Genomic DNA, 72,089 nt, shown 5'->3' on the forward strand with positions numbered 1-72,089 from the left:
TTACTGGTGATCCCAAACTCTGCAGGGGGTTCTCAAATCAGTGTAGCCTCCATTTTGAATGGTTGCCTCAGCAATATCCCTCTGACCGGGCCAAAGTGGCCTTTATTATGTCCCATCTGGAGGGAGAGGCCCTGTCTTGGCTGAATCCTCTCTGGGAACGTGACGATCCCGTTGTCTCGAGTCTTCCGGTCTTCTTGGATACTTTTCGCAGGGTTTTCGATGAGCCGGGTCGGTTAGCCTCTCTCACCGAGTCTCTTTTTAACCTACATCAGGGTTCTCTCACTGTCTGGCATTACGCGATCCGCTTTCGCGCTCTCGCCTCTAAGCTCGGCTGGAACAACGCGGCTTTGGTAGGGGCATTCTGGCGTGGCCTTTCGAGCAGAATAATGGATGAACTCGCAGGTCGGGATACCCCGACCACCTTGGAGGACCTTATCTCGCTGGCCACCCGCATTGACCTACGCTTCCAGGAGCGTACCTGGGAGTCGGCGAGAGACAGGAGGTCCACCAGGCCAGCGTCCTATTCCACCCGGTCTGTCAGTCCTCGTCCTGCCGGGTCCTCGTCTCCTTCCTCGGTTGAATCCATGCAGGTAGATCGCCTCAAGTTGGCCGAGTTGCATCGGAGAGAGAGGTGGGCACAAGGTCTATGCCTCTATTGTGGAGGCTCGTCACACTTTGTCCGTACCTGTCCTAAGAAACAGGGAAACTCCTCCACCTAGGTCAGGTAAGAGAGGCCTCCCTATGTGCTAATGATTCCTCTCAACCTCTTACTATATCTGTTATTTTGGTTTCAGGGGAGAGACGTGGGTCCGAGGTGGCCTATGTGGTTCGGGCTTGGCAGGTAACTTCATCCGGCGTGAAGAGGTGGACAAATATCAGATTCCCGTGGTTATCCTATGTAATCCTCACCTGATTGCCACAGTGGATGGCAAACCGCTACAGGAGACCGTCATCTTGGTCACTGAGGAAGTGGAGTTGCAAGTTGGAGCCTTACATCGATAGAAGATAGCCTTTTACGTTCTGCCCAAGCTCTCCCATGTGATTCCGCTCGGTCTTCCATGGTTAAGGACTCATCAGCCTGTCCTCGACTGGTCTTCAGCGGAGATACTCCGCTGGGGGCACCCGTGCCAAGCTCGCTGTCTGACTCCTGTCCGTCTAGCGGATGCTCCTCGGCCACCTCGAGACCTTCCGGGCCTTCCTTCAACCTACAGTTCCTATGCTGATGTCTTTGATAAGAAGGAAGCAGAGGTTCTTCCTCCACACCGGCCTTTTGACTGCCCAATTGAACTAGTCCCCGGTTCCACCCCCCCAAGGGGCAGAATCTACCCCCTGTCTCCCGCAGAGACCATAGCCATGTCCAAGTACGTCCGGGAGAACCTCGCCAAAGGCTTTATACAGAAATCGTCCTTGCCCGCGGGAACCGGGTTTTTCTTCATCAAAAAAAAGGACGGATCTCTACGGCCGTGCATTGACTATAGGGGCTTGAACGAGATTACCATCAAAAACAGGTACCCCCTTCCACTCATTCCGGAGCTGTTTGACCACCTCAGAGGGGCTCGGGTCTTCTCCAAGCTAGACCTCAGGGGAGCCTATAATCTGGTCCGTATCCATGCAGGTGACGAGTGGAAGACGGCATTCAATACTCGAGACGGCCATTACGAGTACCTGGTCATGCCCTTTGGTCTCTGCAATGCTCCTGCGGTGTTTCAAGAGTTCGTCAACGAGATCTTCCGGGACCTCTTGTACTCCTGTGTGGTTGTGTACTTGGACGACATCCTCGTCTTCTCCCCGGATCTCTCGTCCCACAGAAAGAGTGTCCGTCTGGTGTTACAGCGTCTTCGGGAGAATCGCCTGTATGCTAAGATAGAGAAATGTCTCTTTGAACAGACCCCTCTGCCGTTTCTGGGATACATTATCTCCGACACTGGATTAAGGGTGGATCCCGAGAAGTTGACTGCCATTCTCAAATGGCCTCGCCCCGTCGGAGTAAGGGCGATACAACGGTTTCTCGGATTCGCCAATTATTACCGGCAATTCATCTCTCACTTTTCCGCAATAACCAGACCTATTTCTGCTCTCACCCATTAAGGGACTACTCCCAATGATTGTACTCCTGAGGCAGAGGAGGCCTTTCAGACCCTAAAACGGGCTTTCTCCACTGCCCCGGTGCTGCATCATCCCGAGAGCAACCGACCCTTTGTACTCGAGGTGGACGCTTCCTCGACAGGTGCTGGGGCAGTATTGTCCCAGAGATCCACCTCCTGTCGTCTACACCCCTGTAGCTTCTTCTCTAAGGCCTTTTCTCCATCTGAGTGTAACTACTCGATCGGCGACCGGGAACTCCTGGCCATAAAGTTGGCCTTAGAAGAATGGCGTCATCTCCTGGAGGGGGCTGTCCATCCCATTGTAATCTTCTCGGATCACAAGAATCTGGCCTATCTCCAGTCTGCCCAGAGACTCAACCCTCGTTAGGCCAGATGGTCATTATTTTTTGCCCGATTTGACTTCGAGCTCCGTTTTCGCCCCAGCAACAAGAATACCAAAGCTGACGCTCTGAACAGGGTCTTCCAGCCACACGAAACAGTGGAGGAACCTTCGCATATCATTGACCCCACTAGAATCATCACAGTGGCTCCAGTGAACTGGCTTCCTCCACCTCCTTGCAAGACTCTTCTGCGTGAGAACCTCAAGCTAAAGGTCCTTCTATGGGGGCACTCCTCCAGACTGGCCGGCCATGCCGGAACTAAGAAGACCCTTGCCCTTATCACGCGTCACTACTGGTGGCCCACGCTTCGCCAAGATGTGCTCGATTTCATGGCCTCTTGCCCCTCCTGTGCAAAAAACAAAGTGCCACGATGACCTCCGTCTGGCTTGTTGCTTCCGTTGCCCGTCCCTGCGGTTCCTTGGGAAAACATTGCCATGGATTTCATCATCGACCTACCCCGTTCTTCTGGCTGTACAGTCATCTTGGTGGTGGTGGATCGTTTCTCCAAGATGGCCCACTTCGTCCCTCTGCCCTGTCTCCCCTCGGCTCCTGAGTTGGCCAAAGTTTTCATCCATCAGATCTTCAGGCTCCATGGACTACCTCTACGCATTGTGTTTGACCGAGGGGTTCAATTCACCTCCAAGTTCTGGTGGGCACTTTGTAAGTTCCTGAATGGTTCCCTCGACTTCTCCTCTACCTACCATCCACAGTCCAAAGGGCAGGTGGAGCGTACCAACCAGACGTTGACTGGGTACCTACGTCATTTCTCCAACGCCCACCAGAACGACTGGGTTGACTTACTCCCCTGGGCAGAGTTCGCCTATAACAACCATGCTGGCAAGTCCTCGGCCAAGCCTCCGTTTTCCATTGTGTTTGGCAGACATCCTGGTGTTCCCCTTCCGATAACCCCTGCCTCCGAGGTACCCGCGACCAATGCCTTGCCCTCTGAATTTTCCAAGATCTGGGCTGAGACCAACACGTCACTCAAGGGGGACCACTGATCGGATGAAGAATTATGCCGACAAGAAGGTTAGAGGTAGGACTCTTTTTCTTATTGATTGGAAGGGCTTTGGTCCTGAGGAGAGATCCTCGGAACCTCGGGAGAATATGAATGCTCCCCGTATCCTCAAGAGATTTTTTGCTAATCTCAGGGGAGGGCGGCTTACGGGAGGGGGTACTGTGACGCTGCCTCTGCATACGCCGCCTCCGCATACTCAACCGGCCTCCGCTCCCACACCGCAGCCCCCCGCCACCCGACAGCCACGGCGGTCCCTTCTGACAGGCTCGTGGTCGACGGGGTCTCTGCATGCAATGCGCATGCGCCATAGGCTGCTGCCGCGCCTCCCTCCTGTTACTTGTGCTCCGGCAATGCCCTGACCCGAAAGCACCTATGGACCAATGGCAGACCTGACAGGGCCATATCAGGATGTTCCTCCCTGAGAGAGGCGCCTGATCGTTGTGCTTGCTAGCACACTGGGCCCTGCTTCCTCGTGTGCTCTCTGCAGTCTCGCAGTCCTGTCTTCAGTGATTCCTGCAGTAGCCTCGCAGTCCTGCTTTCCGTGGTCCCTGCAGTAGCTCCGCAGTCCGGTGCTCCGTGGATCCAGCTATCTATACTCCAGTCCTGCCTCCTGTGTTCCTGCTCTGTCCTGCTATCCACGCTCCAGTCCTTCAGTCCTACTCCAGTCCTCCCTCCGGTGTTCCTGCTCCATCCTGCTATTCACACTTCAGTCCTTCAGTCCTACTCCAGCCCTGCCTCCGGGGTTCCTGCTCCATCCTGCTATCCACACTCCAGTCCTTCAGTCCTAGTCCAGTCCTGCCTCTGGTGTTCCTGCTCCATCCTGCTATCCACACTCCAGTCCTTCAGTCCTACTCCAGTCCTGCCTCCGGTGTTCATGCTCCATCCTGCTATCCACACTCCAGTCCTACAGTCCTACTCCACTCCTGCCTCCCGTGTTCCTGCTCCGTCCTGTTGTCTATGCTCCAGTCCTGCAGTCCTACTCCAGTCCAGTCTCCAGTGATCCCGCTCTGTTGTCTATGCTTCAGTCCCGCACTCCTACTCCACTCCATCCTGAGCCGCCCCTATCGTGGTACCCGAACCCCTGGGTCTGCTCCTAATGATCCCTGTATAGGGGTCGGCTCCACCTGGCAGCTCGCCCGGGGCCCCTCGGTGCCACGGTCCAGAGGGTCCACTCCTGGAGATTTGTCTCCTGACCAGCCATGGTAACATACACTTATTTGTGAAAATATCCAAATTTTGGTGACATTTTGAAAAATTCTCAATTTTCAAACTGTCAATTTTTATATCCTTAAACAGACTTGACTGGAAGTAGGATGGGACGATTTGTGCACTGCAGACGGAGATTGGCAATGACAGAAAGGTAACAGCAGGGAAAGACAGAAAAGGGAGTGCAGTACCGAGATTTGACCACAAGATGGCAGAGGGGAGTAGAGTTGAGCGACTTTTGTTTTTTTAGGGTCGCGTTTCGTTTCGTGAAACCCGACTTTTCCAAAAGTCGGGTCGAGCAAGATCGTCCGATTATAGGGAAAAGTCGGGGTCGTCCCGAAACACGAAACCCAATGTAAGTCAATGGGGAATAAAAGTCGGCAGTGAGAGGAGGACAGGAAACACACCTACAGTGCCCATTTGAATGCGAAAAGCATCAATTCTTCTTTCTTAAGCTTGTCAACCTTAATTAACTTCATAATACAAGTTACGCACTGAAAAATGGGGGTTATTTGGCTAAAGTTGTGGGGGGGAGGGCTGGCTGCAGGTTTTCATGTGCCCTGGGCGAAAGAGCGCCCCTTTAACACATACCACAACTCATCATGCTCCGATACGGCAGAGAAATAGCGGTATAGTACAATGAAAAATACCTCACTTTTTACATCTCATGACGAGGCCCATCTATTTCTCCATACAGAATCATTGGTCCCATATAATGTTTGAAACAGTATATGATGAGCTCCACATAATGCTACAGTATATGTTGGTCCCCATGGATGAAGCTCCACTGTCTTATGGGCCCAAATAATGCTCCAAACATAATGGGCCCCATTTCTAATGCTCTAGTGTATAATGGGCCCTGTAAATGCTGCTCCAGTGTCTGATGTCCACCTTTGGAATGTTCCAGTGTATGGTGGGCCCCATCTATCATTCTCCAGAGTATAGTGCTCCCCAAAAATTGCTGTCCCAACATTGTATACAATCAAATAAGTCTCCTCGCTAGGGAATCCCTGTACTTGTCTGGACAGGTGCTGTAGCTTGCTTAACAGCTCGCCAGCCATTCTCACGCCCAGTATGGATTACACGTGATTGCACAAAGGTGAGAAAGGGTACCGTATCCCGAGATAACATGTATGGATAGCGTACACATTCAAAATATATGTCTCAGGAGGCAGGCTCAGACGGTGTTAGGCCCAGTATGGATTGCACGTGATTGCACAAAGGTTAGAAAGGGTACCGTATCCCTGGATAACATGTATGGATAGCGTACACATTCAAAATATATGTCTATATAGCATGAGGCAGGCTCAGACGGTGTTAGGCCCAGTATGGATTGCACGTGATTGCACAAAGGTTAGAATGGGTACCGTATCCCTGGATAACATGTATGGATAGCGTACACATTCAAAATATATGTCTATATAGCATGAGGCAGGCTCAGACGGTGTAAGGCCCAGTATGGATTGCACGTGATTGCACAAAGGTTAGAAAGGGTACCGTATCCCTGGATAACATGTATGGATAGCGTACACATTCAAAATATATGTCTCAGGAGGCAGGCTCAGACGGTGTTAGGCCCAGTATGGATTGCACGTGATTGCACAAAGGTTAGAAAGGGTACCGTATCCCTGGATAACATGTATGGATAGCGTACACATTCAAAATATATGTCTATACAGCATGAGGCAGGCTCAGACGGTGTTAGGCCCAGTATGGATTGCACGTGATTGCACAAAGGTTAGAAAGGGTACCGTATCCCTGGATAACATGTATGGATAGCGTACACATTCAAAATATATGTCTCAGGAGGCAGGCTCAGACGGTGTTAGGCCCAGTATGGATTGCACGTGATTGCACAAAGGTTAGCAAGGGTACCGTATCCCTGGATAACATGTATGGATAGCGTACACATTCAAAATATATGTCTCAGGAGGCAGGCTCAGACGGTGTTAGGCCCAGTATGGATTGCACGTGATTGCACAAAGGTTAGAAAGGGTACAGTATCCCTGGATGACATGTATGGATAGCGTACACATTCAAAATATATGTCTATATAGCATGAGGCAGGCTCAGACGGTGTTAGGCCCAGTATGGATTGCACGTGATTGCACAAAGGTTAGAAAGGGTACCGTATCCCTGGATAACATGTATGGATAGCGTACACATTCAAAATATATGTCTATACAGCATGAGGAAGGCTCAGACGGTGTTAGGCCCAGTATGGATTGCACGTGATTGCACAAAGGTTAGAAAGGGTACCGTATCCCTGGATAACATGTATGGATAGCGTACACATTCAAAATATATGTCTCAGGAGGCAGGCTCAGACGGTGTTAGGCCCAGTATGGATTGCACGTGATTGCACAAAGGTTAGCAAGGGTACCGTATCCCTGGATAACATGTATGGATAGCGTACACATTCAAAATATATGTCTCAGGAGGCAGGCTCAGACGGTGTTAGGCCCAGTATGGATTGCACGTGATTGCACAAAGGTTAGAAAGGGTACAGTATCCCTGGATGACATGTATGGATAGCGTACACATTCAAAATATATGTCTATATAGCATGAGGCAGGCTCAGACGGTGTTAGGCCCAGTATGGATTGCACGTGATTGCACAAAGGTTAGAAAGGGTACCGTATCCCTGGATAACATGTATGGATAGCGTACACATTCAAAATATATGTCTCAGGAGGCAGGCTCAGACGGTGTTAGGCCCAGTATGGATTGCACGTGATTGCACAAAGGTTAGAAAGGGTACCGTATCCCTGGATAACATGTATGGATAGCGTACACATTCAAAATATATGTCTATACAGCATGAGGCAGGCTCAGACGGTGTTAGGCCCAGTATGGATTGCACGTGATTGCACAAAGGTTAGAAAGGGTACCGTATCCCTGGATAACATGTATGGATAGCGTACACATTCAAAATATATGTCTCAGGAGGCAGGCTCAGACGGTGTTAGGCCCAGTATGGATTGCACGTGATTGCACAAAGGTTAGAAAGGGTACCGTATCCCTGGATAACATGTATGGATAGCGTACACATTCAAAATATATGTCTCAGGAGGCAGGCTCAGATGGTGTCAGGCACAGTATGGATTTGACGGCCCAGATTACACAGCGGAGGAGCAGGGAGAGGTAAAGATTGCAAATGCTGGGGCCCTGCCCAAGCAAGGGGGGCCCATTCGTGGGCGTCGGTACTGGCACTGGGCCCCTCATAGTACAGCGGTGTGTCTGACGGCGGGTGTGCACCACCACCGTCAGAGACACTTGATTGCACTATGAGGGACCCTGTGCCAGTGCCCGCGCCCAAGAGTCGGCCTACCCACCTGTCCAGGGCAACGGCACTCGCACGGTGTCGTGCGGTAGGTGGTGACCCCGGCCATGGGGGGGAGGCAGCACAGTTAGGGAGTTTTAGAAAGTGGCATATGTTGATGTTGGACATTCAGCTGATGCAAAAGGCGAAATAGGTGAAGTACCAGGAAGAGGTGGACCAAAGCAAGCCATTTTTCTGTCACCCTATGTGTCATCAGGGGAAGGTGGGACAAAATCCTTGGAAACCCATGCGTGGTTCATTTTAATGAAGGTTAGATCATCCACATTTTGGGTTGACAGACGGGTCCTTTTTTCTGTCAGGATTGATCCAGCTGCACTGAAGACTCTTTCCGATAGCACACTTGCAGCTGGGCAAGCGAGCTCCTGTAAGGCATATTGGGCCAATTCAGGCCAGGTGTCCAGTTTAGCAGCCCAATAGTCAAAGGGGAATGACCTGTGTGGGAGAACATCGATATGGGAGGAAAAGTAGTTTGTAACCATAGTTGACAACTGCTGTCTCCTGTCATTTTCCATCGATGCAGTATTACCAGTTGTGTGAGCGGTATTTGAAAAATCAGTCCACAACATTGTCATGAAACCCCTGTCTCCAACGCCACTTCTGCTGTGTGCACCACGAACACCTCTGCCAAGCTGCCCCCGGCCCGTACGGCTCGTGTGAGAACCATCACCGCTGCTGTGTGCTGGGAATGCCTCAAGCAACCGATTTACCAGAGTTGCTTGTTTATTAGCCAATATTAGGTCAAGGTTCTCCTGTGGCATGATGTTTTGTAATTTGCCTTTATAGCGTGGATCCAGGATGCTGGCCAACCAGTAGTCGTCATCATTCATCATTTTGGCAATGCAGGGGTCCCTTTTTAGGATCCGCAAGGCATAATCTGACATGTGGGCCAATGTTCCCGGTGTCAATGATGCACTGCGAGTGCTGGTTGGAGGAGCACTTTCTGGCAAATCCACATCCCTCCAGTCACGCACAAACCCTGTACCAGACCTTGCCACGCCAACATTTTCACTTGCCCCACGAGATGCATCCTCCTCCCCTAAGTAATCATCCCCATCATCCTCCTCCTCCTCCTCTTCTTCCTCCACCTCGTCCAGGAGAGGTCCCTGAGCAGACAATGGCTGAATGTCATCAAGGATTCCCTCCTCCTCATCAACATTGGCTGCAGACGCCTGCTCCTTAAGGTGCGTCAAAGTTTGCATGAGCAGACGCATAAGTGGGATGCTCATGCTTAGGATGGCGTCGTCTGCGCTTACCAGCCGTGTGCATTCCTCAAAACACTGAAGGACTTTACAAAGGTCTTTCAGCTTCGACCACTGCACACCTGTCAACTCCATGTCTGCTCTCAAAGTGCCTGGCCGTGTATCCTCCCACAAATGCATTATGGCCTGCCTCTGCTCGCACAGCCGCTCCACCATGTGCAGGGTGGAGTTCCACCTTGTTGCAATGTCGATAATGAGGCGGTGGTTGGGAAGGTGGAGCAATCGCTGCAGCTTCTGCATACGAACGGAGTGTACAGGCGACCGGCGGATGTGCACGCACAGTCTTCGCACCTTCTGGAGCAGGGCTGTTAACTCCGGATAATTTTTGAGGAAGCACTGCACCACCAGGTTCAAGGTGTGAGCCAAGCAAGGTATGTGGCTGAGTTTTGAAAGGGCTATGGCTGCCACAAAATTACGGCCGTTATCACTAACTACCTTGCCTTCCTCAAGATGTACACTGCCCAGCCATGACTCAGTTTGTCGCTTCAAGTACTCGGCCAGCACCTCGGCGGTGTGTCTGTCGCCCAAACACATCATCTGCAACACAGCCTGCTGACGCTTTCCACTAGCTGCTCGATAGGGGGACACATCGTGTGCAACAGTGGCAGCTGCAGATGGAGTGCTCGTACGACTGCGCTCTGTGGACGAGCTTTCGCTTCTGGAGGAGGAGGAGGAGGAGGAGGAGGGTCGAACACCTACAGCCAACTGTTTCCTATACCGTGGGCTAGGCAGCACTGTCCCACCACCGCTGTCCCCTGTGGACCCTGCATCCACCACATTAACCCAGTGCGCAGTGATGGACACGTAACGGCCCTGGCCATGCCGACTGGACCATGCATCAGTTGTGAGGTGCACCTTTCCGCTCACTGACTGCTTGAGTGCATGGACAATGCGGTCTTTCACATGATGGTGGAGGGCTGGGATGGCTTTGCGAGAGAAGAAGTGGCGACTGGGTAGGTCATAGCGTGGTACTGCATAGGCCATGAGTTCGCGGAAAGCTGTGCTTTCCACCAACCGAAAGGGCATCATCTCAAACGAGATTAATTTGGCAATGTGGGCGTTCAAACCCAGTGTACGCGGATGAGAGACTGAGTATTTTCTTGACCTACTCATAGTGTCTGGGAGGGTGAGCTGGACTTGAGAGCTGCATATGGTGGAAGTAGCGGTGGACAGGGCGGACTGAGAGAGGGTTGATGATGGTGATGGAGTTGGTGTTCTTTCTGATGGCCTAGAATCAGTCTTTCATTGATATAACAGTGGGATTCCCTGACTGCTGTGGTCTTGCAACGACACCTCAACATTTGCTGCTGTGCTAACCGGTGGGCTTACAGTGGGGGAAACAATGTAGCGTTGCTGACTACCTTCGTTGTGATCAGTTGCACATGTGGCACTTGAGGTTTGGTGTTGTGTCCACGCTTGCAAGTGCATGCTGGTTAAATGTCTAAGCATGCAACTGGTATTCAAATTTTTCAGATTTTTCCCTCGGCTAAAGGTATTTGCGCACTTCTTACAGATAACCTTGGCCTGATCATGAGGATTTTGTTCAAAAAAGTGTCACACTGCACTCTTCCTACTTTGGCAGACATTTTGCGGCCTAGCACGCTGTGATCTTTTGACCCTCTGGACAAGCTGTCCAGCAACTCTTTTAATGTTTGGAACCTGTCTTTGGAGTGCTCCGGGCCTGCCAGATAACAGCTGTTGCGATGTCGATGTCTGCTGTGGATGCTCCTCATCTGAGCTATTGGAAGCAGCACCCTCTTCCCCCAATGGATGCCAATCTGGGTCAACAACTGGGTCATCCATCACCTCCTCTTCTATGTCATGTGCACCTTCCTCTGTGTCACCGTGTATGGTGGTATAGTGTGCGGGAAGGGGCACCTGAGTCTCATCAGGGTCAGAATCTGGCTCTGTTCACTGCGAGGACAATGTAGTGCTCTGAGTGAATGTACCAGCAGAATCATCCATCAGCGGCTGTGTATCAGTGCACTCCATGTCAGATTCATCTTGGCCTGGGTAATTCACCATTTCACTTGATAATCCAGACATGGTATGTGAAAACAGCTCCATGGAGTAATCAGTAGTATGGCCTGCGTCATCCTTCAATCTTGGTTGGGGTGAAGGACACAAGGAAAGGTGTGGTTCATGAACATGAGCCTCCAATGACGACTCAGTGCTTTTACTTTTTACAACTGAAGAAAAGGAGGCGATAGAGCTGGAGGCTGAGTCAGCAATGTAAGACAAAACTTTTTCCTGATGCTCTGGCTTTAAAAGCGGTTTGCCAACTCCTAGAAAACTAAGCGTTCGAGGCCTTATGTAGCCAGACGATGACGCAGGGTCAGCACCTCCTGCATTCGGTCCTATTTTGCTCTTGCCACTACCATCAGATCCACCACCAACACCATCATTACCAGCTGCCAACCCCCGCCCAATTCCACGGCCTCTTCCACCAGCCTTCCTCATTTTTGGTAGAAATGTAGACAAAATCCAACAAACTATATAGTAATGTAAAACAAGGTACAAGGTGTCTATAGGACAGGGGAGATTTTGAATTTCTGCACACACTTTTGGACACTGGACACTTTTGGATTGTGTGAGGCCCACTGATATCTGAGCGCTATGTGACAGGCTCGATGGCACAGCTGTGACAAAAGTGACTAGAGGATAAGGGAGATTTTGAATCTCTGCACACACTTTTGGACACTGGACACTTTTGGATTGTGTGAGGCCCACTGATATCTGAGCGCTATGTGACAGGCTCGATGGCACAGCTGTGACAAAAGTGACTAGAGGATAAGGGAGATTTTGAATTTCTGCACACACTTTTGGACACTGGACACTTTTGGATTGTGTGAGGCCCACTGATATCTGAGCGCTATGTGACAGGCTCGATGGCACAGCTGTGACAAAAGTGACTAGAGGATAAGGGAGATTTTGAATCTCTGCACACACTTTTGGACACTGGACACTTTTGGATTGTGTGAGGCCCAATGAATATCTGAGTGCTATGTGACAGGCTCGATGGCACAGCTGTGACAAAAGTGACTAGAGGATAAGGGAGATTTTGAATTTCTGCACACACTTGTGGACAGTGGACACTTTTGGATTGTGTGAGGCCCACTGATATCTGAGCGCTATGTGACAGGCTCGATGGCACAGCTGTGACAAAAGTGACTAGAGGATAAGGGAGATTTTGAATCTCTGCACACACTTTTGGACACTGGACACTTTTGGATTGTGTGAGGCCCAATGAATATCTGAGCGCTATGTGACAGGCTTGATGGCACAGCTGTGACAAAAGTGACTAGAGGATAAGGGAGATTTTGAATTTCTGCACACTTTTGGACACTGGACACTTTTGGATTGTGTGAGGCCCACTGATATCTGAGCGCTATGTCACAGGCTCGATGGCACAGCTGTGACAAAAGTGACTAGAGGATAAGGTAGATTTTGAATCTCTGCACACACTTTTGGACACTGGACACTTTTGGATTGTGTGAGGCCCAATGAATATCTGAGCGCTATGTGACAGGCTCGATGGCACAGCTGTGACAAAAGTGACTAGAGGATAAGGGAGATTTTGAATTTCTGCACACACTTGAGGACAGTGGACACTTTTGGATTGTGTGAGGCCCACTGATATCTGAGCGCTATGTGACAGGCTCGATGGCACAGCTGTGACAAAAGTGACTAGAGGATAAGGGAGATTTTGAATCTCTGCACATACTTTTGGACACTGGACACTTTTGGATTGTGTGAGGCCCAATGAATATCTGAGCGCTATGTGACAGGCTCGATGGCACAGCTGTGACAAAAGTGACTAGAGGATAAGGGAGATTTTGAATCTCTGCACACACTTGAGGACACTGGACACTTTTGGATTGTGTGAGGCCCACTGATATCTGAGCGCTATGTGACAGGCTCGATGGCACATCTGTGACAAAAGTGACTAGAGGATAAGGGAGATTTTGAATTTCTGCACACACTTGTGGACAGTGGACACTTTTGGATTGTGTGAGGCCCACTGATATCTGAGCGCTATGTGACAGGCTCGATGGCACAGCTGTGACAAAAGTGACTAGAGGATAAGGGAGATTTTGAATCTCTGCACACACTTTTGGACACTGGACACTTTTGGATTGTGTGAGGCCCAATGAATATCTGAGCGCTATGTGACAGCCAGGCTCGATGGCACAGCTGTGACAAAAGTGACTAGAGGATAAGGGAGATTGGATTGCTTTTAAAAAAGCAGTTTGCGGAGCAGTGGGTAAACAGCAATGCAGGAATGTCAGGAAGCCTTAGAAGGCAGCCCAACAACCAACACCACTGATACACCACTATATAGCCTCCCCTTGCACTGCACACACAGTGACTGGTGTGTTGTGCAGGCCAAATTGCTAGCAGCAGAAGCAGTTTTTTTTTCTTCTCAGCAGGACAAAAAAAAAATTGGGATTGCTTTTAAAAAAGCAGTTTGCGGAGCAGTGGGTAAACAGCAATGCAGGAATGTCAGGAAGTCTTAGAAGGCAGCCCAACAACCAACACCACTGATACACCACTATATAGCCTCCCCTTGCACTGCACACACAGTGACTGGTGTGTTGTGCAGGCCAAATCGCTAGCAGCAGAAGCAGTTTTTTTGTCTTCTTCCCTGCCTAACGCTCTCCCTACAGAATCAGCAGCAATCTCTCCCTATACTAAGATCAGCAGAAGTAAGATGGCGGTCGGCGTGCACGCCCTTTTATACCCCCTGTGACGCCCACCAAAGCAAGCCAATCACTTGCATGCCCTTCTGAAAGATGGTGGTGACCCGTGCCTATGTCATCACGTTGCCCACAGTGTCCGTGGATCCTGATTGGCTGAAAAAGAGCGCAAAACAAACTTTTGAAACGCGACTTTGGCGCGTAAGTCGCCGACCTCGTGGCCGACCTCATCCTAGGGTCGGGTTTCGTTTCATGAAACCCGACTTTGCCAAAAGTCGGCGACTTTTGAATTTTTTCGACCCGTTTCGCTCAACTCTAGAGGGGAGTGTAGTTCAGGACTTGACATCAGCTTACGGCTATAGAAACTGCTTAGTCATGGGGGGCGGGGAGATAGGAACACAGAAGGGAAATTCCCAGTGAGAGAGGGGATAAATAGGACAGGTTGGGGTTCCAGGCTAGGCTAGTCCTGGGAGGAGCTCAGGAGGAGAAGACTCAGTACGGAGGACTGACAACGGTGGAAGAGCTCGACCAGGGGATTGATAGGAAGAGACAGTCAGGGGGGGTGGTCCTGACACAAAGAACCGCAGGACAGACGAAGCCCCAGTGGTACCGATTGGACGACGACCTCTGACTGGTGAAGCACTGGTGGTAGATAGGCCTAGGGCAGCCCCAGCGAAAGATCCGCAAGGAACGTCACTACGACTGAAGGAAGGTGAAGGTACCCGGGCCTGAATACGGAGAGATGTAAAGGAGCTGTGGTGTATGGCTACGGTCGTCAGGAGGACAGCCAATAAACTCGGACCAGTTGTACACAAAAATCTGCCTCCGTCTCGTCTGTGTCATCTGTGCGCGGTAAGCAGTGGACCACCCCCCAATCTGGTCCCCTACTACATTGTCAGCACGGATTTGGATTTCTGGATTACGGAGTGAATTACCTATACGATGGACTGTTTGCTAGAGATGGGATGCACCTTACAAAGACTGGAAAACATGTATTTGGAAGTCGCCTTGCTACCCTCATCAGGAGAGCTCTAACCTGGAACAATGTGGGAAGTGAAGCAAAAGGCCAGAAAAAGCCATACACCTGACAAATACTATTGAGAACTCTGCTATTAGAAGTGGAAAGAAAGAGCAAAGACAAAAAAATCTAACTAATATAAATATTGGAGGAAGAGAAACCAAACATAAACTAAAATGTTTCTATACAAATGCACAAACCATGGGCAACAAACAAGGAGAACTGGAACTACTAACGCAGGAAAATAAATATGATGCCATTGGAATCACTGAAACTTGGTGGGACGATACACATGATTGGATACAAGGCTAGAAGAATACAACCTATTTGCAAGAAATAGACTTTATAAACGAGGAGGAGGAGTCGCATTGTATGTTAGAAAAGCGTATATCTGCACAGAGATTGAAGCTTCAGAGACTGGGAGTTCTGTGGAAACTGTTTGGATAAGAATACAAGGAGAGAACAGAAAGGACACCATTGTAGGCATTTACTACAGGCCACCTGGGCAATCTGAAGATATTGATGAACTATTTATGCATCAAATGGCCAAGTTCTCCAAATAATATGACATAGTGGTGGTCATGGGAGATTTCAAGTATCCAGACATTAGTTGGGAATCTCTCTCTAACAGATCAAGCAAATTCTTATCCTCTCTTGCTGACAACTTTTATCTTCCAAAACGTAGGGGAGAAAATGAGGGGATCTGCTACCTTGGATCTAATCCATATAAACAGGGAGGAAATGGTTGACGAGGTAAGAGTGGCTGGGACCCTAGGAGGTAGCGACCATGCTATTTTAGAATTTTGGATAACTAAAGGAGGAAGACCTGTGAAGGCTCAGACTTCAAGGTTAGATTTCAGAAAGGCTGATTTTAAAGGACTCCGAAAGAGAATCGGAGGGATCCAATGACTGGATATCCTTAAGGACAAAAATGTCCAGGAAGGATGGGGAATCTTGAAAAATGTTTATTAAATGGAAAGAGGGAGACATATCTAAAGAAGAATATAATGCTGTCTGCAAAACCTGCAGGGCACGAATCAGATTATCTAAAGGTGAAAATGAATTAAGGCTTGCAAGAGATGTCAAACACAATAAAAAAGGATTTGGGGGATATGTCAAAAGTAAAATAAAAGTAAAAGATGCTATAGGATTTTTACAGGATGAAAATTCTGAAATGGTAAGAAAGGATGTTGAGAAGACCGAACTTTTAAATTCCTATTTTGCATCTGTTTTCTCTCAGAAAGGAAATGTAACATCAACTGATCTTCGCTGTCCTGTTAAAGGAATAGAGGAATACAGGATATCTATAAACAGAAAGATAGTGAGTAAACACTTAGCTAACATAAATGAATTCAATTCTCCAGGTCCAGATGAATTACATCCTAGAGTACTGAAGGAGATAGCAGAAGAAATGTTTGAACCACTCTCCATAATCTTTGAAAATTCTTGGAGAACAGGAGAAGTCCCAGAAGACTGGAGAAGAGCAAATGTTGTTCCTATCTTCAAAAAGGGGAAGAAGGTCGACCCAGGGAACTATAGGCCGGTGAGTCTGACTTCTATACCAGGAAAGATATTTGAGCAAATTATTAAACAACACATATGTAAGTACCTGGATAAGAATGAAGTGATTAATCAGAGTCAGCATGGGTTTATAACTAATAAGTCATGTCAGACTAACTTAATTTCCTTCTATGACAGAATCCCTGACTGGGTGGATCAGCGTAATGCTGTAAATATATTATATCTTGACTTCAGCAAAGCATTTGACAAAGTATCTCACACCATCTTTATTGAAAAAATGATTAAGTATGGAATGGACAAGGCAACTGTTAGGTGGATTCATAACTGGCTTAGTGATCGGACCCAAAGAGTGGTCATAAATTGCTGCACATCCAGTACAACTGGGGTACCACAGGGTACTGTCCTGGGCCCTGTATTGTTCAACATCTTTATCAATGATTTAGATGAAGGAATTGAGGGTGCACTGATTAAATTTTCTGATGACACAAAGCTAGGAGGGATAGCTAATACTAGAGAATAGAGAGAGGATTCAAAAAGATATAAATAAATTGGAGCAGTGGGCAGCAACTAACAGAATGGTTTTTAATAGGGAAAAATGCAAAGTACTACATTTGGGCAATAAAAATGAAAAAGCATATACAGAATGGGAGGAATAGGGCTAAGCAATAGCACATGTGAAAAAGACTTGGGTATACTAATAGATCACAGACTGAATATGAGTCAACAGTGTGATGCAGCAGCAAAAAAGGCAAATGCAATTCTAGGATGTATTAACAGAAGCATACAGTCTAGATCACGTGAAGTCATTATTGCCCTCTACTCCTCTTTGGTCAGACCTCATCTGGAATACTGTGTCCAGTGTTGGGCACCACATTTTAAAAAATACATCAACAAACTGGAGTAAGTTCAGAGAAGAGCGACAAGAATGGTGACTGGTCTGCAAACCATGTCCTATGATGAACAGTTACAGGATTTGGGAATGTTTAGCTTGCAGAAGAGAAGACTGAGAGGAGACTTAATAGCTGTCTACAAATATCTCAAGGGCTGTCACATTGTAGAAGGATCATCTTTATTCTCATTTGCACAAGGAAAGACTAAAAGCAATGGGATGAAACTGAATGGGAGGAGACACAGATTAGATATTAGATAAAACTTTTTGACAGCTAGGAGTAATCAATGAGTGGAAAAGGCTGCCACGAGAGGTGGTGAGTTCTCCTTCAATGGAAGTCTTCAAACAGAGGCTGGACAGACATCTGTCTGGGATGATTTAGTGAATCCTGCTTGGACCAGATGACCCAGGAAGTCCCTTCCAACTCTACCATTCTATGATTCTATGATCTCCCGTACCAATTCTTTGCAGCTGTTTGACAAGCATTTAAACCACAATGATTTAAATCTACATTTTACAGTGGCAAAACATATAAATTGCGCTCCGTTTTTAGATATTATTTTACAGAGTAAGTCATCTGATTGGCACAGATGTAAGAGAAGAATTTTTGTCCATACTACATCAAGATGGAACCATTTTTAAAATTCATTATAGGGGTATTAAGTGGGTAGCCAGAAAAGCCACTAATATAGGCAATTTTGTTTCCCCCAGTTTTTACAACAGCATTAGTGGACACATTAATACCTGGTCAAACATTAAGAGCTCATGTAGATGTGGGGCAACAAATGTAATCTTTTCATATTCATGTTAAAAATGGACACTTTTTCTAATAATACTAACACAGCTTATAGTATAAATTTGTACATTATTTGTAACACCACACACTTGGTGTATTTGGATATCTGCACTAAATGTCAAAAGTATTATGTGGGATGTACAACACAAATGCTTAAGAGAAGAATAGCAGAACATGTAGCGGCGTCCTTATCTGATTCCACCCATTTTAACCATTTTTCATTATGTTTAATTACGGTATTTGTTAAACCCCGGAAGTATTTTGCTGTGTTCCGGGGCTTAGTTAACCGGCGCATGCGCAGTCCAGCTTTGCCCGCAGTTGGGCAAAGCATACTGCGCGTGCGCTATGAATGCTTAGCTCACGCGCAAAAAATGGTGTACACCTACTCCAATTCAGCAATAACCTGCGGACGGCGGGCAAGGATGGGGAGGCAGCACACATCGGGAACAACGCCCATCGGACCGACCTCGTTTTCATCGCCCGCCAAAGGGTAGGTGACAGATTCCCTTTAATGCAGTGTGACCCCAGCTTAAGTGATAAGACAACTTTATTCTTCTGGTCAGTGTGATACCAGATTTATATTGGATATTGGGATATTTATGATTTGCTGCGATCACACAGTAAAAATGTAAAAAATTGATTTTTTTTTTTGCCATATTCTGAGAGTTGCGACTTTTTTATTTTTTTGGTGAACAGTGCTGTATGATAGTTTATTTTTTGACAGGTTGTAGATTTTCGGGCACATAACATTTTTTGATTACTTTTTATTCAGATTTTTCAGACACAGAATGAACAATAGCCAGCAAATCAGTTATTGTTTTTATATTATTTTGTGCCGTTCATAGTGCAGTAAAAGTGATAAGACCAGCAATAACAGATAGATAACTTTTTTTGTGCTTTTACAGACTACAAACAATATTCTACAAAAATTAATTTGTTTTTGCCTTGTCATATTCTGAAAGCTTATTTGGTTTATGGTTTATTTTTTGCCAAATAAACCATATTAGGCTTTATTTTTTTGTGTGATGGATTGGCGTTTTAACACACTGACCTTGAGAAAGACACATCTTTGTGTCGATACGCATGGTTCCTAGGTTCCACAAAACCCGGCTGTGTGTTTCCACTTGGGGTCCGCCTGGTATCATGGTTGGAGGCAGGGGAGATTTTTTGTCTATGCCTCCAGGGCTCCTGTGTTGGTAATATGCTCTGACTATCTGCTGTGAGGTAATATTGGTTGCAGCAATTTGAATGTCCCAGGGTGAATGTTAATAGAGCTTGGAGTACCATTAATAATATTTGCTGATGGTTCCCTGTGTAAGCATGCGTCTAGCACATTTTGTATGTCTATGACAGTATTTATTTGTAAACAGCATGCATACAGGTATCAGTACTTGAAATATAGTAATATATATCTCTATGTAGTGGGACTTCATTAACTAATGAGCATTTGCACTTTTGTATTTTCTCTGGGGTTTTGGAACCTTAAATATCGAATTGTATGTGATTATGACCCAATTTTCTTTGTTCATTTGCTAATGTCTGCTTTTGTACAAACTTTTTTTAATTTTTTTTAAACATGTGTTTGTATGTAGTGTTTGCTGAAATTAAATAAAATATATTTTTGTATTATAAATATTGGTGGTGATCCCTATAGTTGTTGCATATACCTTTTCTTGGTCTGTTTCTATATAGTCTTATATGCATTGGGAGATCCCACATACGATATTATTTGAGATGGTGCCCGTTTACCCCATTGTGTTCTGGATTGGCGTTTTAATTTATACCATTTTTTTTACATTTGACTTTTTGATCGCATTTGATGCAATTTTTTCGTGCGTCAATATGATAAAAAGGTGACATTTTTGGAGTTTTTTTTTACTATTTTCTTCACGGTGTTTGAAATATGGAATAAATAACCAGACAATTTTATAGATTGGGTCGATCCAGATGCGGTGATACCAATTATGTGTACTTTTTTGTGTTTATTTTTGTTTTATCACAAAGACTGCGTTTTTAATGTTGAATCGGCTTTTTGTGATTTTTGTGTGTTTTTTTGTGTTATTGTTACTTTTTTACTTTTTTTTTTTTTTTTTTACTTTTTCACTTATTACCACTGTGGGACATGTGTATTTTTTACTCTGATCTCTGGTGCATGTGACCAGTCAGTGACTCACTGACAGAGCCTATTAGACCCTGCTTATAGCATGATCTTACTGGCCATCTTACCCTAGGGTCATCAGATGGCCTCAGGCAGGGGCTGGCTGGCAAATTTTGGCATGGGAGGAAATCTCGCAGCAGTGGTTAAACCAAATTGTGAGGACCATAGATGGTTTTGGAAGGATATATACAATATTCCCAAATTGGTGAGAATCCCAAACAAACCCCAAATAAATCCCTCTCTATTAAACCATAAAATTTAACTTTTATTCTAAATACAATTAAAATATTGAAGGTGCAAAGGAACATTAAAAGATTGTCCCTAATCTGCCTATAAATTATGTTAATCCTTTAGATAGGTTTGGAGTTCTATTCCCTAATGATGCCGCACACGCGATGAAACATGTTGGGGGGACAAGCGCTTTAATCTTGTGTGTCTTATTCAGCCAATAAGTGCTGACATCCCGGGGTGTCATTGTATCTATACTTCCAAACATATATAAAGGACTCGCAGCAGTGGCTCACAAGTTGTGGTGGCCCATTTTAACATCCTGCATAAAATCAGCAGAGGTAACAAGGTTTCTAAAAATGGTTATTGGGATCGAGCAAACATGTGCTATCCTATATACATTATTGATCTGTTAGTGACATCATAATAATTTTCTATTAATTGTAGGTTGTGCAGAACAAATCCATCCGAAACATAATTTACATACAGTACATACACTACCGTTCAAAAGTTTGGTGTCACCCAGACAATTAAGTGTTTTCCATGAAAACTCATACTTTTATTAATCAAATGAGTTGCCAAATGAATTTGAAATCTAGTCCTGACACTGACAAGGTTCAAAAAATGATTTTTATTTGAAATAATAATTTTCTCCTTCAAACTTTGCTTTCGTCAAAGAATGCTCCCTTTGCAGCAGTTACAGCATGCAGACCTTTTGCATTCTAGCAGTTAATTTGCTGAGGTAATCTGGAGAACTTTCACCCCATGCTTCCAGAAGCCCCTCCCACAAGTTGGTTTGGCTTGATGGGCACTTTTTGCATATCATACGGTCAAGCTGCTCCCACAACAGCTCAATGGGGTTGAGATGTGGTGACTGCGCTGGCCACTCCATTACAGATAGAATACCAACTGCCTGCTTCTTCCCTAAATAGTTCTTCAATAATTTGGAGGTGTGCTTTGGGTCATTGTCCTGTTGTAGGATGAAATTGGCTCCAATCAAGCGCTGTCCACAGGGTATGGCATGGCGCTGCAAAATGGAGTGATAGCCTTCCTTACTCAAAATCTCTTTTACCTTGTACAAATCTCCCACTTTATCTGCACCAAAGCAACCCCAGACCATCACATTACCTCCACCATGCCTGACAGATGGCGTCAGGCACTCTTCCAGCATCATTTCAGTTGTTCTGTGTTTCACAAATGTTCTTCTGTGTGATGAAAACACCTCAAATTTGGATTCGTTTGTCCATAACACTTTTTTCCAATCTTCCTCTGTCTAATGTCTGTGTTCTTTTGCTCATATTAATCTTTTCCTTTTATTAGCCAGTCTCAGATATGGCTTTTTCTTTGCCACTCTGCCCTGAAGGCCAGCTTCCCAGAGTCGCCTCTTCACTGTAGACGTTGACACTGGCGTTTTGCGTGTACTATTTAATGAAGCTGCCAGTTGAGGACCTTTGAGGCGTCGATTTCTCAAACAACAGACTCTAATGTACTTGTCTTGTTGCTCAGTTGTGCAGCGGGGCCTCCCACTTCTCTTTCTACTCTGGTTAGAGCCTGTTTGTGCTCTCCTCTGAAGGGAGTAGTACACACCGTTGTAGGAAACCTTCAGTTTCTTGGCAATTTCTCACATGGTATAGGCTTCATTTTTAAGAACAAGAATAGACTGTCGAGTTTCACATGAAAGTTCTTTTTTATGACCATTTTGAGAGTTTAATGGAAGCAACAAATGTAATGCTCCAGATTCTCAACTAGCTCAAAGGAACGTCAGGTTTATAGTTTCTCTAATCAGTCAAATTGTTTTCAACTATGCTAACATACTTGCACAAGGGTTTTCAAGGTTATTCTAACCATCCATTAGCCTTCTTACACAGTTAGCAAACACAAAATACCATAAGAACACTTGAGTGATGGTTGTTGGAAATTGGCCTCTATACACCAATGAAGATATTGCATTACAAACCAGACATTTGCAGCTAGAATAGTCATTTACCACATTAGCAATGTATAGAGTGTATTTCTGAATCATTTAATGTTAGCTTCATTAGAAAAAATTGTGCCTTTCTTTCAAAAATAAGGAAATTTCTAAGTGTATCTTTATTTGTAAACAACTTGGCTACATTAACATACGTGATACAAATCTAGGATTAGGTGCTCTCTATATTACAATTACAGCATCAGTCAACTAAATACATTTGAAAAATACTTAATTAAAAATTCAGAGGTAGTGCTCTAGAGACGGAATCAATCACATCAATCACATTGGAGATGGCTGCTCCTAGTATGCACCTATTCACACTAGCTTGGAAGTGACATCAATAATTCTTATGTTCAACTGTATTTATACCAGGTATGTGGTTTTTAGCAGTATAATATTTGTTGTGCTTTAGTATACAGAGAGTAAGACATAAGCATGGGTGTACTATGACTGATGTCAAAAGTGTCAGACATAAAAAGGGAGTAAAAAGCAGGTGAACATTAATTCCCTTAAAAATTCTCTTTTTATTAGTCTGATTAAAATACATCGAAACTGATACTCCTTGTGTACAAGGATGTAAATGATATTTGTGTTGTCTCAAAAACAAAAGAGACTAATCACAGCAAAGAAAAAAAAACTATATTGCCCTAATCTAAACGTAGTGCTGTACTTTCTACCAGGGGAGGTTGGCACCCTAAGATGCGAGATTAACGCCCCTGCTGCTCTCCCTTATTTCCCTGGTAAAAGTCTAACTCTAGGATATCACTAGAAATGTGAAGAAGACAGATAAGGTATATTGTTAATTGTGGCAACTTCATTCAGTTTGTATTCACACTATGCCAGTACTTAGCTCTGTCGTACCACCTTAAGCCTATGATAGAGCAGAAACAAGAGGGTGCAAAAGCTTAAAGTTGGTCATGCATTTTCCACTTCATAAGGCTATTCGTGGCTGTGGGTTTGCGGTATGTGTATTTTCCCAAACTATCATCTCTTTTTCTCTTTATTGTTGGATCGAGGAACATGAAGCTGTGTACAAGACTTTCATAGGTAAATCTCAGATCTATTTGGTTATTATTCAGTGTTTCCACAAACTGCCAAAAAAGTCAGACTCTTGGAAAGACCAAAAAACGAAGATATCATCGATGTATCTAGCCCAGAGACCGATTCACAAGTTCCACCAAGCATCTTCCTCTCCGAAGACCATCATTTCCTCATTTGAGCCCAGGAATGGATTAGCCTATGTGGGAGCACATGTACTCCACACCGCTGCACCCCTGAGCTGGTGAAAGTACTTTGCATCAAATATAAGATAATTGTGGGTCAGGATGTAAAGGAGCAATTCACTCATGAATGTGTTTTGTTTGACACCGTCAACTGCCCTTGTCTTCAGGAACTGTTTGGCTGGCGAAATTCCTGGTTTATGTGGAATGCTGCTATAGAGAACATCCACATCCGTGGAGGCCATGATGGTGTTTTCTTCTATAGCAACTCCTAGCAATGTAAGCAGATGTGACGTGTCACAAATGTAAGATGGAAGTGTGATTACAAAAGGTCACAATACTCTGTCCATGTATATATCAACATTTTGGGATACAGAGTCGATGTCTGAGACTATTGGGCTCCCCCTGAGAGGGGTCATCACTTTGTGGATTTTTGGCATGGCATAAAAAGATGATATCATTGGAAACTCTGGCACGAAATTTATACTCATTGTTGGAAATAAGGTGTCTCTCTCTGGCCCTATCCAAAAGATCTACAAGCATTTTGATATATTCTATTGTGGGGTCCTTTGGTTGGGCCTCATAAGTTTCAGGGTCTTCTAGTATGGAATGACATATCAAGTGAAATTTTGAAAGGTCTAATAGCACCAGGTTACCCCCATGTCTGAAGGCTTTATGATAATGTCCTTATTTTTTTCAAATTTCATAAGATCCGCAGGCAACTCCCCAGAGAGGTTAAGTATGCATTGAGTATTGTAATTGGGGATCTTGGTTAGTTCATCTTCCACTAGTTTGATGAAAATATCTATGCTTGTAACCTCATTATTTGGGGGGATCTTTGTGCTCTTCCTTTTAAGGTCCGTAAACGGCCTATGTCTCCTTTCTTTTTCATTCTCCTGGAGGAGGCCAAGAAGTGTCTGATAACTCTCAATGTCCTCATCTCCTAATTGGTGACATTGTTCCCCATTATGTTGTTGGAGAAATAGCCTCCACATTGCGACAAAAAAATGTGTAGGTTGAGTAGGATGTGCCAGTCAGTTTTTTGTTAGTACTCTATAAAGTACCTAGAAGTGGCAAGAGGGCAATGTAACAGAAATGCTATTATGCGGAGACTACTGTGAAGTGTCACATATGTTTCTGGTCCACGCTGTACATATAAACCTAGTAATGAATAATAAAAGGTTAGTTACCCATTTAGTGAGGGATCCTGCCAAGACTGTGGCCACGTACTCCGACGCGCTTCTCGTGTGGATGTCGCTTCTTCAGAGGGTGTCCCCTGAAGAACTCTTTTTTGATTAAATTAACTGGTAATTCGAATTATAATTGTGTAATCCGGACAATAGCCTCCGGCCACTGCTTTTCCTTCACCTTTGGATTAAAACCTTTTGTACTCATATAAAATTTTATACTGACAATGTATTTTTTGTATTAATAAAATCTTTAAATTGTTATACAATGACTCAGGTCCTCCTTCTTAACTCAATTTAGCACAAGAGTCAACAATTTGATGGGTACATTGTTAACTTTGGAACTGGCACTTCTTATCATATCCCAGCATCTGATTGGACGGCAGCGGTATCCATCACCATACTGAAAGCTCAACAAGCCCCTCTTCTAGATTGGACAGCAGAATTGTCATTCACTGTGTCCAAACACACTGACAGGAGGAATTATGTCAGCTACATCATCCTGCTGTGATTGAGATGAGTGATGGGACATATAATCCATAACACCGACTGCTTCCTTAATACTAATATGCTTTTTAGAGGCAAAGGAGGCCAAATGTTACCTGCATTTGATATTACTACTGCTGGGATATATGCTACCAGCAGTTTGAGACTACTTGGAGAAAATTAATATTATTCCTTCTGGGAGCCGCCAGCTTTCAATCATAGAGTTGTGCCAGCGCGGCCTCAGTCACCAGTCAGCACATAGTGAATGGCACCTGTAAGGATGCTCTGGCACATTAACTAGAATATTCATCAAATTGAAGTACACTCACTGGTGGAAATATGCGAGGTGTCAGTGGACGGGACGAGTACCCCAGGTAACTTGTGAAGAATTTTCACTGCACACTCAGAAGTGTTGCAGAAAAGTGAAACTTATGAGAGCAATTAGTACAAGTGATGGCATTACATTAATGAATGTTGAATGTGATTACAGATACGATTATAGTGTTTCGACTCAACCCAAGTCTTTTTCAAACATTGCAGAATTGTTAATTTACCGTATATACTCATGTATAAGTGAAAAGGGGAGGAACAAATTCAAAAAGGACAACCATTGGTCTATAACATAAAATTGCTATATTTGTGGACAGGCAAGGAACAGTAAAACATGTAAAATGCCAAATATCCACCACGATGTATACAGGGGCACAGTGGACCATGAATGCCTAATATATAAGATTTAAATATATATGACATAGGTAGTTGTACATAATGGACAGCCCATTAAATAGTTAATCAAGGACAATAGGGATATGTGATGGCCAGACTAACACATCAGACATGAAACAAGACAAGCAATAGATAATAAATGGCACAAACATATCACCTGGTAAGAGCAAGTGCAGGCACACAGAGGGTCCACATGGACCGGTCTTAGTATAGTCCTTGGTATTTACTTTTGTGGGATGTTAGCTGCAACTTGGCATAAGTATGGTGTATATTTCTTCATCCCATATAACCTATATATCTTTGTTCACCACTATCCTCTCTTGTTAATATTCATGTATAAGCCGACCCGAGTATAAGCCAAGGCACCTAATTTGCCACGAAAAACTGGGAAAACGTATTGACTCGAGTATAAGCTGAGTATGCATTGTCCCCTCATCCCTATCCTTGCATGCATGGTTCCTCATCCCTATCCTTGTATGCATGGTTCCTCATCCCTACCCTTGTACGCATGGCTCCGCATCCCTGTCCTGGTATGCATAGTTCCTCATCCCTATCCTTTTATGTGTGGCTTCCATGAGAAAAGCATAAAAAAAATCCTACTTACTTTCCCTGCGCGCCCTCGCAGCATCTTGATCCAGTGGCAGAAGCTCCTGCGGCCAGGCAATCACGTGTAGACGCTCATTTTTTTTACAAATCTTTATTTAAAAGTTCCAAATTTTCCAAGAACCAACAAGACAATTACATAGTGTGTGAAACAAGAGACCAAAAAAGGGCAAACAAATAACAAGAAAAGGAGCAACATTTTTTTTAAATTTATATCACCATCACAACAGTACATACTGACGGAGGTGCATCCTCAGGATAATGTCCCGACAATCATTAGAAACCCTTTGAATAACTTCCGTATCCACTGCACACGTGAAGTGAGGGTAACAGTAGTGCCGCCCATCCCTGCTTGCTGTACTGAGTCTAAGAAACGCCTCTCTAATAAAATACTTGGCACTTGTGACTCTCGGGTCCTCCATGGGTTCTGGAATTGCATCATCTGGTGTGGCGTAATGACTAAAATCTGGAAAGTAGTCCTCAATTTCTGATTTTCCAGCCAAAACTTGGTCTGCAAGTAGATCTTGTTTATTCAAGAAGATAATGACTGAAATGGTCCGTGCTCTTGAAGAGGTTTAGTGCTTCCTGGAGCCTGTTGGTCTAATTGTAGTCCCAGATCACCATATTATAGCTGCTGCTGGCAACCACAAATATAATCGCAGTCACATCATTAAAGCACTAGATCCATTTTCTGCGTTCATCACGATGTCCTCCTACATCAAACATGTGAAAGTTCACTTTGTCAACCTGAAATTTGGTTTCAAATATTCCCGATGTCAGGACTCGGAAACATAGTAAATCCGGATCAGATAGATCATAGCCAGCAGAGAAAGGAGTGGCAAAACTAGAGAAGGCTCACATTTTTCATGATTTACTGACTCTTGATCTCAAGAAGCAGTCTGAAGCAAGAAAATATTCATGGTGGAAATAGGGTATTAATTTTGTAGCATAATTGACTAAAGGATGGAGACGGCGACTTCCACACAGCAGCAATATACTGCCTAGCAGCAATGAGAATGTGAACCACTACTCCTCTTCTCTCCAAGGGGATGGACTCAACACCAATATATAGGATGGCTAAAGCAGGGGTAGGCCAAATTTTAACCTTAATGACGTCAGATACCAGCTCAAATACACAATCCCAACAGCATCGATCTAGAGAACAAAACCACCAATTATGAGCTATTGAACCTACCGAACCACATCTCTTCCAGCATAAGGGAGACATATTTTGAACGCCATGTGCAAATCTATCAGGTGTCAAGTACTATCTCATATGGATCTTTTTCAATTGCTCTAAGTGGTTTATGCATCGCATCGATTTACGTAACCAGTTTGAAGCCTCCTGCCATTGTAATGCCGAGAAAGAGAGGCCAAAATCCCATTCCCATCTCCCCATATGCGGCCACTGCTCTGCATTACTGGGGATAGCAATAATTTTGTAAATTATGGTGAGTCCTTTAGGACCTGTCAGTTCCATCAAGGTATTTCCCGAAGAGGGACGAGTTAGGCCCCTTAGCAAATAAAAGAGAGGACCTAGGAAATGCCTGATCTGAAGGTATTGATAAAAAAAATTCCATTTTAGATTATGTAAATTGACTAAGGCCTCAAAGGACTTAAGGTTTTTGTTCTGGAATAAATCTGCTAGGGAGGTGACCCCTAGATCCACCCAACTGCGAAGATTGAGAAAAGCAATATGGGCCTTCAATGCTCTAATAGAGATTCCCGAGAAGGAGGGAACATCTCCTGTCTTCACCCAATTCCTCCAAAGAGCTAAGGACGACATCATTATTGGGAGAACTGGGGCGAACTGAGTAGTGGAGTGTTACTCAGCTTCTAAGGGACTCTGTTATGATTGGGTCACCGAGGAGGAGAGCAAGCCCAAGCTAAGCCACAGAAAACCAGAGAGGTTGGTAACTAAGTGGATTGCAGACCCCTGATCCTATCCACACAACAAGCAGTAGCCGTGGAGCGTGCCTACGATGATCCTAGACGCCTCGGCACAGCCGGAGAGCTAACTAAGCCTAAAGCAAGAAAGGGGAAATCTAAACTGCCCCAGAGCAGACCCCAAAGGAATAGATAGCCCCCAAACATATATTGTCGGTGAGACAAGATGAAAACACAAACGCAGGTAGGAAAATAGACTGAGCAAATGATGGGGCCCACACTGACTAGACAGGACAGGAAAGGAAAGACACTGTCTGCAATCACGCAAAAAACCCTGCAAAAAAGTCCAACACGTCTGATGCAAAAAATACTGAAGTTGCACGACTTTGCCCACTATATCAGCACTCTGGTATATTCTGAAAGCAGAGCAAAAAGATGCCAATCTAATAAGGGACAAAAACAAACTGGCACAAGCAATAACATATGGATGGTGATTCAGCACAGCGCCAGCCGGAGCTGGCTGACCCACACAAAACTGAAATAGACAAAACCAGATCAAATGTAAACAGAATAGCTAATGAACACTTAGTTGAACATGCAGGGACTGAGCTGGAAACTAAGACCTCAGGAGGCAGGAAGAAAATCACCAGCAGGGATAGAGGGAGTCGGCTGTCTTAAATCCCAGTCTGAAACCCCAGATCTCCAATTGTTGTCCTCATTATCAGGTGGCAAGCCTCTGTCAATCAGGTCAGCTCCATTACCTCCAGTAACCACCAGAGGGAGCCCAGGAAGAGAACTCGCAACCCCTTTGTCAATTTGACCAGCTCCACTACCTTTAGTAGTAACCAGAGGTAGGCCAGAAAGCAAATTCACAACAGGACTCCTAGTTTATCCCCTCCAGCAGTTTTCAATTTGAAGCCATCTATGGGAGATTTTTCAGACCACCAGTCCTTAGTACCCTCCAAAATTGCTGCCTTATGATAGGCTAGAACGTTAGGAGTTCCCAGCCCCCCGCTTTTAACTATGAAACATAGAGTTGTATGCAACTCTAGCTTTCCTTTTTGCCCATATGAATTTCCCTATGAGACTGGAGCTTTAGAATCAATGACCTAGACAATCTTAAAGGAACACAACCTAAAGAAATATTAAATTTTTGGTAGAAAGATCATCTTGAAGGATTGTACTCTGGCCATTCAGGACATATGAAGCCCCTCATACCTATCAAATTCAATGCTTAAAGAAGTATATAACTTGTCAAAATTTTTCTTTAGAATGAGATCAGAAGAAGTTAACAGAATTCCCAGATAGTGTATGCCCTCTTCCTGACATTTAAAGGGAAATAGTTTTTCTAAAACATTTTTTAATGATAAGGGAACTAAAAAGGGAAGAATCACTTGGAGGCATTCAATTTATAATAGAAAATTTTAGCAAAATCTTCAAGTTCACTCATAACTGTGCTAAGGGATCTATCAATATTTGTACACATTATAATTACATCAGCAGCATATAGTCCTATCACATGATTGATCTCTCAAATTTGAAAACGCGAAATGTTACTATTTATAAGAATGGACTCCGCCATGGGCTCCACAACTAAAGCGAAAATAATCGGGGAGAGTAGGCAGCCCTGACAGGTGCCATTTGTAATAGAGGAATTTCGCAATCTAAAGCCCAAAGCCACCACTGATGCATTACGGTTAGAGTATAAAGACAGGCTAGCAGACTTAGGTCCCCATCACACATAGCGACTCACCAGCGATCCCGACAACGATATGATCTTGTCAGGATCGCTGGTGTGTCGCTACATGATCACTGGTGAGCGTCGCTGTGTACCTTAGTTACCAGCGCGCTGATACAGGGAACTGGGAACCAAGGTACACATCGGGCTTCTAAGCGCCCCGTGGCACTTAGGAACGCGCTGTTTACCTTGGTTACCAGCTCCCTGCATCAGCGCACTGGTATCTAAGGTACACAGAGGGTTTCTAAGCGCCGCACGGTGCTTAGAAACCCTCTGTTTATCTTGTATACCAGGGTCCAGCTCGCTGATTTCCCGCCTGCCACACGCAGCGATGTGTGCTGGCCAGCGGGAGACCAGCGATCAAAAAAATGTCCTGGCAATTCCAGGACAATCAGTGATACCCGGCAGGGGGGCCGGTCGCTGATAGGTGTCACACACAGCGATCTCGCTGGTGAGATCGCTGTTGCGTCACAAAACTTGTGACTCAGCAGCAATCTCGCTAGCGAAATCGCTGTGTGTGATGGGGGCTTTAATTGGGCCAATAAACCCGAATCTAGATAAAATTTCACCTAAATAATCCAAGTGCACCCGGTCGAAGGCCCTTTCAGCATCCAATGACAAGAGAGCACTAGGGTTTCCAGACAGCTGAGCAATTCTTATCAAATCTATTAATTTCCCTGTTCCATCTTTAGATTGGTGCCCCGCCATGAAGCCCACCTGATCAGGGGCAATCCTAGAAGGCAGGATTTTATGTATTCTGGAAGCAAGGAGTTTAGAAAATATCTTAACATCACAATTAAGTAAAACGAAAAAAGTGGTTTGGTACCGTGTTAGCCAGTAGAAGAAAATATATAAAGTGCTCTCAGTGAGAGAAACAAAATAGGAATCTTGTGGGTATGATACCTTTTAATGGCTAACAAATAATAGTGAATGTTGTTACAAAGCAAGCTTTCGGGACTGCTTAAGTCTCTTCATCAGGCTGATATGACAAAATATTTAAAGAAACCTTATTTATATACAGTTAAAGCCCCCGTTACACACTGCGATATTGCTAGCAATATCGCTGTAAAGTCACCGATTTTGTGACGTTACAGCGATATTGCTAGCGATATCGCTGCATGTGATACTTACCTCCGACCGGCTCCCCCGCTGGTTATCGCTGATCGCGCGAGAAGCTGCTGTGACGACGAGCGGCGCGTGGAGCCGGGCGGGAGGACGCAGGATCGCCGCGTCTGACAGGTAAGTAGCGATCCCCGTCCCTAGCGATGTCGCTGGTGAGATCTGCCTGAGTGGCAGCTCACTAGCGACCACCTAGCGATTCACCAGCGATCCTGACCGCGTCATATCGCTGGTCGGGATCGCTGGTGAGTCGCTAGGTGTAACGGTACCCTTAAAGCACAATATTTCAATAAACAAACAATGAGCTTGGAGAGAGAATCCTTAATTAGGTAAGATTAGATAGGCAGTGTGAAAAGTTCTGTGAGATCAAAGGGCTACTTGGAGGAGATAGCTCAGATATGGTAATGGGTCATAAAACCTTCTGACAAACTGAGTCCTGTGTGAATAGAATCAAAGATTGTAATGAATTTGTGCTTCCACACTCTCTGATGTGTCTGTGATTTAAAATTGCCTTTTAAAATGACAACTTTCATATTGCCTATGTTGTGTCCTGGATGACAGAAATGTTTAGCCACAGGTAAATGGGTTTTTTTGTCTGTAATTGTATGACGATGAGACCTCATCCTTGCTCTCAGTCTCTGTCCTGTTTCTCCAACATAGAGGCCACCCACAGGATATATATTGCATAGAATAAAATACACCACATTGGAAGAGGAACATGTGACTGTCCCTGGGATCTTATAGTCCTGCTGTGTGTTGGGAATTTGGATTTTGTCTTTGGTCTCTATATGAATGCAGGTTTTGCATCTTCTCCCATTGCAAGGATATGTTCCTCTTGGTGAATCTGAGAGCATTGAACTTCGGATAATGATGTTTCTTAGATTGGGAAGTTGTCTGTAACATAGCAAGGGGGGGTCTTTGAATACTCACTGAAAAATTCTCAGGGTGGATTGAAAACATCCTCAAGCCGCTGGTAAGGAAGACAGCCAGCTATATACAGGACATTATAGACCAGCTTAATAAGCTATCCACGATAAGTCCCCTCCCCGACAGCACCATTTTAGCCACCATGGACGTCGAATCCTTATATTCCAACATCCCACACGAACATGGACTAGCCGCCTGCCGAATGTTTCTTGAGGCCAATGGGATCCCCTCCAAGTCTGTAATAGCACTTACCAGATTCATCCTCACACACAACTTTTTCTCTTTCGGTGAGGAGCTATACCTACAACGCACCGGCACCGCTATGGGAAGTAAAATGGCACCCCAGTACGCTAACCTCTTCATGGCTAAACTGGAAAATGACTTTTTAACATCCTGCTCCATCAAACCCTTTGCCTATTTCCGTTACATTGATGACATATTAATAATCTGGACTGAGCCTGAACAAGAACTTCTAAATTTCCATGACAAATTCAAGAAATTTCATCCAACCATAAACTTGACATAAGACCATTCAAAAACAAAAATCAACTTCCTAGACACCACCATAAAAATCCAAAATGGTTCATTCCAAACATCAGTATATCAGAAACCAATTGACCGTCCCACAAACCTCAAATGGGACAGCTTCCATCCTAAACACATTAAGAAATCCATTGTCTACAGCCAGGCCCTCAAATATAACCATATCTGTTCCAGTCCCAAGGACAGGGATGAACACCTAACCCAGCTTAAAATGTCATTTTTAAATCAAGGTTACCATCCCACCTCCATTGATGATCAGATCGTTAGGGCCACAAGGATCCCTAGAAGTCAAGTACTTCAATACAGAAAAAAAGAGGAAAATCATCGTGTACATCTGGTAGTGTCCTACAACCCACAGCTTGAAATACTCAGAAAAATGGCTAAGAAACTTCACCATATCTTACACAAGGATGACCGGTTAAAAACACTATTAAGTAAAGAGATGGGCCTAAAGTTGGCTGCACTAGAAAGCGGTTTCCCTGGTTTTGGGATAGTGGTAATTAAGGCTTCTAGGCCCGCGGGAGAAATGGATTCAGATATCTGCCAGAAATTAAAAGATATAAGCAAATATGGGGCAGGCTTATTATTAAAGAGCTTATAAAACTCATTCGGAAGGCCATCAGGATCTGAGGCCGAACTAGATTTAGAGGACTTAATGGTATTTGGAATTTCCTGCAAGGTGAAGGGGCCATTCAGAAAGCTAAGCTGATCCTCAGAAACTCTGGGCAGCTTCAATTTATCCAGATAATTCTGAATTAAGGAATATGTTAGTTGCATAGCACAGGGATCATCTTTCAAATTATATAGTTTTGAGCAGTGTTTAGCAAATTCCTCCGCAATATCTATCGGATTACAAATTTTGGTATCATGGGGGCCCGCAAGATATTCGATTTTATTTTTCAATTCTTGTTTGTGTCCCTGCTCATTAAGGGAATGAATATTCACCTCTCTCCACACCTATGAGCGTGGAGAGAGGTGAATATTCATAACTCTTAAGTACCCGTGATAGCCCGGCAGCTGCTGGAAGCCAGTGGCTGCAGCTTTAACTATTTGCGTGATAAGAGAAATGAATATTCACTACCAGTTCAGTGACTATTCATTTCTCTTTAGCAGCTGGGACAGGCTTTAGCTGCAGCCATTGGCTCCTGCCTCCTGTGACCCGCTGCTCTGCCGTCCCCCATCCCCCGCCGTCGTCTGGGACAATGACTCGTTTATAAGCCTAGGGGGGCATTTTCAGCACAAAAAAGTGTAATGAAAAACTCTACTTATACACGGGTATACTGTATATTATATGTGGATTTGCAGTGTTGTCTGGTGCTATAAAGAGCCACGCATACACTCCCCCTTTTATTTTGAATAAACTCATTCATGTCACTATGCATAGTCAGCTCATTTACATATAAGAAAAATGTGGATTTCTCTGGCATAGAATATTGGATCACAGAGATCAAGGTGACATTTTATTCAGCTTCCTGTGACCTTCATGCCCATATGGACGGCTTAGGAGGGTTGATCCTACTGACACATTCTCTAGCACATCTACTAATGAAGGTCCCTCATGCAATATGATTCCATACAGCCCCATACAAAGTATAATATTTTGAAATCTTCTGTCTACTAGTTAATTTGTTTTTTTAATCTATTCATCAATATTGGCATGCTTTTTGTAATACAGGTTTTGTTGCTTTTTATTATTGGTGACTTTTAAAAAGTCATGAAAATTTTGTGCAAATACAGAATACTGATATGCGTGAAATTTTGGCGCAAAAAAGGAACAAAAAAGACAAAATAAAGATTTCATTTCACGCAAAATTCATGAACACGCGTGCTCTATTTTGAAGAACTAGGTGCTAAAAAAGCAACAGATACAACAAGACAAAAAAGAAAAGTGACTTAACCCCCCACATATGATGAATGACGCTTATGTGCATTTTCACAACCAATTTTTTATTAAATTAAAAGATGTAAATGACTATTTCCAGATGATTATTTCAGTGATCTGATGTACTATATACAGCACTAACAGTTTGCATACATGTAGCCCAAAGTGTTTTCCAAGTGCATCCTGGAGCACAGCTTTACAAGAGCTTTTGAATAAATATCTAGAAATATCAATAAAATATTTTCATAGAAATGTGGACATGAAGGTGGGGCTCATGGCAAGCACCGACAGATAAAAAGCTATATTCAGAGTTGGCTGTGATACATGCATGAGTGCCAGAGTGATATCACTGGGAGTGGTAGTGAAAGGGAATTGAAAAGCCTCAATTTTTAAAAAAACCTATCTCAAAACTTGAGCCACGCACATGAATGATGTAATAACCAAATCTAAAGAGAAATGTAAACATCTAGAAGCACTTTTATTTTTTTTTCTTCATAAAGATGTACAGTAATGCAACACTGCTGCAAATATCTGGGTTATGTCTTTATTTTTTTTCATCAATAAAAGTTTATCATGAAATTATTTGCAAAGCAAGTAATTGTCAATGTTGTCTAACTTAAAAAAAAGGATTTAAAAATGTACTTGTCATTTCAGGTAACTATTCAGGATAATCTGTCACATACAGTACAGACCATAAGTTTGGACACACCTTCTCATTCAAAGAGTATTCTTTATTTTCATGACTATGAAAATTGTAGATTCACTCTGAAGGCATCAAAACTATGAATTAACACATGTGGAATTATATAATTAACAAAAAAGTGTGAAACAACTGAAAATGTCTTATATTCTAGGTTCTTCAAAGTAGCCACCTTTTGCTTTGATTACTGCTTTGCACACTCTTGGCATTCTCTTGATGAGCTTCAAGAGGTAGTCACCGGAAATGGTTTTCACTTCACAGGTATGCCCTGTCAGGTTTAATAAGTGGGATTTCTTGCCTTATAAATGGGGTTGGGACCATCAGTTGTGTTTTGCAGAAGTCTGGTGGATACACAGCTGATAGTCCTACTGAATAGACTGTTAGAATTTGTATTATGGCAAGAAAAAAGCAGCTAAGTAAAGAAAAACGTGTGGCCATCATTACTTTAAGAAATGAAGGTCAGTCAGTCTAAAAAATTGGGAAAACTTCGAAAGTGTCCCCAAGTGCAGTGGCAAAAACCATCAAGCGCTACAAAGAAACTGGCTCACATGAGGACCGCCCCAGGAAAGGAAGACCAAGAGTCACCTCTGCTGCGGAGGATAAGTTCATCTGAGTCACCAGCCTCAGAAGTCGCAGGTTACCAGCAGCTCAGATTAGAGACCAGGTCAATGCTACTCAGAGTTCTAGCAGCAGCCACATATCAACAATAGCTGTTAAGAGGAGACTTTGTGCAGCAGGCCTTCATGGTAAAATAGCTGCTAGGAAACCACTGCTAAGGACAGGCAACAAGCAGAAGAGACTTGTTTGGGCTAAAGAACACAAGGAATGGACATTAGACCAGTGGAAATCTGTGCTTTAGTCTGATGAGTCCAAATTTGAGATCTTTGGTTCCAACCACCATGTCTTTGTGCGACGAAGAAAAGGTGAACGGATGGACTCTACATGCCTGGTTCCCACCGTGAAGCATGGAGGAGGAGGTGTGATGGTGTGGGAGTGCTTTGCTGGTGACACTGTTGGGGATTTATTCAAAATTGAAGGCATACTGAACCAGCATGGCTACCACAGCATCTTGCAGCGGCATGCTATTCCATCCGGTTTGCGTTTAGTTGGACCATCAAACACACCTCCAGGCTGTGTAAGGGCTATTTGACCAAGAAGGAGAGTGATGGGGTACTACACCAAATGACCTGCCCTCCACAGTCACCAGACCTGAACCCAATCGAGATGGTTTGGGGTGAGCTGGACCGCAGAGTGAAGGCAAAAGGGCCAACAAGTGCTAAGCATCTCTGGGAACTCCTTCAAGACTGTTGGAAGACCATTTCTGGTGACTACCTCTTGAAGCTCATCAAGAGAATGCCAAGAGTGTGCAAAGCAGTAATCAAAGCAAAAGGTGGATACTTTGAAGAACCTAGAATATAAAACATATTTTCAGTTGTTTCACATTTTTTTGTTAATTATATAATTCAACATGTGCTAATTCATAGTTCTGATGCCTTCAGAGTGAATCTACAATTTTCATAGTCATGAAAATAAAGAAAATTCTTTGAATGAGAAGGTGTGTCCAAACTTTTGGTCTGTACTGTATGTGTACATGAGAAATAATATTGTTTCTGATCATTACATGGCTGTCTGTGTCTCCACCTTTCGCTCTCTGCTTCTCCCACATTTTCCCCTCTACATAGACTTCTTTGGATATTACATTACGTAACCTGATCCCTCAGTGAGCAGAAAGAGTGTAATTTCTCAAAATGGATTATAGAAGCATTTCAAAGTAATGAGTTCAGGAAGATGGTTGATGATGAGACTTGTTTGCACATATATGTTAGTAAAATGTAAATGCTAAAAGAAAAATATGAACAAATACAGCAAAAAATGCCAATATCAATCAGAAGGACAAATATTTCTCATTCAAATTTTCAATGTATAACAGAAAATGAGATAAAATATAACTTTTAATACACCAAAATTAAAAAGTACCAAAAGTAATAATGTCACCCACAAGTGAATTTAAAATGAGATGCAAAATAAATGGGTGATCCTCAAAGGATAATTGTAAGCACCCAAACGCATCGCATAGCGATACAGAATGTAACTGATAAATCAGATAACAGTCTATATAATGGATACAGCATAAACAAATAATTAATACAATGCTATAGCCAATTGCACATGTATGCACATATATTTTTTATGGGCCATACCAACAGGTTAATAGCCATTAAATAAACAAGATTTCAAAAAAAGGAACAATCTCACCAGTAACGCAGACGGTCAGGAGACACCAGGGATACTCTGTATACCCACAGGAAGGTAGCGATGGGAAGACAATACCCTGTCACTTCCCTTACATGCTAACCATTAGCTGATCCCCAGGCTCCTGCCCTTACAAGGGCAGTCCACAGCTAGCCCTATATTGCACATGCCCTGCACGTTCCCTATAAGGAGCGTCCCAACGCGTTTCATCCAAGTAACTCTTCAGGGGACTAACTTGTTTAAAGTGCCATAGTGCTATAGCTAAGTGACATACATCCTCCCGCTTTCTATACTATCTGCTGTCTGCCAGGCAAAAACAAAAAAAAAATATCCTAAAATAAAAAAGTAAAAAATAAATTGCAAAAATTGCATGAAGGTGGTAATAATAATAAGGGTATTTAGTAAACATAATTTTGATCAAAAGAATGTACAAGCCATCCCGTCACATCAAGGCAACCCTTGTGGGACAGTCCTAACTCTTGAACTTAAAACCTTTCCACTTGTCAACTGACAAGAGGGGATTTTAGGGAGAAAAATGGGAAGTGCAAGTTTCTAAGTGTAGAAGTTAGTTTCCAACGGTTTCATAGGCTATAACACTTGGTGAATGCTTTTCCCAGCAATATGTGCTCCTGAAGGATGATGATGGAACTTGATATTTAGATTCAAGGATGATATATATTCTTGACATTATACCTGAGGAAGATTCTTAGCAGTCGAAACCGGTTGTATTCTAGTTTGAATTAAAAATAAAAAATCATCCTTGAATCTAAATATCAAGTTCCATCATCATCCTTCAGGAGCGCATATTGCTGGGAAAAACATTCACCACTTGTCAAGTGACGTAAAAGTGTACAAGGATCTGAACCACCAGTAATAGCATAGGCCAGACAGGATGGATTTTCCAACTCAGAAACAGGGTGGTCCCACAAGGGTTGCCTTGACGTGGCGTGATGGCTTGTACTGTACATTCATTTTTGTTTTTACTTTTCTCTGTGTAAAGGTCGTGTGTTTATATGCATTTACATTTTGCATACACATTAATTTAGTTTTTCAGCTCAAATCTAGTTTCTCAAAGTCAGTATAAGCCATGGACATTGCAGCAGCCAATAAAAGAGCAAATAGCAATGAACAAATAATCATAATGAAGATACGGCATATACCCGCCCACATGAGCAAATTCGATGTGCATTTTGCCTAAGATTCGTGCGGGGTGTAAGATATATTTAGCTATGCCTACTTACTGTTCCATTTTCTTACATACATTTTAATTTTTGATGCCACTACTTGCATCCTTACTAATGTGTTTTTTTGTATGTCAACCCATTTCTGTTTGGATCTCCTTTTTATCTGATACTTATTTCTATATTTAATAAGTTTTCCCATTAAAGATTACCGTAATTGTTTTTAGATTCTCTGCCTGGCATATTTTTCTTTTTGCGTTTTAAGTTTACCAACAGCTTCTGATATATCCACATAAATAGGGATTTATAGGGAACCTATCGTCATACTCATGGAGGACCAACCTTAGACAACATGAATCGGAGCCTGGCTGTGTGATTGCAAATGCTGAAAAAACATACAAAACAGAGAAAACATACTTTGTAAAGCCGGCCAGTGACCGTTTGTTTTGACTGAAAAGTCTGATGTGGTCCCCTGCTGACTTTTCTCTGCCCTGATCCAGTTAAATGACTGGTCTTTACTTATGTTACATTGGGAATCGCCTGTCACTTCCACAATTGGATGTGTTTAAAAAAAATGTTCCTGTGCTGAGATAATTGTAAGGATTATAGACATTCCTTTGTGCCTGTTTGCCCTTATTCAAGATGGAGTCTTGTATCTCGCCTTGTCATGGAACTTCCTGTCTGTTTTGTGATTTAAGTACGGGTCGTGTGTTCCTCTTTGCCTGAGTATTTTGTTGCTGTTGGCTATTGAGCTCCTGCCTGTCTACTGGTGGACTCCCTGCTGCTGCTCATTACTCTCACTCCGCCTCTCCATGCTCTGTGCTGCCTACAGTTCCTTGTGTGTCTCCCCGATAACTGCTATCTGGACTTCTAGTAAGGAGCTGTTCACTTCTGGAACTGCTGGGGCCAGTAAGGAATCATGACGTCACCATCTCCTCTAGGTCTGTGTTTGTGTGGGCTGCTGTGCTGGACTTGTGCGGTACTTTCAGCCCAAAAGGTGCATGTGGTGACCTTCCCCTGTTAATGCTACTCCTGTGAATTGCTGTACTTCTACATCTAGATGCCATGTGCATTTTCACCTATATGATTGCTGGACTTCTACACGTTAGTGTGGTGTGCGTGCTCATTCATAATATTGCTGGACTCCCTCATTAAGGGACGTGTATTTCCTCTCATATATAGTGCTGGACTCTCACGTAGTGCCTAGTGCACACCTGCGTCATATTACAGTTGGACTGGTTATATTAGTGGTCGCGCCCCGCTCTTCAATTTCACTGCACATTACCATATTGTGCTGTATTTTCGTTACTATTGCGGGAAGTGATTTGCTAGTTTTGTTTCACTTTTTAATATATCCAAGAAGTATCATGTCTCGTTGCGGAGAATGACATGCTAAGCATTTCGAGGTGAGGAGACTTAAAGCCGCAATGTTCCTGTGGGAAATATGCTAATTATGCAAATTGTCTCTTCAGAGAGGAAGAGGATTAGAACTCTAGTGCCACCTATTGGAAGTAGCAATCCTAAAAGTCAATGTTGACCCTTTAACGAGCCTTGTTACATGACTTAGGATAAAAGCCAAGCCAGAATCTCAATTTGCAGACACTGTTGTTTTTTTTGTTTGTTTTTTTTTAAAAAACCATTCAGGTTAGTTATAAACAACTCAATATAAGCTCATCAACTTAAACGTCGATGTTTCAACTCTCATCATCATGGTTCATATTTATTTTAGTATAACAAACCAAGGGTATACACAAAGACATCCTGAACATCAATAAACATCACTAAAATTCACTGATATTTGATCAGGTGCTGCCATTTTTTAAATTTCCAGACACCCTCTGCATCAGAACCACCACCGCCTTCGCTGTCTAATTTAAAAATCAAGTATAATCTAGAAAGGATCAGCCCGACACACTTATTCACAGAAACATGCTTCTCTTTGAAAATTCCTAAATTCCTCACATCCCGCAAACTCTGCATCACACAAGTCATAATTAACCATAGGATTCTATTTTTCACACGACCACATGCACCAATTCCAAACATTGCAACACGCCAGTCATTAAAACTCACACCCGCTAACTCCTTACACAACCCACCTACACACTTCCACACACTGCACGCGTAATCACAGTCCCACATAGTATGCCACACAGTCTCGCATCCACCACATCCTTCCCTCGGGCACACATCAGTTCTGCTCAGACCTCGTCTCTTCTGAACCTGTCGCACAGGCAAAATATTGTGCAAGGACAGCCATACAATATCCCTTTGTCTATTAGACATCCCGTGCGTTCCCAAACTCTTCCATGCAACCGAAACTTCATTCCCTCTCAAACCCACAATATTACATTCCACATCATTCTTACGTATTATTTTCATCACATTCTTAGCCATTCTAAAATCTAACATCGGCACACTCAGTAAATCATGCTTCCTCACAAACTTCTCAATCACCTCATACCAGACCGCACACTTGAAAGCAACAGGCACTCTAGCATCCCTCTTTCTCCAACATAAGCCATATAACATCTAACCAGCAGAATAACTTGCCATATACGCTCCCTTATTTCCTTTATTTAGCAAAATAACAACAGTTTTGATATACTGCAGCCCCAGAAAAATCTCAATGTTTGGAAAGGCCATGCCACCATGGTGACATGCCTTGAAAAGACTCTCTCTCTTAAGTTTCTCTATTTTACTGCTCCAGAAAAAGGTAAAAACTAACTTTCCGTTCTTTTTATTTTCCTACACGACGGTGGAAAAACTGTTGCAATAAAAAGCAAAATCGGAAAAATCACCGCCTTTATGACCAAAATCTTACCACTCAAGGTCAAGTCTCTCAGTCGCCAAAAATTTAACTTACGCTCTATGCGCAATCCACACTCCTCCCAGCTCTCCTTACCTTCCAAGTCCTTATTAAATAATACACCCAGCACTTTGATAGCACCCTCCACACACTTTACCCCCTCCATTTTAACCCCGTCATCCCCAAAACATTGAAAACTACATTTATTCCAATTCACTCTAAAGCCAGACGCACCACAGAAAAACTCCAAAAGCAACTTAATCCTACTCATAGACACAACACTTTCACCACAACATCATCCATATATCCAACAACTTTCACATGCTTCCCACGACTCCCAGGTACCAACAAACCTCGTATCATTTTATCACTTCTCACCAAGCACAACAAAGGTTCAATCACACATACAAACAAGACAGGGGACATGGGACACCCCTGCCTTACACCAGACTTAATATTCACTTTCTCACTCAATCACCCATTAAGAAGAAACTCACTTGACACACAATCATACAAAGACATTATCCAATTCACAAATTTTTGAGGAAATCCCATTCTCTCCAGAACTTTAAACAAAAACACATGCGAGACCCTATTAAACGCTTTCTCAAAATCAATTGAGAGAACCATACACTTCCGTTTCCTTCTCATGCAGTCTCCAATCAAATCCCTTAATAACAATAAGTTATCACTCATACTTCTTCCAGGCACAGCACACACTTGATCCTCATCCACAACACTACCAATCACCTCACGCATACGATTCGCCAACAATTTGCTATAGATTTTGTAATCTGCATTCAGCAATGTTATAGGTCTCCAATTCTCTAAACACTTTCTCTCACCTTTCTTATACACAAGCACAACCACCCCCTCTTTCATTGATTAACACAACTTACCACTCTCCCACATATACTTACATATCTCAGTCAAATCAGCACTGAGAAAATCCCACGCCTTCACTTAGAATTCTACCGGCAATCCGTCTTTACTTGGTGTCTTATTCTTTTTAGCACTCTTCATCACGTTTTCCACTTCATCCATAATCACATCCTCATTCAAAATATCACATTATCCACTATCCAACATGTTTTCTAAGGCCTGTTTCACACTTCCGTCTGTCTCCGTCAAGATCCGCCGTTTTGCAAAAAAAACGGATCCGCCATTTTTCTTGGCGGATCCGTTTTTTTCCTCATAGACTTGCATTACCGGCGGATCTTGACGGATGGCCATCCGTTGGATCCTTTTTTTTGCGGATCCGCCAAGATTTTGGCATCCGCTGACAAGACTGGACGGACAATGCAACGTTTTTCTGGCTGGCCGGATCCGCACTTTACACTGCGCATGCCCAGCAGAATCGCCTTTACAGTAAATTTAACCCTAAATCCCGATCTGGCAGCTGAGAAAAAATTCTCTCTCTCTCTCCTCCCCAGACAGCGGTTCCTTTAAATTTCTTCCTTCACCGGATCCGTCAAAAAAACGGTCCGGTAGCACACGTTGATGTCCGTACGCAGGCGGATCCGTTTTCTGCCATTTTGGCGGATTACAACTGACAGAAAAAACTGATGTGTGATGCAGGCCTAACCCATTCAGCACTTCTGAAACAAGACCAGAATCAATCCATTTTTTATCATATAACTTGCTATAGAACATGTTCACCTCCCTTATCACATTCTCACCTGACACACACAGACCGTTCCTATCCAGGATTTTATCCATATCAACCTTTCTCCCATTCATTTTCTTAAAAAAGAACCTCGTGCACTTTTCATCTTTCTCAAGATGTTCTATTTTGGTGCGATAGATGATTTGTTTCCCTTTTTCATCCATAACACGCTTTAATTCACTCTTTGTCTCAGCCAGCAGATCAGACACATCCATCCCACTTTCTCCATACTTCCTTAACCAGTCTAAACGCCTGTTAAATCATTAAATCTACTCTGATAAATAGCAGCTTAACCAAGTCCCACCTTTCCAGCGCACACACAAAATCCCTCTTACATACTATTTATACTTTATTTTTAATTCATTCATCACATCCTCATCTTCTAACAATCTTACATTCAGCTTCCAAACTTCACCCCCATACACATGGTCATCACTTTTTTATCGCACTAAACACACCTCTCAAACACTCATGATCAGAAAAAGGTACAGCATTTTGTTCAAAATTCATACACAACATATTTTTGGAAAACAACATTTTATCTATCCTGGATGCAATACCACCCCTATCAGCATGGTACGTTGGCGGTGGTGAGATGCCAAATTTCAGAGCAGCAGCATCTAGAAGGGAAATATCAGAAATAAGATTGGATAACTTTTTACCAGTTATGTCACAATTCCCTTCTATGATGCAATTAAAGTCTCCAACTAAAACTGTAGGCATTTTGCCCGGAAGAAACAAACTTAATTATTCCAAAAGAGCCAGACGTTCCTTTTTCCTGTCATGTCCTGATGGACAGTACACATTAATAATTCTAGCCCACCACCCCCTATAGCTGTCATGTGCAATTATACATCTACCCACCTCTACCACCATGTAGCTATCTAAACTAATCTCCGTTACCCATTAACATCCCTACACCATCATTCCTATTAACACATGAGCCAGACCATACATGCTGTCTGTAAGGCCAGTCCTTATCGCTTGGAGAGTCCACAATCCCACATTCCTGAAGACAAAAGATGTGAGCATTCATCTGTTTAATATAATCTAGAACGATTGCCCTCCTGAATTTGGATCTAATTTGTCTGACATTCAGGGACGCAATGCCCCAACCAGCTTGGGGAGCCATAACATCACTGTGTTATTTACATGACGACAAACACGCCACTTCTTCAGCCGTTTTCGTCTTCCATCTGGAACTGCAACTCTCTGAATCTGTTTACGTCTTCGGGAATGCCTAAGAAAGCATTGGTGTCAGGAGAGAAGACATTCTGAGGGTAACTACGTTCACTCACCGGACTTAAGCCAACTTCACCGGGGTCTCCCAATCCGTTCTGGGCTTCTTACAGGAAGTTCCAGGCTCCTCATCCTCAGAGGACCTCGCAAGAGTGAAGTCACCTTGATCTCCACAACTGGCCAACTCCTCCTCAGTAGCAAATCAAGATACACTGGGGGTATTGCCAAGAGTACTCTCCAACTTCCCCTCCCCACAGACATCAGACTGATGAGGGAGCTCACATTCAACATCAGCAAATTCCAAAACTGCCACCTCTGGGCTGGGAGACTCCGTTTGGGGCAGGGCCTCCTCAAGAGAATCCATGATTTCAGGTTCCTCAATAAGATCCGGGTCTGAAAGCTGTGGAATGTCAACAACAGCAGCAGGGGCGCAGCTGCCCCACCTGAGACCTCAGCGTAAGACCTAGGACTGATCCTGGCCTTACAGTCCTGATACTTATGGCCCTCCTCACCACAAGCATTACACTTAACAGGATTTGTACAGTCTTTTGCCATATAGCCAGAAGCATTGCAATTCCTGCAAGTTGGCATCTCCTTGCAACTATCCTGGGTATGCCCGAAATTTTTACACCTCCTGCAATACATCGGGGCATCTGGAATGAACAAAAAAAACACTATTTTTCCCAACTGAAAAATTAAGAGGGGGGGTAATGGATGCATCCTGGGCCTTGGGGATCCATCCCAAATCTCACAAAAAATTTGTACTTCCCGATCCAGAGTCCTTCTCCATTCAGGACCCTGTGGGAGTACTGAACATAAATGCAATGTCTTTTCAAAAATAAAAAAATAAAGCAATGTCCTCCAGGGAAACAAAAGGGTTGTGCATGAAATCTACAAGTGGCATATCTCCCTTAGAGTACAGCACAGTAAAGGTAAGACCTTCCAGCAAAGGATTTGCAACTCCATTTTTCAGGGCAGTAAACAAATTCTGGCAAGCCGCCATAGAAGATAGCACCAGTACATACCTGCCTTCCCTCCTAAACTCTTGCAGGCATACTATATCAGACTTCCAAATCTTCAGGATGTCATAAAACACCATGTTCACCAAATATCCCAGGGAAAAATGCAACTTCTTATCTTCAGTGATGTCAATCCTGAATCCATTTTTGACCCGGCTATCACCGGTCCCAGAGAATTGAAGTCGGACTCCCATCGTCCACAACTCCAAAGATCTCCTCCCCGAAACCTCCTGGCTATCTCCCAAAAGCAGCGACTGGCTTAAGCCACTGAAGTGGCGATGCCGGAAGGCCAAGAGACAGCACTCAAGGTATTCAGGAAACTGCACCTCGTCAGTGCAAAGTGTGAGATCTGGTTTGGCTGTGAGAGAGGTGTCTGACCGATATCCAAGAAGTATCATTTCTCCTTGCGGAGAATGACATACTAAGCATGTCGAGGTGAGGAGACTTAAAGCCGCAATGCTTCTCTGGGAAATATGCTAATTATGCAAATTGTCTCTTCAGAGAGGAAGAGGACGTGCCACCTATTGGAAGTAGCAATCCTAAAAGTCAATGTTGACCCTTTAACGAGCCTTGTTACATAACTTAGGATGAAAACCAAGCCAGAATCTCAATTTGCAGACAATGTTTCGGGGTACTGCCCCTCATCAGTGCAAAGTGTGAGATCTGGTTTGGCTGTGAGAGAGGCATCTGACCGATATCCAAGAAGTATAATTTTTCCTTGCGGAGAATGACACGCTAAGCATGTCGAGGTGAGGAGACTTAAAGCCGCAATGCTCCTCTGGGAAATATGCTAATTATGCAAAGTAGCAACCCTAAAAGTCAATGTTGACCCTTTATCGAGGGTTGTCACATGATTTAGGATGAAAGCCAAGCCAGAATCTCAATTTGCAGACACTGTGTTTCGGGGTACTGCCCCTCGTCAGTGCAAAGTGTGAGATCTGGTTTGGCCGTGAGAGAGGCGTCTGACCGATACTTTTATCCTAAGTCATGTAACAAGGCTCGTTAAAGGGTCGACTTTTAGGATTGCTACTTCCAATAGGTGGCACTAGAGTTCTAGTCCTCTTCCTCTCTGAAGAGACAATTTGCACTTCTTAATATACTTATTTACCATGAGCTTTGGTCTCAGTCTCGTGTTATCCCATGCAATCAGATTCTGTAGTACCTTATAATTGTTACAATAATGTTATAAATGTGCCCCAGTCTAATAGCTGTGTCTGACTGTGCAGGAACAGTTTGGATATACCACATCTCCAGGGCAGGGAGGAAGCAAAAGAGAGTATACAGGCATTACAGCCGGGGATCACACCTGATTCTTTCTTTGAGGTAAAACATTGATTAAAAACAGACATGGAGATGTTTTACCTCACAAAAAGAATCAGCTCTAATCCCATGCTGTAATGGCTGTGTTCTCTTTTTCTCCTCCCCTGCCCAGGAGCTGTGGTATGATCAGATCATGCTCCTGTACAGTGAGACACAGCCATTACACAGTACACAGCACGGGCACATGTATAAGATTATCTCAGGACAGGGACATTTTATTTAAACACATCCAATTGTGGAACTAATTTTATTCCAAGATCTGTTGATTAAAATATAGTTTTGTTTGTGGCACAACCACTTTACGTTTGTGTGTAAAACATGAAAAAATGTGGAAACGTTCACAGAGTATGAATACTTTTCCAAGGCACTTTATGTACTATCTGTGCACTCCATGCAAGTTGTCTGTGCATTTCTAGTTTTGCGCAAAGGAATATGAAAGATAATATTTTGAGAATTAAAAACTGATTTTATTCCTTTCTGTTAACCTTTACCCAATAAAATGGCTATAAAGCACTATACTGTGACCAAACAAAGCTAAATACTGCCACATAGTACCAGTGGGCGCCCCCAGGAGTATGGTCACCACAGTGGCATTACCTTCCTCCTAGGGAGTGTGATGTCATGCTTGGAAGCAATAAAAGGTCTCTCTGTCAGGTAAATACAACACACAGCACGGTTCCCACTCCATGCCAGCAGAGGGAGCTCTGAACCAAAGCTGGGGGAGGAGCTGCTCTCTGGGGGCTGGGAAGGGGAACTTAGTTAGTTTGTGTGAGGAGGGCGAAGTGTGTGGATGGGAGAAGAAGAGCTGGAGGATTGAGCAGAGTTCTGGCTCACTTCTAGAGTAGCTCATGTTCCAGAGTCCGGTCTCCGAGGTTGTATGGATACTGATGTTCATGCAGCAGAAACCGGAGGAATAGGAAGCTGTAAATGCTCTGTTTCCACATAAGACTCGGAGGCACAACAGGAACGTGTGAGCCAGAAGGAGGCTACAGCTGTCTGCCACACGAGGGGGTTCTAAAAGAAAGCAAGCAAGGGGAACTTCAGTGTAACTCAGTACTGCATGTATCTCAGATATGCGCTAGAAAGGAGACTACACAACCCATCTGCATAGAGAGATTCCTAAGTTGCTTCCAGGCTGGCCAACTCCTGTTCCATCTGTAACCTGGATCCTGGACTGCACTTGCAACGCAAAGTAAAGGTAAAAGAAACTGCACCCTGTTGTGTCATTGCCTTTTTCCTGCAACCCCTTCAGCACTGCTACATGTCTGTGCCTAACACTGCACCCTCTTCCTCAACACCTATCATTACTGCCCTGGGACTACAGCTCTACCTGTGGGGAGCTATTACATCTTGCTGCCTTATACCATCTGTCCCAGAGGATCTGCCTGCAGCATCGGCTTAACCCCTTCATTGCCGAGCACCACAGGTGGCATCACGTATCATCCACTTATAAACTTTAATGAGCCACGCTTAACCCGCTTAACCCCTTTTACATGGACGCCCAGGGCCAAGGACCGGGTCACCGCTACTGTGACACTTCCCTCTGAGATACCGGCCCAGTACCGAGTACCCCACTGCCCTGGCGGGTGATCCATTTTGGCGTCACGAACAGGATTTAAGAAGCCTGATGTCCCCGGGTCCTGTGTGCCAGAGACTGCGTGTGTGCCATAGGCCTATTGCGCCATTGCCACCATTACCCCGCCACTTGGCACGCGTGGGAAGCCAAAGGGGCGGGCTGTCATGGGCGGAGCCAGCCAGAGAGCGCAAAAAGTGAAGTTCTGTGCAGGAAGAGACCAGCGAGCGGGAAGTGAGAAGCAGAGGCCTGCAGTCCCGGCGTCCCCCGATCATTCAGCCTGCGGAGCGGCAACCGGTAAGCCAGCGCAACCCAGGGCCTGGCCAACATTAACTAAGGGGGGAGGAGAATGTCTGAGGCAAGAGAAGATGCAGCAGTGAATGCCACCGCACCCCCCACAGCACCGCAAGATGCAGGGGCCAGCACAGCTGCGGCCCCAATGGCACCGCAGAATCCATCGGCTAGCGCCGCTTCCAGAACGCAGCAGGAACAAGCACCAATCACAGCAGTCCCCATAATGCCGCTGTCCATGCCCTATATACCAGGAGCAGCCTGGTTACCGCAGTACTCAGGGGAGTGACATACCCTGAGTGAATTTAAAGAGAGACTGTGTGATTTGTTTGAGGTGTATCCTCTGTCTGAAAACCAAAAAGTGAACATCCTTATTGGGAAGCTAACTGGTGCAGCGCAAAGAGAAGTAAAAGCCTGGCAGGACACTGATAAAGAGACTGTTAAAACAATTCTGGCTAAGCTAAGAAGCACCTTTGACACCCGCACTGCAGCTGAAATAAAAATGAGATTCTTTGGGTGTAAGCAGAGAGAGCAGGACAATATACGGGACTATGCTCTTAACCTGCAGGAGGCGCTGCAAGCCATAAAGCAGATTGACCCAGACAGTGTGAAAGATGGAGACAGACTGTTAAAGGAGCAATTTATTGAGGGACTCCTATCCAGTACCCACAGAGCCCAGCTGCGCACCATAGCCCTACAAAACTCTGACCTAGACTTTGCAGACTTCAATGACTGGGCTATCCGGGTGCTGCATGAACCAAATGTCAGCCGTCCAGCGCCCCCTAGGCGCCCAGCGATCACATACCACCAAGAAGCAGCATCTTTCCCTCCCAGCCCTGTGGGGGCTGATGCACAGACTCTGGATAATGATCCGTCTACAGAACTGCGCCTTCAGGTCCAAGAGCTGACAAAAAGTATGGCTGCACTTGCCAAAACTGTGCAGTCCATGCAGGTGTCCTCAATGGAGAAGATCCAGCTGGCCTCCAGTCCAGAGGATGTCCCGTGGCTACGGAAGAGGATCCCGCCACTCCGAGGGAGAAACAACGATCGCTATGACCAGGACGGACATCCCATCTGTCGTCACTGCCACAAGGCAGGCCACATCGCAAGATTCTGTTATTTAAACGAGCAACCCCTGGGGCAGAGGGTCAACCCCCAGGAGTAGGACCACAAGGCCCAAAGAACTGGCGAGCCAAGTATGTTGGAGGGCGGCCGGTCCTCCCAGTGGTGATTGACGGCATCCCCATGAACGCTTTGCTGGACACTGGCTCTCAGGTGACAACTATGCCATATATTCTTTACAAGCGGTATTGGGCTGACTCCGAACTTACCCGTGGCCCAAGTGATGAACTGACAGTAGTTGCCAGCAATGGCCAATCTTTGCCGCAAGTAAGACGTAAAGAGATTACCATTAAAGTGGGGCAAATAGAGTTAAAATCTCAAGGTCTGATAGTTGTAGACATTGATCGACGAGAATGTAACCCAATGATGACCCTAGGTACTAATGTGATTGAAAATTGTCTTGCCGAGGTTATTGTTTTGTTGCAACAGGTAGTCGAGACTGCTGGTTCCAGTGAACAATGAGTCCTGCAGAAGGAGATCAAGGCCCTGATGCAAAGACAGCAGGTAGAACTGTCTGGCAGAGAAATTGGCAGCGTCAGAGTGAGTGATTCTTTCCCCACTGCGATACCCCCCAGATGTGAAATGTTAATTTGGTGTCAGGCAGCCATAGGCCTCAGAGGAAAAGATTACCAAGCATTGGTAGAACCAGTGTACTCTGATAGCCGGCCCACTGTCCTGACAGCCAGAGGGGTAGTTGATGTCCGCAAAGGGAGAGTACCTGTACGCCTCTTGAATTGTGGGGAAGAGGAGGCCACAATACCTCGGTATGCCACAGTGGCTAAGCTGCTTACTCTCAGTAACAACGCAATACAGGCAGCAGAGCCCTTGGTCTCGTCCAACCAGGCAGAGGACAATGGCTCTGTAAAGCAGCTAGAGGAGTGGTGTCAGCAGCTGCAGGTGGGAACTGACTCCACCCCTTCATACCAAAAGAGTGGGGTTTACCGAGTGACTCAGGAGTATGAGCGGGTATTCAGTAAACACCCTCTAGACTTTGGGAAGGCAAAAGGGGTTCAACACCATATCCCCACTGGAGATCATCCACCCATTAAAGAAATGTACCGGCCTATAACCCCAACACAATATCAATGTGCCAAAAGTATGTTGCGGGAAATGAAGGAGGCTGGGGTGATCAGAGACAGTTGTAGCACCTGGGCAGCTCCAATAGTCTTTGTGAAAAAGAAAGATGGTACCATGAGAATGTGTGTTGATTACCGAAAAATTAACAGCATTACACATAAGGATGCCTACCCATTACCCAGAATTGACGAGTCATTAGCCGCACTTAGAACTGCTATTTTTCCACCTTAGATCTCACTAGTGGGTATTGGCAGAGGCAGACAAGGAGAAAACAGTGTTTACTACACCAATGGGTCTTTGCGAGTTCAACTACATGCCATTCGGGCTCTGCATCGCCCCAGGGACATTCCAACGGCTAATGGAGTCCTGCCTTCCACCGGCCGATTGCGGCCCAATGTGCCCAAGGAGTGAGAAACAGACGGTCTATCGTGAAAGAGGCCATCCTAAATCCATTGCCTCATCATGACTGGGCAAAAATGCAGGATAGCGACCCCGCAGTCCACCTGGTAAAGGAGCTACTGTCACAAGCTGACTCACACCCAGGTCCAGGTGCTCCTGGAGAAACCCAGCAGTTGTGGAAGGAAGAGGCCGGCTGTTCATCTATGAGGGAAAGCAGTGTCGGAGGAGTATCAATGCCCCCACTTATGAGTTGGTCTGGCAGGTGGTAGTCCCAAAGAGGGAGGCATCAATGGTCTTGGAAGCATACCACATTGGAGCTGGACACTTCAGATGGAAGATGTTGGAGGCCTTGCTCCGGGAGAAATTCTATTGGGCTGGTATGAGGAAGGCCATTGAAAACTGGTGCCGGGAGTGTGGACAATGTAACCTGCGCAGAAAGGACCGTAACAGCCAGCGAGCTCCATTGCAGCCAATAATAACCAAACAACCACTTGAGTTGGTCACCCTGGACCATGTGAAGCTAGTCCCAAGCCGTTCAGGCTACGTTTATGCCCTTACCATCATTGACCACTACTCGAGATTCCTGGTAGTCGTGCCTGTCAAGGATCAAACAGCCAGGACAGCAGCCAGAGCATTCCAACAGCACTTTTGTCGACCACATGGATATCCCGATCGATTGCTTACAGATCAAGGTCCAGCCTTTGAGACTGAAGTGTTCCAGGAATTCTGTAACTTGTACGGTTGCAAGAAGATCAGGACAACACCGTACCATCCACAGACCAATGGCATGTGTGAAAAGATGAATCAGGTGGTGATCGATCTACTGAAGACCTTGCCTTTGGAAGAGAGGAATCTGTGGGCAGAGAAGTTGCCATATCTGGTAGACCTCTACAATCACATTCCTGTGAATTCCACCAACTGCACTCCAGCCTACCGAATGAGAGCGAGGCCTGGCAAGTTGCCTATTGATTTGGATATGGGAGTCCTTACACCTGAGGTGACATCACCAGATGCTGACTGGGATACAGAGCGGCAGCAGCAATACCGAGTACAAGAGTGCGTAGAAAAGAGTCTAGCTCAGGCGAGACAAAAACAGGAAAAGAACTACAATCAACATGCACCTGCAGTTCCCTTGTCACCAGGAGAACAAGTCCTAAAGAGGAAAAGAAGGATGCATAAATTGGATGACTAATGGGAAGCTGAACCCTACACCGTCGTACCATCAAACTTTGACAACACCAAAGTATACCTTATCAGTAAGGATGGAGGAGAAACCTCATCAGCAGTATCGAGGGATCATCTGAAACTGTGCCGTGACCAACTAAAGGACAGAATGGAAGAGAAAAACAACCTTCAGCCCATAGAGGAAGAAGAAGAAAAGGTCAGTACTGTACTCGGAGAATTCCCTGCAAATTGGACTAGAGCGAATCAAGCCATAGTGGTGCCAGTTTTGACCTTTCCCCAACTGGTAGTGCAAGAAGAAGTGACTCAAGACCACCCTGAAAACCAGCAAGTACAGGCAGCGGATGCCACACCAGCAGTGGAACAAGAGAATTCTCACCCTGCCAGTGGTGAATCTGTCATGCCCACAATGAGTAGAAGTGTTTCTAGGAAATCTAGTATCCCTGTGCTACGCAGAACCACCAGTAGTGTAGCCAGTGCAACACATACTACACCAGTAGTTAACACAAGGCATCCAGTAAGGTATCCAACAACACCTGTGCTACGCAGGTCTGTTCGTAGTACCCAAGGTATACCACCCCTAAGGTTTCGCATATAAATAAGTTATGTAAATGGTAAACTGTAAATATGCAACCTTTTCAAGCTTATGTGCCTACAGAGACTGTAAGAACCTTTTGGAAATATCAGTTTGTTTTTTATGGACAATTGGGCCACAGGACTATGTGTGGTCAAAGCTCTACTTGTACATAGTTTGCCAACTGCTCAGGAATTGGACCATGGACATTGACGCATGGACTAATCGTCATCAGGACTATTTTTGAGCTTTGATTTTTGTAATTTTTCATTTTTGAAATCATGCTACATTTACAATTGTTCATTTGTTAATATGTTTGCATGTTTTCTTCAGTCCGGGAGTACTGAATTGTACTAGGGGGGAATATGGCGCCCCCAGGAGTATGGTCGCCACAGTGGCATTACCTTCCTCTTAGGGAGTGTGATGTCATGCTTGGAAGCAAAAAAGGGTCTCTCTGTCAGGTAGATACAAGACACAGCATGGTTCCCACTCCAGGCCAGCAGAGGGAGCTCTGAACCAAAGCTGGGGGAGGAGCTGCTCTCTGGGGGCTGGGAAGGGGAAGGTAGTTAGTTCGTGTAAGGAGGGCAAAGTGGGTGGACAGAGAAGAAGAGCTGAAGTATTGAGCAGAGTTCAGGCTCACTTCTAGCGTAGCTCATGTTCCAGAGTCCGGTCTCTGAGGTTGTATGGATACTGATGTTCCTGCAGCAGAAACCGGAGGAATAGGAAGCTGTAAATGCTCTGTTCCCACATAAGACTCGGAGGCACAACAGCAACGTGTGAGCCAGAAGAAGGAGGCTACAGCTGTCTGCCATTCGAGGGTGTTCTACAAGAGAGCAAGCAAGGGGAACTTCAGTGTAACTCAGTACTGCATGTACCTTAGATAAGCGCTAGAAAGGAGACTAAACAACCCATCTGCATAGAGAGATTCCTAAGTTGCTTCCAGACTGGCCAACTCCTGTTCCATCTGTAACCTGGATCCTGGACTGCACTTGCAATGCAAAGTAAAGGTAAAAAAACTGCACCATGTTGTGTCATTGCCTTCTTCCTGCAACCCCTTCAGCACTGCTACATCTCTGTGCCTAACACTGCACCCTCTTCCTCAACACCTATCATTACTGCCCTGGGACTACAGCTCTACCTGTGGGGAGCTATTACATCTTGCTGCCTTATACCATCTGTCCAAGAGGATCTGCCTGCGGCATCGGCTTAACCCCTTCATTGCCGAGCACCACAGGTGGCGTCACGTATCATCCACTTATAAACTTTAATCTGCCACGCTTAACCCCTTTTACATGGACGCCCAGGGCCACGGACCAGGTCACCGCTACTGTGACACTTCCCTCTGAGATACCGACCCGGTACCGAGGACCCCACTGCCCTGGCGGGCGATCAACCAGCGTGAACCTTGTTCCTAACTTTGACAATATACCGCCATATTAGTGCCCACTCTATAACGTGCTTATAGTTGTTGGCCTGTCATGTGCAACAAATCTTTGATGATCTAAGGTCCTGATTCATCATTGTTTTTGCGACTGTTTTTGTCTAATTTTGCGTAGTTTTTTGCCTTTTTTTGTTTGCCCCCAATTCATTAATTTATTTGCTCGTCTGTTTCTTCTTTTTTTGCACTTTGTGGGTGGCATTTAGCAATTCCAGATGCTTTAGCCTGACTTATCAAATGACGACGTTTTGAAAAGTCGCACAATTTGGCGAAACTTTACTCCAGTAACACCTAGTGTATTTTTAAGCTTGTCAAGTTTTTGCTCCAGCATGCACTTTTTTACTCCAAAAGTTGCAAAAAACAGTTGAAGACAGGAAAGAAGTCCATGTTTTACTTTGCACCAAATTCAAAAACGGTGTAAAAAATGGCAACTAGTACTACAAGAAATAAAGGTAAAGTGACTTAAAAAAACAAATGATGAATCGGGACCTAAGTGCCAAGACGATGCAGGCACATGTTCACGCATTAGTGTTGACTTTTCATGTAGGAGAACTTTTACTCATTTTAGAGATTTGTAGTCAGCAATGTTTCTGCAAATTTAGCAATACAATTGAGAAATGAAGCTTGTATCTCATTGCCCAATATGAGCTACACGCCTTTCTATCACGGCATTTTACCAAGCAATTATGAATTCTTCAAGAATGTAAATGGTAAACTAATATCCATTTTTTACATATGTGTAGTACTGGAATCATGGCAGATACCATCTACCAGATCAGTTATTTTCTTCATTAATCTCAAAAATGAAAAGAGCTAAAATGCTATTACAAGTTAACACAATAAAGAAGCCACATCTGGAAAAGATTAGCCCTAATAAGTAATGATTAAAGCCATCCAGTCAAGTAGGTCTGTGCGGTAGAAGAGCTAGAGCAGGTGCAATGATGCGGGTAAGTGCAGCCTTTGATTCATTAGTGACATGACAGATTTTATATATGAGACAGATTGACTCTTCCCATTTATCACGAAAATCGTCTCATCATCTACAAAGCCATTTCCCCTATAAAAAAAATACTATGTGAAGACACCAGTATTTTATATAGCCATTCATTTAAGGTGACTTCATAAATGATGGATTAAACACTCACAGAAGATCATTGCCCATACGATAAGATTAAAAAAAAGGAAAATATTAACAAGGAACCAAATAAACTTACAAGCAAAATATGTTTTTATGTTTTATTCTTAAATGGTAAAGTGATTCTGGCAAGATTTGAGGCACCACTCCTCCCCTTCCTTCTCCAAAGCAGTAGTTTTAATGGTCTACCCCGCGGAACATGTCACTACAATGTTGGAGGTCAGAAATGGCCACAAGTAGGCGCAAAGCTAAAAATCCAGATTTCCAGCTTTTGCCCGCAGCCTCTGTACCATGATTGCACCACGTCAATTTTAACTAAAAATGGGTACAGGTGCAGTTTTCTTTTATTGTGGGGGTAGTAAAATGGATTCCTTTTTCTTGATCCAATCCTGGTTTTGGCTGTAACAGAAAAGCATTACAAACTGCATGATAGAAACTTAAAGATAGACTTGATGGGAATTTATCATCTGAAAATCACCAATTATTAAATTAGTTTTTATTTTAAATGTATTATTCCAAAAACTGCTGGCAAATTTTTATTTTCATATCTTCAGTCTGTATTAAAAAAAATTGATATCTTTAAATTTTCATACTGGGCACTGTTTTTTTCAGACTAATATTTGCTTTTTTTCAGGAAAAGTTTACAGCAGGCTCCTTATCATCAAAGGCAGGATTACATTAACAGGTAAGACCTCTATACACAGCTGATGACACAGCATCCATCAATCACAATAGATGGTGTCACAACTGACCCTGCTCCTCCTTCCTTCACAATGACCTTTACACAAGCTCATTACAAACGTCAATACAAACTATAGGGTCTAAAGGTACTGTCACACTTAGCGATCCCGACCAGCGATATGAAGGTGTCAGGATCGCTGGTACATCGCTAAGTGGTCGCTAGTGAGCTGCCACACAGGCAGATCTCACCAGCGACATCGCTGGGGACGGGGGTCGCTACTTACCTGTCACACTAGGCGATCCTGCGTCCTCCCGCCCGGCTCCACGCGTCGCTCGTCTCTCCACAGGAAGCGCTGCAGGAAGCTGACGACGAGAAACAGTCCTGAACGTTCTCGCGCGATCAGTGATAACCAGCGGGGGAGCGGGTTGTAGGTAAGTATCAGACACAGCGATGTCGCTAGCAATATCGCTATAACATCACTAGTTATAGCGATATTGCTAGCGATATCTCTTAGTGTGACATGCCCTTAAGTCAGTATGTTACTGCTAATGTAAATGTGGATTTCCTGAAAGCACAGGAAGTTACGGTGTAAAATGGAACCAGTGGCCAGTGTAAAAATTCAAGAGCTCTAGTTTTCATTTTTAATGCAGAATATGATATGGGAAAAAAACATTGCCAAAAAATGTATTTAGTACTAAAAGCTATATAAATAAATGGGAACATCTCAATAGAAAATGATCTTTTCAGCATAAGTTAACTGTTGGTTAATACCTATTTTACTTAAAGAGAACAAGTTATCAGGTTTTCTCAAGAAAGCAGATAAGTCACCAACCCCCTTTGCATAGCCCCAAAAATACCTTTTATATTCAATCAGCGGCAGGCGCAGTAGGGCGCAGCGCTCAATCGGGCGCAGGCCTTAACCCCTTAATGTCCAATGACGGACACAGTCCGTCATTGGACATCTCCCCTGCTTTGATGAGGGCTCCGGCGCTGAGCCCGCATCAAAGCCAGGACATGTCAGCTGTTATGAACAGCTGACATGTGCCCGCAATAGGCGCGAGCGGAATCGCCGTCCGCCCGCGCCTATTAACTAGTTAAATGCCGCTGTCAAAGCTGACAGCGGGCATTTAAATAGCATTTCCGGCCGCCGGGCCGGAAATGACGTCATCGCCGACCCCCGTCACGTGATCGGGGGTCGGCGTCACGTTGCCTGGACAACCAGAGGTCTCTATGAGACCTCTATGGTTGTTCCAGGCATAAGGCTTTCAGCGCCACCTGGTGGTCGGCGCTGAAAGCACAGCAGTAAATCTGCTACATATGGGCGATCTTCTCATCGCCCATATGTAGCAGAGCCGATCGGGTTGCGCAAGCTTCTAGCCTCCTATGGAGGCTATTGAAGCATGCCAAAAGTAAAAAAAAAATAAATGTTTAAAAATAAAAAAAAATTAAAAAAACATAAAAGTTCAAATCACCCCCCTTTCGCCCCAATCAAAATAAAACAGTAAAAAAAAAATCCCACATACACATATTAGGTATCGCCGCGTTCAGAATTGCCCGATCTATCAATAAAAAAAAAGCATTAACCCGATCGCTAAACGGCGTAGCGAGAAAAAAATTCAAAACGCCAGAATTACGTTTTTTTGGTCACCAAGACATTGCATTAAAATGCAATAACGGGCGATCAAAAGAACGTATCTGCACAAAAGTGGCATCATTAAAATCGTCAGTCCGGCACGGAAAAAATAAACCCTCACCCGACCCCAGATCATGAAAAATGGAGACGCTACGGGTCTTGGAATATTGCGCAAATTTTTTTTTTTTTTTTTAGCAAACTTTGGATTTTTTTTTCACCACTTAGATAAAAGAGGACATAGACATGTTTGGTGTCTATGAACTCGTAATGACCTGGAGAATCATAATGGCAGGTCAGATTTAGCATCTAGTGAACCTAACAAAAAAGCCAAGCAAAAAAACAAGTGTGGGATTGCACTTTTTTGGCAATTTCACCGCACTTGGAATTTTTTCCCATTTTCGAGTATACGACATGCTAAAACCAATGGTGTCATTTAAAAGTACAACTCGTCCCGCAAAAAATAAGCCCTCACATGGCCATATAAACGGAAAAATAAAAAAGTTATGACTCTGGAAAGAAGGGGAGGGAAAAATGAAAATGCAAAACCAAAAATACCCCTGGTCGTTAAGGGGTTAATCTGTAAAAAAGAGAAAAAAGAGAATTAAAAAAAAAAAAGGTTATTCTCACCTTCCGACGGCCTCCTGTCTTCTTTCCACGTGCCCGGCCTCACGTTCCCAGTAATGCTTTGCGGCTTAGACCGCTGATGACGTCACTCTCGCGAGAGCGAGAAAGAAGACCGACGTCCATGCATAACAGGAAAGGGTGGTGATGGGACCATGCATACCAGGATTGGGGGGTGAGGGGACCATGCATACCAGGAAAGAGGGGTGAAGGGACCATGCATACCAAGAAAGGGGGGTGAGGGGACCATGCATACCAGGAAAGGGGGGTGAGGGGACCATGCATACCAGGAAAGGGGGTGAGGGGACCATGCATACCAGGATTGGGGGGTGAGGGGACCATGCATACCAGGATTGGGGGGTGAGGGGACCATGCATACCAGGATTGGGGGGTGAGGTGACCATGCATACCAGGATTGGGAGGTGAGGGGACCATGCATACCAGGATTGGGGGGTGAGGGAACCATGCATGCCAGGAAAGGGGGGTGAGGGGACCATGCATACCAGGAAAGGGGGGTGAGGGGACCATGCATACCAGGAAAGAGGGGTGAGGGGACCATGCATACCAGGATTGGGGGGTGAGAGGACCATGCATACCAGGAAGGGGGGGTGATGGTGAGCATACATACCAGGATTGGGGTGTGAGAGGACCATGCATACCAGCAAAGGGGGGTGAGGGGACCATGCATACCAAGAAAGGGGGTGAGGGGACCATGCATACCAGGATAGGGGAGTGAGGGGACCATGCATACCAGGATTGGGGGGTGAGAGGACCATGCATACCAGGATTGGGGGGTGAGGGGACCATGCATACCCTAAAAGGGGGGTAAGAGGACCATGCATACCAGGAAAGAGAGGCGAGAGGACCATGCATACTAGGATTGGGGGGTGAGAGGACCATGCATACCAGGATTGGGGGGTTGAGGGGACCATGCATACCAGGATAGGGGGTTGAGGGGTAGCATGCATATCAGGATTAGGGGTGAGAGAACCATACATATTAGGATTAGGGGTGAGAGAACCATACATATCAGGATTGGGGGTGCATTATTGCATTATTATTAAATGTTCAAAAATAAACTGCATACATATTCTAGAATACCCGATGCATTAGAATCAGGCCACCATCTAGTCTACTATATAATTGTCTAATTCTGTCTGTCTGTCTGTAATGGAAATCCCACCTCTCTGATTTGTCGCGGCAGTTAGGCCGCGACCAATCAGCGACAGTTGCTTAGTCGTTGTGGCAACACGGCCGCATTGTTTATTGTACAGGCACATTACAGACATTAAAGGCATCACTGCTGCCTTTGCTCATTACACAGGCACAGTCCTGTACATATTCTGGAGTACAATACATTAGGTAATTAGGTAACAGTAGAACAATGACTGCAGCTCTGGGTGTAACTTGCGTACAATACATTAGGTGACAGCAGAAAAGTGAATGCAGCTCTGGGTGTAACTGGAGTACAATACATTAGGTAATATCTGAACAGTGACTGCAGCTCTGGCTGTAACAGGAGTATAATACATTAGGTAAGAGCAGAACGGTGACTGCAGCTCTGGGTGTAACTGGAGTACAATACATTAGATAACAGCAGAACAGTGACTGCAGATCTGGGTGTAACTGGAGTACACTACATTAGGTAACAGCAGAACAGCGACTGCAGCTCTGGGTGTAACAGGAGTACATTAGGTAACAGCAGAACAGTGACTGCAGCTCTGGGTGTAACTGGACTACAATACATTAGGTAAAAGCAGAACAGTGACTACAGCTCTGGGTTTAACTGGAGTACAATATATTAGATAACAGCAGAACAGTGACAGCAGCTCTGGGTGTAACCTGAGTACAATATATTTGGTAAGATCTGAACAGTGACAGCAGCTCTGGCTGTAACTGGAGTACAATACATTAGGTAACAGCAGAACAGTGACAGCAGCTCCGGGTGTAACAGGAGTATAATACACTAGATGGTGGACCGATTCTATCGCATCGGGTATTCTAGAGTCTCTGTTAAAATAAAAAATAGTTATATACTCACCTTCTGACGACCCCCGGCCTCTGTCCCTCCTCTCACCATGCTCCCGGCATCTTCCGGTCCCAGTAATGCTTAGCGAGAAGGGACGGAGATGACGTCACTCTCGCGAGAGCACGATGCCATCAGCGGTGTTTCGCGCTAAGCATTACTGGGACCGGAAGATGCCGGAAGCGTGGTGAGAGGACAGAAAGAGTCTGGGGGCCGTCAGGAGGTGAGAATATCACTATTTTTTATTTTAACAGACACTCTAGAATACCCGATGCGATAGAATCGGGCCACCATCTAGTAATATATATATATATATATATATATATAAAATATATGCATATAAAATATATATTGTTAAAAAAAAATATATACACTCACTGGCCACTTTATTAGGTACACCTGTCCAACTGTGTGTTAAGACTTAATTTCTAATCAGCCAATCACATGGCGGCAACTCAGTGCATTTAGGCATGTAGACATGGTCAAGACAATCTCCTGCAGTTCAAACCGAGCATCAGTATGGGGAAGAAAGGTGATTTGAGTGCCTTTGAACGTGGCATGATTGTTGGTGCCAGAAGGGCTGGTCTGAGAATTTCAGAAACTGCTGATCTACTGGGATTTTCACGCACAACCATCTCTAGGGTTTACAGAGAATGGTCCGAAAAAGAAAAAAAATCCAGTGAGCGGCAGTTCTGTGGCCGGAAATGCCATGTTGATGCCAGAGGTCAGAGGAGAATGGGCAGACTGGTTCGAGCTGATAGAAAGGCAACAGTGACTCAAATTGCCACCCGTTACAACCAAGGTAGGCAGAAGAGCATCTCTGAACGCACAGTGCGTCGAACTTTGAGGCAGATGGGCTACAGCAGCAGAAGACCACACTGGGTACCACTCCTCTCAGCTAAGAACAGGAAACTGAGGCTACAATTTGCACAAGCTCATCGAAATTGGACAGTAGAAGATTGGAAAAACGTTGCCTGGTCTGATGAGTCTCGATTTCTGCTGCGACATTCGGATGGTAGGGTCAGAATTTGGCGTAAACAACATGAAAGCATGGATCCATCCTGCCTTGTATCAACGGTTCAGGCTGGTGGTGGTGGTGTCATGGTGTGGGGAATTTTTTCTGGGCACTCTTTGGGCCCCTTGGTACCAATTGAGCATCGTTGCAACGCCACAGCCTACCTGAGTATTGTTGCTGACCATGTCCATCCCTTTATGACCACAATGTACCCAACATCTGATGGCTACTTTCAGCAGGATAATGCGCCATGTCATAAAGCTCGAATCATCTCAGATTGGTTTCTTGAACATGACAATGAGTTTACTGTACTCAAATGGCCTCCTCAGTCACCAGATCTCAATCCAATAGAGCATCTTTGGGATGTGGTGGAACGGGAGATTCGCATCAGGGATGTGCAGCCGACAAATCTGCGCCAACTGTGTGATGCCATCATGTCAATATGGTCCAAAATCTCTGAGGAATGCTTCCAGCACCTTGTTGAATCTCTGCCACGAAGAATTGAGGCAGTTCTGAAGGCAAAAGGGGGTCCAACCCCTTACTAGCATGGTGTACCTAATAAAGTGGCCAGTGAGTGTATATATATATATGTCAGTGACAAATACAATTAGTATAGTGTTGCGGTCTATAAATTATAGGGGGACCCTATGCCATTTTGTTCCTGGAAATAATAATTTATTTAGTAAATACATGCCCATAATTTAGAACAACACTATACTAATTGTATTTGGCACTAATATATATATATATATATATATATATTATATTTTTAGTATATTTATATTATATATGATATGTATATATACAATATGAATATATTAAATATATTATATAATATATATATATATATATATATATATATTATATGCATATATATTCCCTATATCTTTAATATAATATATTATATATATATTATTTTGTGTGTGTATACATATATATATTTATTATGTATATATAATATATATATATATATATATATATATATTGAATTTTATATATATATTTATATATAAATAAAATGGATATATATTATATATATTACATATAAATTATATATATTATTTCATGTATATATATTATATATGTGTGTGTGTGTCACTGACATGTGTATATATATATGTATGTATTCTATGTGTTTATATCTAGTGTTTTCTGAGCTGTCATTGTGATTTTCCAAATATATCTGTATTTATAGATACACCTATTCTATGTGTATCCATGTATTATATATTTTGTATTAGAACATGTCAGTGTGATTTTACTGTATAGCCGCATATGAATTACCGGCTTTTCTCCTATCTATTATCTATCTATCTATCTAATATAAGTACATATATATGTGTTGGTGTCAGTGACATGTATATATCTGTGTATTCTACGTGTATATATCTATTCTATCTATTCTTTTCTGAGCTGTCAGTGTTATGTTACTGTACATCGCATATGAATTGTCGGCTTTTCTCCTATCTATCTATATATCTATCTATCTTTCTAATATAAATACATATATACATGTCAGTGACACACACACACACACATATATAGATAGATAGATAGATAGATAGATAGATAGATAGATAGATAGATAGATAGATAGATAGATAGATAAGCCGTTAGTTCATATGCGGCTATAATCACACTGACAGCTCAAAAAAGAATAGAATAGATGTATACACATAGAATCCATAGATATATACATGTCAGTGACAGACACATATATATCTGTGTATTCTATGTGTATATATCTATACTATCTATTCTATTCTAACATGTCAGTGTGATTGCACAGTAGCCGCATATCAATTGTCGGCTTTTTTCAAAGGACACCAGTGCGTATAATTCGGACAGCACTCGCATGGTGCGAGTGCTGTCAGATATTTTATCGCACCCATTGACTTGCATTGGCGATTTTCACCTGAAAATCGCAGCGAATCGCAGCATGCTGCGATTTTTTTCTCAGTCCGATTTCGGCTGAGAAAAAAATTGCAAATGAGATGTCACACATTGCGTAACATTGGTCAGAGTGCAATCCGATTTTTAATCGGTGAGTATGAGCCCTAACACTATCTTTCGCTCTTGTGTACAGCTTATTGCCTGGGAGACCAATCACCGCTGTTGTCCAGCGCGTCAGCATTGCACTGACGATCACTAGGATCAGAAGCTATCAGTGATCCCGGCCAGATTCAGTGCTTTGATGACAAGCTCAGAAGAAAATAGCAGTAAACAAAAGAAAAGTAAAGAATTAATAGGACAGCTGCAATTTTTAACAAACAATAAATTACAAAAGTTCTTATTTTGACATGCACCATCCAAAAATACTCATCTATGAATATGGGACTAACCCTTTAAATAAAAAGGTCAGCCACACAAGTGATAGGTCCTCTTTAAGGCCACATTCACAAGTTGAGTATTTGGTCCTTTTTTTACATCAGTATCTGTAAGCCAAAACCAGGAGTGGAACAGTCAGAGGAAAAGTATAATAGAAACACGTCACCACTTCTGGATTATCACCCACCCCTGGCTTTGGCTTACAGATACTGAGGTAAAATACTGACCAAATACTGAGCGTGTGAATGGTGCCGGCTCATGCGCATGGCAATACACTAGCATATACAACATTTTCTTCACGCAGTAGTAGTGGCATTTTGATCTAATACTTTTTTGCTGTTCTATTGAGAAGTCTAGAGTTAAATTTTCAGAACAAGTGACTGCCACCCAAACAGAACCCATATGGACCCCATTATAGTCAATGAGGTCTAGTGCTGTCTGGCATAGAATGGGTCTGTTTCTTTCAGGAGCTCTGTTTTTATGTTCTTATAGTGTAACAGAAAAATGGAACTCCAAACTCTGGTGTAAACTGTACCTCACAAGAAAAATGCAAGAAAAAAATATCACACTCGCAACATGCTGCACTTTATTCCAAAATCCTATTGACCCCCAAAAACCCGAACACCATGGAGGAAAATATCAAAGCATTTTCAAAGGTTTTGTGCAAAAGTATGTGAAAAAAATTAGCTATGTTATGCTGGTCTTGCCACTTTTAGGACTCGCTGTCACTGGCGTACAACACAGAAGAGTGCAATGCAAAAAAGTTGCTAAATCACTCCAGTAGAGTGCTGTTAGAAAAAAAGTAGAAAATCTGTTCTAGAGAGAAGTGTTATATCTAATGATGTCCCAAAATGTATCATACATTGTGAGTCACTTTTATAAATTTGGAGCAAACAACAGCAACGCAGCAATAATCAAACGTTCAAAAATTTCCCTCATTATAACTTCTATTACTGTAGATGTTTTATCTGATCTGATAGTACTAAAAGTGTTGTCGGTGCGCTCCCCTTTGTATACATTCCCATGATGAGCTTATGGTGCGCTTTCGTTATTGCAGAATTTCTGCATCTATTAATTAAATTAAGTTACTTTTTTCATTGCGTTTTTGAGTGTGTTTTTTAACCCATTAGTGACCGAGTCAATTTGGTACTTAATGACCAAGCCAATTTTTACAATTCTGTCCGCTGTCACTTTATAAAGTTATAGCTCTGGAACGCTTCAATGTATCTCACTGATTCTGAGTTAGGTTTTTTTGTGACATATTGTACTTCATGTTAGTGGTAAAATTTCTCCAATATGACTTATGTTTATTTATGAAAAAATGTAAACTTGGGAAAAATGTTGAAAATGTAGGAATTTTCAAACTTTTACTTTTTGTACCCTTAAATCAGAGAGTGCTGTCACACAAAATAGTTAATAAATAACATTTCCCGCAGGTCTAATTTATATCAGCATAATTTTGGAAACATAATTTTTTTTTGTTACGATGTTATAAGGGTTAAAAGTTGACCAGAAATTTCTCATTTTTCCAGCAAAATTTACAAAACCATTTTTTTAGGTACCACCTCACATTTGAAGTAAGTTTGGGGGGTCTATATAACAGAAAATACCCAAAAGTCACACCATTCTAAAAACTGCACACCTCAAGGTGCGCAACACCCCATTCAAGAAGTTTATTAACCCTTCAGGTGCCTCGCGAGAACTAAACCAATGTGGAAGGAAACAATTAGCATTTTACTTTTTTCACAAAAAATTTACTTTGGAACCAATTTTTTTTATTTTCACAAGGGTATCAGGAGATAATGGACCACCAAATTTGTTGTGCAATTTCTCCTGAGTGTGTCGATACCCCGTATGTGGGGGAAAGCCATTGTTTGGGCGCATAGCAGGGCTCAGAAGGGAGAGAGCATCGTTTGACTTTTTGAACGCAAAATTGGCTGGAATTAATGGTGGGTGCCATGTCGCGTTTGGAGAACTCCTGATGTGCCTAAACAGTGGAACCCCCCAATTCTAACTCCAACCCTAACCCCAGCACACCCCTAACCCTAATCCCAACCCTAACCACAACCCTAACCTCAACACACCTCTAACCCTAATCCCAACCCGAACCATAACCCTAACCACAACCCTAACCCTAACACACCCCTAACTCTAATCCCAACCCTAATCCCAGCCATAACCACAACCATAACCCTAACCCCAACACAACCCTAACCCCAACTCTAACCCTAGCTCTCGCTCCAACCCTAACCCTAGCCCAACCCTAACGGAAAAATTGAAATAAATACACTTTTTTATTTTTATTACTTTTACCTAAGGGGGTGATAAAGGGGGGTTCGGTTTACTATTTTTTTTATTCTGATCACTGTGATAGGGTTTATCACAGTGATCAAAATGAACTAATAGGAAAAATTTCCTATTGTTGCCGGGTGCCGGCCGTCAGATCTCGGCGGGCATACTGTGCATATGCCCGCCATTTTCTTACTGGAAGAAGACACCAACGGCCGGGGGACAGAACTGGGGGATGCAGGAGGGTCCAGGGACATCGGGGGTACTGAGGGAGCTAGGGGGACCCCATTTCTCTCTCCTCTGATGTGCTAGATCATATCAGAGGAGAGAGAAATTAAATGGGAAATTGAACTTTTTTTTCCTTGCACTCGCCGTTATTCTGTGAATAACAGTGATCGCAACACTAGGGTCGGTAAAAACCGACCCGAATCATGTTCTCTGGGGTCTGATCAGCTACCCCAGGTAGCCGAGACCCCAAAGAATTTCCGACGCTGGGGGGCGCTATACTCTTATTTCTCAGCGCTGTTAACAAAAAAAAGGCATATCAGCGGTCGTTAAGGGGTTAACATGCGTTTTTTTTTATTGTGTTTTTGCCTCTGGTGTGTTATGGTTTAAATAAAGCTGTTTTGTCGTTCATACTTCCTGTTTTTTTGCTTTGACAAAACTTTATTGATATACTTAGGTGCGGATTACATATGTTTTGGATGCGTTTCCGCCATGGAAACGCACGTTCGTTTTATTGCTGGTTTTTCTGCATTTAGTGTAAGTCTACGGGAAAATTCTGCACAGAAAACTCAAGAGAAATTGACATGTTGCGGATTTGAAACACGAACCACAGGTCAATTTTCGCAGCATTAAAAAGAAGCACAGTGGGAATGAAATTTCAATAAATCCCATCCACTTTGCTGGCACTGTAAGATGCTGCGTTTTGACACAGCGTCAAAAACGCACCAAAAACTCATCGTGGGAAGGTAGCCTTAGATTAATTTATCTGCACAGTAATTTCTTATTTATTTTTGACTGCATAATTTAAGATAACATATTAGGTTCTTACAGGCCCGGATTGCTAATCTGCCGAGCTGGGCAGATGCCCCGCTGGGCCAGCGGTTCTGAGCTACAAAATGAGCCGCCGGCCCTTTAAATCTTCTGCACAGGCCCTGGTGCGCACGCTCTTGTTTATGATTGTGTGCGCATCGGCGACCCTTGTCAGTGCAGGCAACCAGGAGAGTATGCGCACCAGGGCCAGTGCAGAAATTTGAAAAGGCCGCCACATCGCGCACAGGATGCCTGCCTGAGCCTCATTCTGTCTGATGCTGGCCAGTACCAGTGACTGAGAACAGCGCTCTCCTCACCAATTCCCGCCCGGCACCTGCTCCAAGACCTCAGCACCTCCGACGCTGGCTGGACAGTGGACCCACCTCATCCTCCCCCCATCTCATGTGAGTATCAAGATGAAAGCTTTTTTATATGTATATACAGAATTTGCAGTTTGACCTGTGTAATGTGTATAGAGGCTGTATATACAATATATAAGTGTTACTGCTGTATATAATCACTGTATCACCTATAATGTATGTACAGCAGTCTATATACTGTACATTATATAGGCAATACTGCTACTGATGTGTATTTACGTTATATAGGTGATACTGCTGTGTATACACTGTGACTATACACTGCAATCACAGTATCACCTAGATATTGTATATACAGCATTTACATTTTGACCTGTCAAATGTATATTGATTGTTGTATATACAATATATAAGTGATACTGTGATTATATACCGCAATAGCAGTATCACCTATATAATGTATGTACAGCAGTCTATATACATTGTATACATTATATATACATTTCCCTCTCTGTGGGTGGCACCATAATAACACCCCGACAGCAGGTGCGCTGTCTGGGTGTTATGTTCGACTCCGATCTCTCAATCACCTCCCAGATACAATCTCTTGCCCGCTCATGCCGCTTACACCTAAAGAACATCTCTAGAATCCGCCCTTTTCTCACCATGGAAACAACAAAAACTCTCACTGTCGCCCTGATCCACTCCCGCCTAGACTACTGTAATGCTCTATTAATTGGCCTCCCTCTCACTCGACTCTCCCCTCTCCAGTCTATCCTTAATGCAGCAGCCAGGGTTGTCCATCTGGCTAATCGTTACTCAGACGCGTCCGCTCTTCGCCAGTCGTTACACTGGCTGCCAATTCATTACAGGGTACAATTCAAAGTACTTGTTCTCACCCACAAAGCTCTCCACAGTGCGGCACCCCCTTACATCTCCTCCCTCATTTCTGTCTATCGGCCTAACCGACCGCTGCGCTCTGCAAATGACTTTCGACTAACCTCTGCCCTAATCCGTACCTCCCACTCCCGACTCCAAGACTTCTCCCGTGCTGCGCCAATCCTCTGGAATGCTCTACCCCAAGATATTAGGTCCATCCACAATTTGCATAGTTTTAGGCGCTCGCTCAAAACACATTTGTTCAGAGCGGCCTATCACATTCAGTAATCAAAGTCATGTTTGTGTGTGTGTAGCCCATTCACTATCTCCATCTAACCCCCACCCCCTGAAGATGGCTGGACCGTCATTGTAAATACATCATTGTAAATACAAACCTGTGCTTTGTATCTCCCCCACCTCATTGTAGATTGTAAGCTCCACGAGCAGGGTCGTCTTATTTCGCTTTAATTATTGTATTGTTAACGTTGTTACTTATGACTGTTGTGTTTGAAACTGTTCAACTGTAAAGCGCTGCGGAATATGTTGGCGCTATATAAATAAAGATTGTTATTATTATTATTATTATATACACATATATATATTATTATATTATTATTATTATTATATATATATTATATACATTATATACATTATATGCTGATGACACAAAGCTAGGAGGGATAGCTAATACTAGAGAAGAGAGAGGATTCAAAATTATATAAATAAACTGGAAAAGTGGGCAGCAACTAACAGAATGGTTTTTAACAGGGAAAAATGAAAAGTACTACATCTGGGCAATAAAAATGAAAAAAGCATATATAGAATGGGAGGAATAGGGCTAAGCAACAGCACATGTGAAAAAGACTTGGGTATACTAATAGATCACAGACTGAATATGAGTCAACAGTGTGATGCAGCAGCAAAAAAGGCAAAATGCAATTCTAGGATGTATTAACAGAAGCATACAGTCTAGATCACGTGAAGTCATTATTTCCCTCTACTCCTCTTTGGTCAGACCTCACCTGGAATATTGTGTCCAGTTTTGGGCACCACATTTTAAAAAAGACATCAACAAACTGGAGCAAGTTCAGAAAAGAGCGACCAGAATGGTGACCGGTCTGCAAACCCTGTCTTATGAGGAAAGGTTGCAGGATTTGGGAATGTTTAGTTTGCAAAAGAGAAGACTGAGAGGAGACTTAATAGCTGTCTACAAATATCTAAAGGGCTGTCACATTGTAGAAGTATCAACTTTATTCTCATTTGCACAAGGAAAGACTAGAAGCAATGGGATGAAACTGAATGGGAGGAGACACAGATTAGATATTAGAAAAAACTTTTTGACAGTTAGAGTGATCAATGAGTGGAACAAGCTGCCACGAGAAGTGGTGAGTTCTCCTTCAATGGAAGTCTTCAAACAGAGGCTGGACAGACATCTGACAGGGATGATTTAGCGAATCCTGCTTTGAGCAGGGGGTTGGACCAGATGGCCCAGGAGGTCCTTTCCAACTGTACGATTCTATATAGGTGAAACTGCGACTGCCGTATGTTATATAGGTTATACCACTGTGTGTAATATACTGTGACCGCTGTGTATAGCCCATATAGGTCAGACGCAGTATATATGTATACATACACACACATACATATACACACATATACACTGCGGCTGGCCTATATGGGCTATACACAGCGGTCCTAGTATATTACACTCAGTGGTATAACCTATATAACGTACATACTGCAGTCGCAGTTTCACCTATATAATGTATGTGTGAGTGTGTATGTGATTGTGTTTGTATGTGTGTCTATCTACAGGCAATTTGCGGAGACAGGCATTTGCCCAGTGGGCCGGTGGCACTGAGTTTGAAAATCACCACAGGCCCTTTAAAACTTTTGAAGAAGCCCCTGTTTTCCTGTGCTGTCTCGCGTGCATGCGCTGACAAGGCCATGCGGCAGTCGCGGTAGCCCTTACCATCACGCATAAAAGCACACACCGCGGAAGACCTTGTGATGTTGCGTGCATGGCGGCCCTTGTGATGTTGAGTGCATGGCAGCCGCGGCAGCTCCTGTCATGACGCAGGCACGGTGGCCGCGATGGCCCTCAGTGCAGGGAATTGAGATACAGCGCACACAGGGGCTTAATTAAAAAGGTTTTTTCTGCCCACAGTCACCAGTAAAATTTGTGATCCTCTCCTCTGCATGTCCAACACTGCAGCTCTTTTTCAGTTTCCCCCTCATCTCAAGGATTAGTCCCAAGATAAATGTTTCTATGTACCTGTATCATGTATATATTGTACAATATATGTGATACTGCTAGTGCTGTATACTGTATATGTAATGTAGGTGATACTGTGATTATTTATAGCAGTCTATCTATATTACAGCAACTGCTGTGTATAATTGCAGTATCACCTATATATTCTATGTATAACAGCTGCAGTATCACCTATATGATGTATACAGATTGCTCTATATACATTATGTTGGTGATACTGCTACAGCTGTATATACATTTTATAGGTGATACTGCAATTATGCACAGCAGTTGCTGTAATATAGACAGCTGTGTGTAATTGCAGTGTCATCTACATAACATATATACAGCAGTCACAGTATAACCTATATAATGTATATACATTACATAGGTATACTGCTATATATACTGTACATTATATAAGTGATACTGTGACTATACACAGCAGTTGCAGTATCACCTATATAATGTATATACAGTAGTCTCAATGTGATATATATATTCAGTAGTTGCGGTGTCTCCTATATGATATATACAGTATATGTGTCTCCTATGTGATGTATGCATCATAATACAGTATAATACTGTCTTAATTATAATGTAGAGTTGTGTGTATATAGTGTAGAGCTGTTCATATTGTATATAGTATAGAATCCACACTATATACACTGGCACATCTCTATACTATATAGTATATACACAGCTCCACTCTTTATTCCTTACCACAGTATACTTTATGGAGCTGTGTACATTGTGTATACTCCTCCTGTCCGGTATACATGGTGTAAATATAAGTATCTGCTCTAAGTGTGTGTGTGTATATATGAAAATAAGAATCACTCTCATTAATTGTGGATAGTGGAGGACTCTTTATTAGCCCATGTGGCAACGTATCAGATCCATAACAGAACATTTCTCTGATATGGAATTGAAATGTTACCAAATGGGCTAATAAAAAGTCCTCCACTTTTCTCTTATTTAATCGGTGTGCTGATTATTTACTTTTTATAAATCCCTTTGATCTAAGAGTGTGAGTCCTAAAAGCATTTCACCCACTGCTTAATATTTGGTGGCGCTCAGTTATGACACATATATCAGGGCTGACATAACCACTTGGCGCA

The 72,089-nt window shown here is 43.7% G+C and overlaps 1 pseudogene; it reads right to left on the reverse strand.

Annotated features, from left to right (window-relative positions):
- Window positions 1-27,033: 27,033 nt before the first annotated feature.
- On the reverse strand, window positions 27,034-27,608 carry LOC141087827 (guanine nucleotide-binding protein G(s) subunit alpha-like; annotated as a pseudogene).
- Window positions 27,609-72,089: the final 44,481 nt, after the last annotated feature.

This window comes from Dendrobates tinctorius, unplaced genomic scaffold, assembly GCF_039654945.1.
Source record: "Dendrobates tinctorius isolate UK_male_01 unplaced genomic scaffold, ASM3965494v1 ptg000035l, whole genome shotgun sequence".
Classification (NCBI taxonomy): Eukaryota; Metazoa; Chordata; class Amphibia; order Anura; family Dendrobatidae; genus Dendrobates; species Dendrobates tinctorius.